The sequence below is a fragment of the Gadus chalcogrammus genome, chromosome 9 (genome assembly GCF_026213295.1).
Source record: "Gadus chalcogrammus isolate NIFS_2021 chromosome 9, NIFS_Gcha_1.0, whole genome shotgun sequence".
Classification (NCBI taxonomy): Eukaryota; Metazoa; Chordata; class Actinopteri; order Gadiformes; family Gadidae; genus Gadus; species Gadus chalcogrammus.
Window position 1 is genome coordinate 13,568,286 of NC_079420.1, and position 71,278 is coordinate 13,639,563.

The window sequence follows — 71,278 nt, forward strand, 5'->3', positions numbered from 1 at the left end:
ATCGAGGGCATAATCATGCCTTATACCAGGTTTATTTTATTCTCTGCTTGCTTTTATTTTTTTCGAAAGCCTGTAGGAGGGGGCCGTCTACCGTGAGGAAGCTCTCCAAGACTGTTACCATGACCACCTGACCCCCCTCTGTTGGCGAGCAGAGCGTCATGGACAAAACATCCAACTAAGAGATGTAAATCTCCCATTCATTACCGTCAGTCTCTGTCGGCCGTATTCATTACTTCATGCTTAAAAGAAAACTGCGGATGGGGAAGAAAGGACGGACCAGTGGTCCATGTTACGGAGGGGCCCGGGGTCTGTTGCTGCTGTAGGTCTGATCATACTGGACTCTACCAACTGGTATGATGGATGGATCAACCTACCGGCCTTCCCAGTGGACCGTAACAACTAGTATGCTGACCTTTCCACCTGGGAGGACACTGCCACTCGAGATGTCAGCATAGGGACGATTTTGAAATTAATTGAGATGGCTGAATAACATCACACCTGGGGGAGACATAGGTTTCCCCTGCAGAGAGACTGACACTGCTGCACACGTGGCAGGAGGATTTCATAGTAAAACTGGATATCATGGCAGGAGGAAACACGGGATGGATGTGATCTGTGATGACATTAGTTCTAACATTTATTCAAAATTAGCGAAAAACTCATGGCCCATCAATGTCTTGCACGCCCATCATACTGAGGGTGTCACCATTTTACAACCACTTAAACAACACGTCTGATTTAAAGGAGAAATCTATTTCCCATTTTATGTCATCCAATAAAGGATTAACACCCATACATCACTGGAACGTTTGCGTATGAGCACCACAACAGACACATTCAATTTGTAAAAGAGGCCTATTATGTCTCTCTGTTGCGTGCATTGTTATGTATCCAGACTGTTGGCCCCATGCAATGATTAAGATATAAGATGACGAAGGCTAAGTTCAATGTTTACAAACGACACCCACTAACTTCCCCTTTTATCTTGTTTACATCCAGCCCTTCATGCCTCGAGTCCCAGGGCGGGATACATTGAAGCGGTGGTAATGTGAGTGCTGAAATATGGCTGTGGTGGTTTAATGACGGGAGCGGCCATGATGGACGTGGCCTGCAGTGTAAACAGGAAGCAGCCTCAGAACTGTCCAGCCATCTCCTCCCTCCGCTTCATCAACGCATCGGGCCAATTAAATCAGCGTCCACAACGCAGCATTACCCCCAGAAGCCCTGTGGAGACACAGCCGTCTCAGAGATTTGAAGCGTATCCACCCACCCCAACACCCTCTCCTGACCCATGGCCTTTTGACGTCTGCTAAGGATCGTCGAGGGCTGAGCTCCCCCGGGCCCCCAGAGGGATGCAGGGGTATATTGGCGGGCGGACTTCAGGTGAGCGTCATGTGAACTGCTTGTCTCTGCACTCCTCTCCTGTGGATTCGCCGCCAGGAGGGAGCTTGAAGCAGGGCTACGTCTCACAAAGAGGTCAGCTCTGCTTTTGATTCCGCTGTTGAAAGGTTACCGGCGGCTCACACACACTTGGGGCTCGGTGCTGAGCTGTTCCCATGGAAACTGTGTCCTGGTAGGGTGGGGTGGCACTTTATACTTTTCTGGTGGTGGTGGTTGTTGTCGAGGTTGATTGGTGATTCTTGTTTTAATATTTTCTTTCTTGCAGACAGAGTTGGCGAATCAAGATTTCACACGTGCTTCTAAAGTTTAAGTTTGTGTGAACGTTCTAGAGCCAAGAAGATATATAAGATATATACAACAACAGCCTCACTCAATAATAACTACATTTTAAATGATAATTTACGCAATAAGTGATTGTTTTCTTGTTAACTATATAAAACCACCTTTATATTGCTCCTTTAATAACTAGATGACAGCAGTCTATTTTTCTTAATTCAATAAAAATAAATAAATAATAATAATGCTGCTATCCTGTTAATATTGAGTGCCTAATTTGGAAAATCCCATTATCATTGATCAGAGAAAAAAAATCCTACCACACAACTCCCTGATACTATCAATCTATGGCAATTACCGGGTGAAAATAATTTAGACTGAGACATGTTTTATTAATGTGATCGATCAGCTGCACTTCAGCCTCTTTGCAGTCTAATTTAGCTGATAGATTTGAGCAGCGAGTAAAACTAACAAGATTTGTTTCCCCAGGACTCCTTCAGCCACCTAACGGACATGTACATTATGTTTACAATACCAATGAGTTGAAGTGATGGAATGATGACAATAATTAGATGAGGTCACTGTAGATGTTGTCTCTTCGATGAGGTAGCCCTTGGGAAAGGCAGTTAGAGCATGAAATGAACCACTTAAATACATATTCAGAAGGATTGATTCCCCTTTACAGGTAGACTGGGGCTTACCTCGCTGATGGCCTGGGAATATGTGTGGAGGCGGGGGGTAGGCAAGGAGGGAAGAAGGACAGAAGAAAGGAATGGGACAGGAAGGAAGGGAGGGGATATACGACGGAAGAATATACAAGCCTTTATCTCTCTCCACCTCCTATGGTGAAGGCATTATCAGAATGTATTTTTTTTCTCATCAAGACACACTGAATACTTTTTCTACACTTCAAAGCAGAAAGCTAGCTTCATCAGGTTCCTCTGATGGATGACATCATTGGCAGAACCCAGCCCTGTTCACTCTTACACTGCCGACCCAGCCCCACTCATCTCCTCCTCCACCCCTTCCTCCGCCCCCTCTGCCACCTCCTTCACCACCCCCTTGCTCCTGCATGTTCTCCACCCCCTTCCTCCATCTTTTCCCATTCCCTCCCACTGTATGCGGATCAAAGATATCCAATGATAATTGATATGGATATGCGTCTCAGTGTATTGTGTTCATTTATAATAAAAACACATTAATTGCATTAATATGGCCCTTTTTTTGCAAGGTGCTCAAAGTACCTTTTCTTAGTGTGTGTGTGTGTGTGTGTGTGTGTGTGTGTGTGTGTGTGTGTGTGTGTGTGTGTGTGTGTGTGTGTGTGTGTGTGTGTGTGTGTGTGTGTGTGTGTGTGTGTGTGTGTGTGTGAGAGAGGGAAATGCTGTTCATCACCAAGGGTGATGTATGTCAGCCACTCACCACACACTGCTATCACAGTGTGATCACACCAATGATTCCAACACTTTAGAGCGCGGGGGGATGTGTCAATACAAAAGTTAGGTTGGGATCTTCAGTGCCCACATGGAGTCAGGACCTCGGTCTAACGTCTCATCTGAAAGAGGGTGCACCTCGACAGCACAGAGTCCCCCCCCACCCACCTGTCCTCGGGCATTGGGGATATACATAGGCCTGAAGTTTGTGCACCCCCCATTGGCCCTTCAACACCTCTAGCACAAACTGGTCTCCGATCATAGGATGTACCAAACCCGACATATACTCAGCTTCCAAAGCAGCCAGCAGTGCTTGGCAGAGCGTCACGGCGTAAGGCTCAGACAGCACTAGATGTCATATGGACACGGCGGTGGGCGTGAGAGGCCAGGGCGGCGGGGTAGGATCTTGATGGGTTTCTCCTCCGTACATTTCTCCATGAGGATCCAGGGAAACCTTCCCTCCCTCTGCGGCCCCCCCCCCAGCAGTCGGAGAGGAGCCTTTCCTGGCTGTGGCCAGTCCATCACTGTCTGTACGCCATACGGCCCTCCCTCACACCGCTGCCTTCAGGAGGAGATTAATCCCATTCTCTCTGGTTGTTGTTGTGCTGCAAGAGCAGCCGGTCTACTGTCCCCCCCCCGCCCACAACACCCCCCCTGGATCCGCTTTTGGGGGCATGTGTTTTATTTATGGAGGCTGGGCTGAAGGCAGTTAGGGGCCTCTGGTGTCACATTCGGTCTGTCCATGGGTCCTGAGAAGAAGGATAGCGGACCATCTGCTGCCTGTGCTCAGGAAATGATGCCTTCCAAGGATCCTTTGCTTCCTAGTCGGTTCCCCTGTCTCTGTATGAGAGATTCTTTCCAAAAGCAAGCGTGATTACGTTTGCATAATGTATTCATGTTTCATTTGTATATTTAATGTTTTACACAAATAAGACAAAATGGTTTTTTTTATGCTGAATTAAGCAGGCAGGGCAGCTGTCTTTGTCCAGAATATATTAACTATAGCGATGCTTTAACTTTATTAACTTCCTATGAAAGCTGAATTAATTTCTAACAGTCTGTCACAGCCAATCACGTGTAAGACATTCATTTTGGTGATGACCTCATCCAGATAGGCCCCTAAATGACTACTAAGTATAACTGGGATACTGGAATTATGTGCTAGTAGGTGACTCGGTACGTGATCAGCTTGTTAAATCAAGTGCACGCTCGCACGCACGCACGCACGCACTCACACAAAAAAAAACAGAAAAAAGGACACAATTTAAATTACAAAATACGAAAGGCCTAAATGTTGTCAGATGTGACTGTCTGATCAAGCATAAACAAGTTACTAACATACACACACATACACACCAACAACCACTCCCACACACACACACACACACACACACACACACACACACACACACACACACACACACACACACACACACACACACACACACACACACACACACACACACACACACACACACACACACACCATCTAGATCTGTCCACACACAAGTGTGCATGTAAAAGGCCCTGAGAGACTTCCTTCTCACTCTCTTTATAAAAAGGAACTCAAAGGTCGTAGGTCTCCGCAGGTCACTGATGGCAAACACCAGCAAACCTTCAGATTCATGCAACCGCAGCCCTGGGCAGCAATACCAACAGGAATCACAACATGCTGTTCACCCACGCCGGTCCTGAACACAAAACAACAGGTATGTTCTTTATTGGTCTAATCGTTCGCCGACCGTCAAGGCCAACGAGAGGCATAAAGCATGGCGCGCCGACCAATTTACTGCAGATTACAGGAGCGGTCCTGCAACGCCACAGAGAAACTCATTACATCTGAGTAATGAGCCTGGCGTTATTACAGAGGAAAGGCAGAGGAAGATAAAGTACATAAAGAAGAGACTCACACTCTCTATCACTGAACCCTAGTGTTGTCGTTTGGAGTTTTTCAATTTAATGAAGCAGTCACTAATCTGGTGGTGATGCTCATCCCAGGCTTTACTACTTGTAATGACATCACCACCACATCAGCCCCCAACATAAAGGCTAGCCTGGATGTGGGGGATGTGCAGGCGCGGCCCTCCCTACAGGCGGGTCAGGCGGCCGCCTAGAGCGCAATCTAGAGGGGGGGCGCAAAATCTAAAATGCGCGAAAAAAAAAAAAAAAAAAATCACTTATTGGCCACGTCTCCCCGTCAAGAACACGCGCGCCCCCCCCGTCCCCCCCCCCCCGTCAACAATCGCTTCACCCCCCCCCCCCCCCCCCCCCCCGTCATACACCCTCCCCCTCGCCTAGAGCGCCAAATGTGCTGGGGCCGCCCCTGGGGATGTGTAAGAACCTTGCTAATTAGCATGAAGGAGCAGTTATTTCTGAGAAACTGGCGCACATATGATAACCAAGGTACGATTCGCCTCTGCTTATCTCTCAATCGATCCTTTTCCTCTGTGATGACTGCGTTTTCTATCCATCTTGAATGAAGACGATTTGCTGTGGGGGTTGGCTTTATTACAGATCACAATTGATAATGTATACCCCAGACGTTTAGTAGACTGCAATGCTTCTTTGTATAATTAGAATGCTACAACAAACAGGTTAGGTCAGGTGCCATCCTTCAGACCTTAACTATGATTCCAGTTTAAAAGTACTTTGTGGTCCTATATTGGGTGGCAACCAAACAACTTACCTTTAAGTCCTCAAATGTCCAATGTTGGGACCTCTCTCAGTGTCCCCTGATATGCATAGCCTACGGGTTTGCAGGAGATTGCGCTTACATAAGGTATAGATATTTGATCCTCTATTGACCCTTTTTTTTATGATTGAATAAACGTCCTGTTTATATAAACTAACTGCCTAATGATTTAAATCTACAAGCAAACTAGTGTTTATGAGATCGATGTGATTTTGTTAATTGGGACAGTGATACTACCAGAATATGTTGATTGGGTAAACACAGTGTGTGGAAGCAGATGCACTAAAGTAAAGGTTGGGGTCGCAAACATTTTAATTGCTAGGAGGTCATAGGCCAAAAAGGTTTTGAACCACTAGGCCAGAATGCAGGGCCGGCCCTGTACACCTGGGGGCCCTAAGCAGGATCATTTTGGGGCCCTGCTTTGCGGTTGATAGAGTAGTTTTGCCACAGAGAACATGCAACTGTATGCGTTCATAACCCTTACTGTTTTTATCCGTACCTCTTTGAACATGATTTGCCGCAATTATTTTACTACTTATTAAGTATACTCACTGATACAGTCAAAGTAAAGCTGACACACTTACCAAATTTCTAATTTTACTTTACTGTCTGAATTTTGTAAATGTAGAAAATGTTCTGAAGCTTTTCTGTTGTTTGTTGTCCATGCATCACACATTGTTTAATTGCAATGTAGCTAGTAGAGCTATAAGTGGGTGAAAAAAACTGCTAAGAAAAGTAAAGGTAAATCAGTTAATATGTGTCTTCAGTGATGTTTAGTATACTAATGTCAATTAACAGGACAACGCTCCGCTCGCTATGGGATCGAGGGGCGCAAAACTCAATCTCGCCTAGGGCTACCAAAGGGCTAGAACCGGCCCTCGGGGAGAGAGCGGGAGAGAGGCGATGTCGGACAAAGGTAGCGAGCTTCGTTTAGCTTCATCATGGACCGTATCGTCATCATCGTGGTTGCCAGTTTGGGGTAAGTCAAACCAGCGCCTGCGCTGAATCAAACATCATGCTCCTTGCTTGTTGCCCTCTCAGCAACACCGAGCATTTCATTCACAACATGTGTAGGGTTGCCAGGTCAGTCAGAATCGCTTCATTTTAGGTTATCATGATCAGACCTCTATACAGTCAATGGGACAGACAGACACAGTAGAAATTCTTAACTCCACCATTGTTTTCTTAAACTAATATGAGCTGTATGATTATAATGTTTCCTTTCTTGTTAAAGGAGAAATCCGGTGTAAGATGGATCGGGATATGTTTAACTAGTTGGAATGTTCGTTTGGGAGCAAAAAAGCGCAGATAGACGCATTCTTAAGTTGGTTGTTTTTAGCCGATTCTATCAAAACGCTATAAACTCGGAACGATAGGGGAGTGTCTCATGGTAAAAACTAAATCGCTATTTTAAATCACTTACAAGGTTAGAAGTAGCCCGAAACTCCTTTGCAAGTATAATAAGGGTCTTAACATATAAAATGAGGCATTGATAACTTTGTAAGTGTACAGATTGTTTATTAAAAAGGACATTTTATACACACAATACCATCAGTAGTCCACACGTCTACGCCATCTTGTCTTTAAGACTCGATAAGTAGATTGACGAACACAGAGCTTGCGTGTTGTTGACGGATGAACGGGTGAACTACTGATGGTATTGTGTGTATAAAATGTCCTTTTTAATAAAAAATCTGTACACACAAGTTATCAATGCCTTGTTCATATTTTAAGACCCTTATAATATCACCAAAGAAGTTTCGGGCTACTTCTAGCCTTGTAAGTGATTTAAAATAGCGATTTAGTTTTTACCATGAAACATGCCCCTATCGTTCCAAGTTTATAGCGTTTTGATAGAATCGGCTAAAAACAGCCAAATTAAGAATGCGTCCATATGCGCCTTTTTACTCCCAAATGAACATTCAATCTAGTTTATCATACAAAACATATCCCAGATCCATTGCAGAGGATTTCTCCTTTATGTAAATTGCTTTGTGTATAAACCCCCCCCCCAAGAAAACAGCGTTCTTGGGGGGGGGCCTTGCGGCCGGGGGCCCTAAGCGGCCGCTTATTTCAAGTATAGGGAAGACCGGCTCTGCCAGAATGCTTCAAACATCTTGAGCTGGACCGGTAGAACTATTTAAACTGGTGACCACTGGTCACCAGTTTAAATAATTCTACCGGTAGTTATAATAGTTTACCACTGGTCACTGACCAGTGGGTAAACTGGTGGCCAGTAGGATGCAGGAAACTGGATTACTTATTGTGTTATTAATAGTGTAAAGCACAAAAAGCACAACAATACATCAGCAGTAGTACAAAGTGTCTTTCACTCTTACAGTGTTTGTTACTTTTACTCAAATTGACAAATTGTACTTTTTATCTTATATCTACAGGCATTAGTATTACTTATACAGTTGGTTTATTTCAACGAATACAACACGTTTAATTAATTATTTATAGATGCTAAAATCTATAAAGTAAGATGCTTATTCATAATCAAATGAATGTTTCTTCACTGCAGTATACAATATCAAAGTTGGTTCCGCCTCTTTTTGATGACTTAGTTAGTCTAGCGAGCATCGAGCAGGCAACAATTATGGAGCAGATTGTGGGATTTCCTGAATCGATTTAGGAAGGTAGGCTACTGTCTTGTTATGTGTTATTTTTTCAAGCAAGTCTAACACTGAGACCATTTAAAAGGGAGATGTGTCATTATCTAAGGTCGACAAAGTCATAGACGCATAAATATTATTTATATTTCGACACAATGAAGTGAATGCTAACACATCATCCACACCCGAAAAATCCATCACGCCAAATATTTATAGTTGTAAAAAAAAGTACCGCGCGTGTCTGCTTTGTTTTGATTGCGTCAGTGAAGTTGCCAGCAAAACATTGTCATGCGCATGCGCATTACTGCAGCCTGTCAATTCGAATCTAAACGAGGGAAACGGGGGTCTCTTCTGTTGAACTAGATGAAGTTCCTTGCGGTGTGAATAATATCTTATTCTACTTTAATTTCTGCATTGACGAAACGGAAACGTGCTTACAGCTAGATGTGACATGCGGTTATCGTAGCAAGGACCTTGGTGAGTGGATTAGTTGACTAACATACTGGGGCTAACGTTAGTTTGCTAATAATCCCTATCATTTATTCCATGGTGGTATCTATCTAGTCTATAAGAAATCCACTGTTCGGATGTAACTGTTATCAAACACGTTAATAGTCCGTAAAGTGCACTGGGAGCTCGACCATCTTGTAATTGTAGTTGTGAATTCTGATACGTCTCCACATCAATTTGCTAGCTTACGACAGCACCTTGTTACAATTGGCTAGCTTATTTTTCTTACAGTTATTCAATAAAGTGACATATTAGCTGTGATTTATATGACCCAGTAGGTGTAAATGTGATGTGCAACAGTGTAGTTTAAGTATCAACGTTCACAGACCAAAGCTGAATGAAAACCACCACCTGATAGAGCTGATTATTCTAACTGGTGTGGAATTACGCAGGTGTCTGTTTTGGGTAGTTTATCAAAAGTTTGCTGCACAAGAATAACTACATCTAAATTACCTTATGATTCGTTAAGTTACGTCCAACAAGTCACGTTTTCTACCTGAAAACTGGGGAGACACGAATTTTTTTAACATCAGCTACTGTTTTTCACCCTGTTCCCCCTGCATATATTTTGATTACAAAAATGATTTCCCCCTGAAAACAGGAGAGAAAGGTACAAATTGCTTTCTTGGGTACATTTCATCCTTTCAAACGGCTAGTATTAGATGTTCTTCTTCTTCTTAAATGGCAATCTAAAGAAAATAAACAAAATATATTAATTCGATCATTCATAATACTGTTAATTAATATACCAACAGATGTTTTGCTAAAAAAGCTGGATTTGTGGACTTTTTACAGAACCATAGGCCTATCTGAAGTCTAATTTGCAGATTAAAGCTCATGTTTACTTGAATCCATCAGTTCCTAAGAACAATCGCTGCGGTGGAAGCGGTCATGGCCACCTATAAACAAGACAGAGGTCCTGTCCGGCAATGCGCATAGCGTCGCTCTGACAGTAATAGAAGAGCCCTGGGCAGCGTTATGATAGAATAAATTAACTTCATGTGATCACTCACAGTGGGAGGCTTATGGAATTAATAAGCCACTTATCATCTCCCGTCTCTCTTTATGCACATGATTCCCTGCTTGTCTAATCTCCACGCATTGCAGGGCTGTCTCTCTGAAGGCTGTTCTTGTCTCCTCACTCTCTGATGTGCTCCAGACTTTTATCTCCCTCCAAGATAGTGGAAGATACTTATGTCAAAATGCTTATGTAGGTATACAGTGAGAAACTGTCACTTTCATAGTCAAAAGCGGCCGTCACCTTGGTTACATGCACCTATCCAAAACGGTAACCACCACACTTCAGGCTGATGGACTGCTATGTCTTTTCTTCTAGGTTTTCTGGTCCATTCTTGATCTTCGTTGAGGTTTTGACAACTTTTGCTGGACTATGCTCAGAATAACTGATGCAGAGTAGACCCATAAATGTCACCAATGAAGGGTAGAGAGCCATGATGTAGGCTAGCTAAAGTGCCTTTTCGACGCTGTAGTACTGTATAATTTGGTCTTTAGCTGCTGGAGCAGAGGATACTACTACTTATTTTCCTGCCTGTGAAAATTGACAGGTCATGGTCCTGTTGGAAGCCCCAGCCCTGGTTTAGCCCCCAGTGATTTATGTAAGCTTAGCATTAGGGTTGGCCCGAATACATCATTTCAAGCTTGAAATATTCGTTAGGTTTCGAGACGAATATCCGAATATTCAATGGCGAGAAGATGCAAGAAAAAAATATCAACTGCCTGTAACGTAGCAGGAGGAGACCAATGCTGCAGAATTTAATCACAGATCGTTTTTTCCTTTTAATTTCTAAAGTGGATGAATTGGTAAAACAAATGTGTTCTTTTATTAACGCTAAATAGGATAACAACTATCAGGTGATCTTTTTAAGCTGGGCTGTCGGATCCCGGATCCCTCATCTGTCAGAGTTCTGCTGGGTTATGGCAGAGCTTCAATGCAGCCTAAAAGTTTCAGAATGCACCCGATTTTCAAAGTATGAGAGTAGGCCTATCTTTTTGGTGTCTTTTGGACTCGTTGAACGTTGAAATAGCTGCTAATTACATTCATCATTAAAATCCTTCTATAACCGGGGGGTTATTAGCTTGCGTATCCTCAAACTGGACGGCAGCTGTCTAAGTGCTACGGGAATATTCAAATAATGTTCAACTGCAAAACTAAGGAATGATAATTCGATCATCCAACTATTTTCTAATGGCTTGATCTTAACTACACTTTAATTTGTTTTTGTTTTGTTTTCTGCTCCAATTACTGAATGTAGTGTCCACCCATTCGATAAAATACATATTTTACCCCTGACTATGCATGGAAGGAGGCAATGCTCCTTCAGCAGACTGCTTAACTTGAATGATTTTAGGAGTATTCCTTACCCTTGAGAGGGTATAGGATTAGAGGCGGTGTCATATAATGTGGGCCTATATGTACGAAATGTACTAGAACCGGCTTGGTTCTGGCTCTGGTCCTGTGATACGTGTGGCACCAGAACAGTACATGTCGTTGTGCAGTTGCCCCCCCCCCACCGTGTCTGCCAGGCATCCGTGACTTTTCACCAAAAGGCTCTGAAGGCCTCGGTTATGTCATCTTGGACCGTGGCCTGCTGTTTGACTGAAGATGTCAGCTCGCTTTTCCAGTGCTTGCCACTGATCCGACAGCCCCCTGCTGCCACTGCGCATTCTCATGGGCTGCTGTGACATGGCTACCTCGCATGGTTGCTGACATCAGGCAGATGTGACAGGAGCATGAATGATGAGACCATCAGCAGATACAGTCAACTCAGTGGAACAATGGAAGAGCCATCATGTGCAGTCAGTCAGTCAGTCAGTCAGTGCAGTGGCACAATGGAACATCATCCGCTCCTCTACGGAGGAAAGGAGCGGATGATTCCAGATCCTCTTCTGAGGGTTACTTAGTTCCTTTAGTGTATGTGAGAAGCAGTTATTCCCATTTATATAATTGTACTTCTGAAACCTCTCACAACAGTTTCAATGATTATTAAAACACCCGCCTCGGGTAATCGCACAAACCAACGCTTAAATAATTGTCTTTGGCATTTTGCTTAATGTCACATTTTCTTTATTGTCATTCATATTGACGTATTTCAAAGATGCCAACTAAATTCAAATTCTCTCTCTCTCTCTCTCTCTCTCTCTCTCTCTCTCTCTCTCTCTCTCTCTCTCTCTCTCTCTCTCTCTCTCTCTCTCGCATATTTTCAGGCTTGTTGCTCTCTTTGCCAGTGGATGTGAGGCGGTGGTACCACAGTTCACCTATATATGTCAGCAGATCCCCAAGTTCCTCTTCAGGTCAGACCCTAGTGTCTGACGCTCTTCAGGTCAGACCATAGCACACACACCCTGGTTTAAAAGTGATCTGGTAGATAGATAGTCATGCGTTAATGTCGTTATTGTAATTTGTAAAACATGTCGAACCTAGGAAGAACCTGACCTTTTTTAGTCCCAACTAAATGCATGACTCGGAAATGGCGGGGGCTTTATTTTTGGTTAATTAATTATATATCCTACTCCAAAACTTTGCCAAAACACATTTCAACATGATTTAAAATGTATCTATAAAATGTCTATAAAATAACTACAAAACTATTTCAGAACAATATGTTTGTAATTTTTAAGGATTGATGAGGGCTTGTTTATTGGAGTCCACGTTTGTACTCCTTGCCCCTGTTTGTACCCCTTATACATAGACACAGTAGTACACAAGATGTAGTCATGCAACACTGTCACAAGACACTTGCGTACAGACCCTTTTAAAAAGGGTTGGCAGAAGGATGACGATTTGGCTAAAACTGGCCCTTTTTTAGCTGAGGTTTCTGAGTCTGCTCCCTGAGGGGAGGAGGGTTAGGTGTTGGTGGATTGGCTGCTGTGGGTCATGATATTATGTTTGCCTTAGGGGTCAGTACGGAGGTGCTGTGATCTGATGGTTGGAGGTGGGCAGTCCAATTATTTTACCAGCTCAGTGAGTGATTTTAAAAAGCATATTTCTACTCACTGCGGCGACCATGTGGTAAAAAGGGATGACTCCATAAAGGAGACCTGCCTCAACTATGCTGTGATGGAGAAGATGTGGTTGGAGAGTTGTTTCTTTGTCAGAATGACGGTGAGTCTCATACAGCTGATAGTTAGGGGTAACGAAAACAGATGTTTAAAATATGTGTGGTCCTCAGAAAGGGTGAAATTCACACAGGAAGACAGTGTTGTAGCTTTTGAAGCTCAGAGATAAACGCCTACAACAGCATCAAAATCAATGGTTGTGTTGAAGTTCAAAGCGCAACCTGGTAATCTAGGTATCTAGAGATATCTGGACCCAGCAGTCCTGTGGGGGGATGGCCCAAAGCCTGGGCTGATTACCAACAACTCCAATGTTTCCTGTTTTGTTATAGAGATATTCTATCTATTTTCATCAACAATTGATTCCACTTTGAAGATGGTCGTAAACAAACCAACGGTATACTTTCACTAAAAGAAGAATAGATTGTCCTTCAAAGCTTTTGTTGCAAAGAAAGAAGTATTTTTTGTTGTTGTAAGTGCTGCGTCGCCCGTTCCATTGCTATGATGTTTGTAGGCCTGTCCAATTGTGTCCAGAGGCATTTTGGTCTGCTCCCGTGGGTGATGCCCCTTGGTAATCAAAAATAAACGGAGAGCTTCCAGACTAATTACAGTTTGCAATTTCGTCTGGGGATGCCAGGCTAGCTGGGTCTCTGATTAAAGGAGAACCAAACCCCAACACCAGTGGATTGGTTTCATGATTCCACCTCTAGGTTTGACACATCCTTGTCTTCTTTCTTCTTTTAGAATATGGTTAGACGCTTTTTGTTCGGTACAAAGCGAAAAAGACCCGATAGCATTTGTTGGGGTCAACCTTTCATGAATGGCAAAGCACCACACTCATAGCATAACGTACATTAGTTATGCCAATATCTAAAAATAGTTGTCTCGCTCAGTTTAAAAATGGTTTAGTTTCTCAAAGTCATCTGTGCCTATGTGTTACCCTTGCACTAAGTTTACCGACCTGATGAAAAATAGGTTTGCGAGTTGTTTGGCAGAATAATTCCTTTGCTGCCGCTATGAATACTGAAATAATTAAAAAAAAATAGGTCATATGTATACCGCTTTTGTAGTTTTGAGGAGCCTGAAACTGAACCATAGACTATGAACTGTAGCCCAATAACTATGGCTCTTGACTCTGGAATTATGATAATATAATATATACTACTCTGCATTATGTGGGCAGTTTTGAGAAACCAGTCAGTAAGCTCCATTTTTAAGTATCCAATCAAAACATTCCAATCAACCATTCAGACCTCCCTTAAAGCCTCTTCCCCAAAACACGTTACTAGGTTTTTAGCTTTAGCAATTGCTCTACCTAGCCTTGTGGAAGACTCCAGTCATGTGCAATGCAGTGCATGTGCAGAATGTGCGCGGGTAGATGGGTTGACAGACGGGTAAGCCATCCAATCATTTCATTCTGGCGAATGAAATGATTGGCTGGGTAACCTGTCTGTCTAGGATGGGCTTATTGAATGCCTTTATGACAGATACCAGTTTTGCTTATTTTATTTGTCAATTTGATTTATTGATTGCTTTCAGGATGTAAAGAGAATTTCACTTCTAAAATAAATTGCCTACCGTAGTTTTATGTAGACTTGTGTTTCTGGAAAAGTTAGCTTCCTGACACTTAGGAATAGCTTAAGCTGAAAATCTGTTTCAAGTTGTTTGAAATGTGGTCAAAACAAAGCACCTGAATTTCTCAAGTCTCCTCGAGGCCTGAGGGTCCTCTTTACCTGTCGTCGACGGGATAAAAGTACCCACAAATGTGGTGCGTAGTACGCTGTTTGCCTTTCCCCTGTCCCACTTTCTCTCTCTTGCTATTTCTCTCTCGACCTCTCGCTCTTTCTCTGCTGAAGTACTCAGACATTCTCTCTCTCTCTCTCTCTCTCTCTCTCTCTCTCTCTCTCTCTCTCTCTCTCTCTCTCTCTCTCTCTCTCTCTCTCTCTCTCTCTCTCTCTCTCTCTCTCTCTCTCTCTCTCTCTCTCTCTCTCTCTCTCTCTCTCTCTCTCTCTCTCTCTCTCAAGCTAATGTCTGCCCCCAGGAGAACGCCTTCCCTCCGCTCCTTTATGTATTTGTTTTTTAATAATTCAGCCATTTCACTTAAGGATTTTGATGTAAATAGATTAGCTTTTAGGCCGGTCATATAGGATCCAAACTAGGCCCTCGGGACCCTCTATGTTCTCAGAAAACACACATAAATATTAAAATATAATCTATAAATAAAGATCCTGCTCACGAGATCTAGATGACATCTAACTGCTTAGTGGGCAACTTAAAGGTGCGCTTGGCATGCTTTTTATATGGTGCTTTATGTTTACTCGTTTTTGGTAAGTTGTTTTTTCAGGGCTATATCCATAGATGTTGGCATATCACTGGCAAAAATTGCTAGCAAAAATGACTGCAGATGTGCGCACAACTAATACATCGGTGCACTCAAATTATTATTGCGAGCACTTTTACTTAATTTTCTTCAGAAGCATTCATGTCATATTTCTGACATCCCGACAACAGAACACTTTGCGAGGAAGAGACAGCAATTGTGCGCATGGGGGCACCAGTTGCCTGCTAGTGCCCGCTCAATTTATGATTTGAGAGTGAATTTGTGTCACATGCCGCCTTATCTATGCATTGTTTTCTTTGCTCCTAAAGATCCATAGATGAAAACACATCAGCCACATTTATGGAGGCTAACCTTATTTACACAATGTAGTTTTCCTTTAGTTCTCGACCACACACTGCCCTACAGCCCTGGTCCCTCCCTCTGGTCCCCGGTGCACGGCTCCTGCCCCTGCTCTGCTTTCTGGCTGGCTGAGCAGCTGAAGCTACGATTGGCTGACTAACTTCCCCTCCCAGGCTGTCCCTGCCTTGTCAGCCCTGGCCACGCTAGGTAGCGCTAAGTGACTTTACCAAGGCCAACTGCCCTGGAATCACACTAACACGCTGTGACAAGAAGCTCCACACCACCTGCTGGAAACATGGCCGCCAGGGCTCCTCGCATCCTCCCTGTTCTCCGTGATCCGCCGGAGAGGACGACGCTGGCCCTCCTTCTGATGGAATTTCTCCTCCGCAAGCGCTACGACCTGCACTTCACCCTAATCAACCAATAGGGTTTAATCTGCGTAGCTCCTTGCATAGTATCTTGTTCGCTTCTTTTCGTGTCCCCCTCAAGTAGCGTTTCCTATTGTCCTGCTCCTCGTAGGACTGGCCTTACGAGATGGACGATAAGTCATGTATGCAGGGTAGGGTTGCAAAGGGGTGGAAAATGTACGGTAAATTTCCCGAAACTTTCCGGTAAATTACCATGAAAAGTTAAGCTTAGGAATTTTGGAAATATTACAAATCTGAAACTTATGGGAATTAACTAGGAATTTAAGGTAATTTTATCGAACTGTATCATATCCAAACATAAATATATATATTTTTTGTTATGTAGACATCCATGCAGAATAACACTATAAAATAACAATTAAAAGACTATAAGAACTTAAAAAACATCATTTTAGCAGATTTCTTTTTAAGTCTAACTTTAACAAGTTCTAATTATTTTATTCTTTCACTAGAGAACAAAATCATGAATTTTGAGTTAAACATGCTCTGGGCTCCAAAGTGTAGTGCAGGGTTCCAAGAAGTCATCAGGGCACATGTGATGGAGGAATGCACAGTGCATGTAGGGGGTGTAGTCTCAATAGCCCTTCAGTAAGCAGTGTGCTAGCGTGATTGAGGAATAGCATAGATAATCAAGTTTACTTGCATGAAATATGGTTGTGTTAATCAAGATTATGCTAAAATATATTTTCCCCAACTATAATTAAGTCCCATGTTAAGAGCCAACCTTTAATTTCGTAAATTCCCGTTCTATTCCCATAAATTCCTGTTTATTCCCATGGAAAGTTTCCAACTTTGAAGATTCCCGGATTTTGCAACCCTAATGCAGGGCAGCCTGTTATAGCGGAGGACGTGACAACCCGATAGTTGGATTGCTTGCCGTTCAAAATCTAGGCGTCCATCTTGGCCTGTGTTATTCAAGCTCAAATAGTGCGATGTGTACTTGTCAGGTTTTGCAGTCAAAAGATGGCTTGTGTTGTTTATGTTTTCCCAGAACTTTGTACTACCATGCCAGGCCGCGTGGTGGTGGACCAGGCCAATCCCGGGGCCCACCTAACCAGGATCCCAATCCCTGGGATCAGCACGGCCACAGACAGCTCCCAGGCCTCTGTCAAGGTGTGTACATAATGGACATGGCCACAGGATACCTGCTGCTCAACACGGGCTTGTTGATACAAAGTCATTGTGATTCAACCTGCATCTTCTTTCCTTTTGTCTTTGTTCAATTTGAAACAAGATGAAATACTTTTCTCTGCCACATTTTGAATTGATAGTATAGTATGGTATCATACATGTCCACGATAACACCATGTCAAAAATAACGTCCCTTGTAGCATAACATATGCTGGTCGTTAATGCCTTTTGTTGTTGTCCTTTCAGGGGAAGGTGATTAAGAAAGGCCCACTGGTCTCCCTTGGAGATGAGGACTTTGTCCTGAAGGCCATTGTTGAAGGTACTGCATTGATGCTAACAATGGCTGTCCGTTCACTCTGTACAGCTACACTCTTAAGATAAAGGTAACAATTAGGTCTTACCTTTTATTGTTTTTGTCATCAAAGTTGTTTTTGAGTACGTCTGGGCACCTAAACATGGTGTTTACAATCAATGCATAGTAGCTAAGAGAGGGTTTTAGAGGAAATAGGTAAATTGCCTTAAATCAGAACACAGGTTCTTCGTCGCCATCTGGTAGCTGTATGGTTCAATACCGATTGTTTGACATGGTGTCAAACAATCGCCCTGACCTTTCAATAGAGAGATCAGGTTAAAAAAAATCTTCAATTTATGTTGGGTTATAGCTTTATTTACTCTAATCCACTAGTATCCACAAAAAATATTTCACTTGCACGACAATCTCACAGGTGTTATCATTCTTTTGGTACCAAGATCACCTCCAAGTGTTGGGATATATTTTAAAATTGCAAAAAAAAGAAAGTACGGTAAACAGGAGTTCTCATTCAGCAGCTCATCATCATTTATTCTTCAGAGTAAAAGCCTCTTGATAACTTTGTCTCTCAGATGAAGAGTCGGTTCGAAGCTCGTCATCAAGAAACGGGTCCATCAACGTGATCTTGTTTGGAGGGCTGGCCAAGGACTTCTCTGATGCTGTCAGTCTTGGGGTAGGATATCCACTCTCTGCTTTCCTAAATGTCTATGAAAGATTTCTTCTCCAGTTCAGATCAGGAAATGATGCATCTTACTACATAGTTCATTTGGAGTGGTGTACACATAGGTTATTTAATCTCTTTGGAATGGCTGTTAATTCGGTGCTCTGTCAGGCTTTTTAATTCATTAATGCATTTGATATAGAACCATTTTGCTGGTCGTGAAAGTAAGATGCTGTATGAACCATGACCAATGCATTTGTTTTGCATCTAAATGTTACCGTTACCGGGAACACAATTAGCTCGGCTGTCACCGCTGCAATTCCCTGCAGGTTTTATGCAGATCCAATAACAGTAACTATTTGGTGCACGAACGAAATTAAGATTCTTCGTCGTGTGGGTTAATTAACTTGACCCACAACTTATAGTATTCAAAACATTTCAGGAGGATTTTTCATTTATTTAATTAAATTAATCTAAATGAATTTAAAGAAAATAGATTGTCTATTCATAAGTGCATTATGTGTCAGCCAGTTTGCTGAACAGAACTTGAGACGAAGGAAAATACTAAAGGCTGAATATATTATTAAACGTCATGTGTTTTCATTTTGTTAGAGTATGGAAGGACGACCAACTGCATTCATGTAAAAATATTTTTTTGTCCCACTATATCAACATCATATTGTCTTCTTCAAAAATGGCCTTATTACTGATATCTATTTAGCGTGACTATCTCTGTACTCTCAAAGAAAGCCGTCAGTAGACTCTTGGTGCTGTCAGCTAATCGCCAAGTAGCCATCTTAACGGCACAAACTGGAGTCGCCCACACCACAAACAAAGTGGTGCTCGATGTATGAGAGCTACTGCTGTAGCCACATCATTCCCTCCCACGCCTCCTAATTCTGGAAGTCAACAGTCTGGGCTGCATTCCCTTTGACACAAATTACATTCTCCTCCGAAAGGATCACACAGATAGCACATTGTACAATAACAATCTCCTTCACTCCTTCATTAATCTATAAAACAGCAGGTTGTATAGATTAATCCCTGATACTGTTGGGTGAGTCTGCAACTCCAGGCATGTCTAGAGAATCAGGCCCATTAGGTTCATCATTTACCAGAGTTGTCCTTTCACACATGTAGCACACAACAGGAGATTGTCCGTGCCAGACGTGTTCTCACATACTGGTAATACCCTTTTTGTTTTAGGCATTGTTTTGTTAACGGCACATCCAAGATGGGGGATGTTACTACAGATTAATCCGTAATCCTTGTTTTTGCATTTATCAATACATGTATTTGGCTGCTTCTGTAATACATGTTTTAAGCCAGTGTTCTGAAAGGGACCTTATCAACGGACGCTGTGATTTCTTATTTTTTGTTGTATTGACCGCCACCACCCACCATACCGGAGAACGTACAGCAAGATAAATTCGTTGTGCGGTCTCCGAGCTAAGTCCGGCTCTATTCAGACATTGTCTCAATATCATATTGCAAAGACTTTCTGCTAGGGAGCCGGCAGGGATAAATCGATGTCTGGGCCAACTGAATCGGCCATTTGCGTTCTCATTTACAGCTCCTCCGGGTCTGGTCTTCATAAGTTCAGGGTTGCAGTGCATGTGTGAAGGGCGTTGGAGACATAAGGATAGCACGCGTCCCATTTCATCAGGAAATAAGCATGCTGATCTTCTTCTATGAATCAAATTTGTTGACAATAGAGGAAACAATTTTGAGTGTCTGATGGGCTAGTATATATTTCACTTTACTGCATTCTGCAGGATGTATGGTTGGTTTTACCGTTTGACTTAAAATAAAGAGCAATCATCTTCAAAATAAAAATAATCCTCACTCCGGCAAAGCATCCAAGACCTGTTCTGCAGACAGCGCTGAATTGAGCGGTATGTACAGAGCAAACTGTACTGGTCAGCAGCATCCCTGACATATCTAAGGAGACATTTTCCTTGTTGACCACAGTCTCCGGCCTAATACGGCCAAGGAGAAGATATGCAATCACAATGTAAAGCTTATGCGTAAACTGGATTTATAATTCATTAGTCTACTCTAGACTATGTTGGTTGTATTACTATAGTTTTGGTATTAATGTGTGATGATGGTGTGGCAAAGGGGATCATTTGGTCTGGTAATGGCAAGTCTGGTAATGGCTCTAGGGTTGGAACACACAGCTGATCCCTCTATTTCTGATTCTTCTCTGCAACTACTCTGCAAAACGGCAGATCTTGTAAAGCTCTCCTCGTGGAGGTCCAATTCTGTTCTAAATAGAAGAACTGGAGCAGGGATTTGCTATCACACAGAGCTCTAGATAATTCTGTGTCTCTGTATAATGTGATTACTTTGACTATCTGCCCTCCTTCTGAGGCAGTGTGCGCTGGCACTGGCAGGCTGCTGTGTATCGGGCTGATTCAGGGCCAGGCTCATGACACACTCCCCACAAAAGAAGCGCACAGTTGATTCCGCTGTCTTTATCAGGGCTGGTTTATTACAGTGTCTTGGTTAACAACTCCTAGGGTGCAACATCTGCTACCTCAATCTGTCATCTCTCCGGGATAGCCTGTCTTTATCTCCCTGCAACCCTCCTTGATCTCTCTATTGTATAATTACACCGCTTGCTGCTCAGCTGACCGACAGACTGGATGGCTGGTTAGTTGGCTAAATGGCCTGTTGACTTGGAGGTTACCTTGCTAGCCGGCTGGTTGATTGGCAGGCTTGTTTCCTGTGATGTTCCAGGAGGTGGTGGTGATGACTGGCTTCACCGTCGGCAAGTCTCCCACGGCTCACAAGGACCAGCTCCACCCCTGCAACCTCCTGCTCTCTGGGGACGACGCCTGCCTCTACGTAAGTGATGGCCCTCCCACTGGAACACTCAACATGGGAAGAGTGTAGCGACGAGGCGTTGGCGGTCGCCATAGGGCACTACATGTTCAGCATCAAATCGAACGTGCCATACGGTTAACCCCTGGCAGTGCAGGTTGAAGAACACAAGTGTTATTTAAATTGCTTGGCGTTGCTACGTCCATCACTAACAATAGTAACAAAGATGTGTTATCCCAGTATGTGTTTCTATTTAATGCAATTGTGTTTCCATTAAAGGTGACGTATTAAACCACCAGGTGTGAGTGTGATTAGCCGTTCACACTCACACCTGGTGGTATAATAAGTCACCTTTTAAAGCATAGTACACTTTAACCTTAACCCTGTTCAACACGGGACTAATTGTACGGAGGACTAATTGTACTCCGTCTCCCGCTTCTCCAGGTGCTGCGCCCCCTACCTCCCAGTGTCAGCCCATCTCCCACAGCGCCCAAGAGGAGCTCCGCCTCTGAGGTCAGTCTGTCCCCGTGATTGGCTAGAGATCTCCCCCTCCCCGACACACACACACACACGCACACGCACGCACACGCACACACGGGAGGTGTGTGGGGTGGGGTCTATTCATGAGTTTTGTCCCATGTTTGGCATCCTTTATTTGTTTGTGCTTTAAGCAATGGCAACTGGTCATCCTCTTATTTGAATGGAACAGTTAGCAGCTAACGGGAACAGACACACTCTTTGTAGCATCTGCTAAAGGAGGCCAGTTATATGCTGAGTATGCGCGTTCCTCTTTAGTTTAATCCTGCTGTGCACATATATACACACACACACGCACACAGGCGATGTGTGATGCTATTAGTCTGCTGTAGATGACAGGCCAGATGGGAAAGTTGGAACAGAATATCCATGAAACACTGTTTCATAATACATCAAATTTGTGTTAAACTTAACTATTTTTGCCTAGTGCTGTAATAAAGGAACTGGGATCATCCCCCTACAACCTCAATCTTCTGACTGCTAACCAGTCTAACCATAGTTTTCTACTGGTGGGCGCTGGGAGCTACCCAGTCAAACTATTATTTTACTGATGGAATCTGTGAGCTGCCCAGTACAACTCGTCTTTTCCTGATAGAAACTGGAAGCTACACAGTACAGTCTTTGACTGATGGAATCAAACTGGGAGGGTATATTTTCCCTTTCCGAGCAAGGCACAAGTTTATCTCAAAGACTTCCTTAATCTTTGAGAGCTTAGGGTTAGGGAGTGCTGTAATGTCAGATTGTCATTGTGAAACAGATCTAACATGTTTTCCGCAGCATACAGACGTGTTCCACTACAGTGGATCAGTCAGAAGCAGGGCTTTATCCATTGTTAACATGATTTAGGTCTCCAAGCCTGCCAAGGTTTCCAAGTACACGTATGTTCCACTGGACGATCTGAAACCAGGAGCCGTGGTCAACGTGTATGGGGTGGTGGTGTTCTTCAAGCAGCCCTACAAGACCAGAGGAACAGGTGAGTCAGCCCGGGAACAGAGGCTTTCTCAGGAACAGCGTACCTGGAACAGCCTGCAGGTGGAACATAACATCATAATATATTCATCAAATCTTAAAGGATACCCTTTTTCTTTTTTCTAATCGATTTGACGTTTGTTTTAGTCTACCTCTCTAAATGTATCTCTTGTTATTCAGCTGTTTGTAACTGTAATTTTAAGCAACTTTCTCATTCTTGTTTTTTCTATGGTACTTCACTGCAGAGTCACTTTATGAATATTGTTTGAGTGACGGGTGTGACTAGTGACTAGGTGCGGGTATTCCCAGTCGTCTACCTGTACCATGTCTTACCTGTGTGTCCCACCTGTGTCATCATCGACTTCCGGTGTAACGATCCACTCCCCCATGTCCCAGACTACTGCTCCTCCCTGAAGATCACAGACCAGTCAAACCAGAAGGTTGTGTGCACGATCTTCTGCGAGAAGCTAGAGGACCATCCAAAGATCTTCCAACTTGGTGACATCATCCGCATGCATCGGGTGAAGGTACTGCTTAATCATTTATAATTCTTCTTAGGTTCCTAAGTGACTTACATTGCATTTATTTTGGATGCATTTAATGAATGACCAGGTACGGGTTAGGCCCCTTGCGCAAGGATGCCTACAAGCTGCATACATTGGGGGTTTAACTCGGTACCATTCTAGCTGAGAGTGGTACATGCTAAGCTATCCTCCTCCTGTTACTCCTTGTTCCTCCAATTAGTCCTCTTCCTCCTTGTTTCTCCTCTTAGAACTCCTTGTTCCTTCTCTTGTTCCTCCTCTTGCTCCTTGTTCCTTCTCTTGTTCCTTCTTGTTCTCCAATTCATCCTCTTCCTCATCGTTCCTTCTCTTGTTCCTCCTTCTTCTCCAATTCATCCTCTTCCTCATTGTCCCTTCTCTTGTTTCTCCTTGTGCCCCAATTCATCCATGGTGTTGCCAGACTCAAGCGTTTGGCGGCTCCATCAATCTGCTGAACACCTTTGGCTTCTCGGTGGTGACCTTCGACGGGCGTCCAGAGAGCGCCGTGGTTCCCCGGACCTCCAGCAAGTCGTTCCACTTTGAGCCAGAGGACGAGCGGGCCGTGAATGAGCTCCGTACCTGGGCCGCCAAGCAGGACCATCTCCCCACGACCCCCAGGGTCCACCTGTCCAGCGTCCAGCCCCAGTCCTACTTTGACCTTGACTGCCAGCTGCTGTGGAAAGCCCAAGTAGATGGCGCCTGCATCCTGCTGAAGGTAGGCCCCCTGGATCCACAACCTCGAGCACACCTGAACCTAGTCCTGGACTGATTCTGGCAAAGATTAACATTGAATATCAAAGCCATGCTAAATGAACTGAAAAACTTTATTTCAATTAACTGATTTGTCTGCATTGATGTACTTTATGCATTATTGCATGTCTTTAACATAGTTCAATCTTTATGTGTCAGTGATTATATTTAACCAAAGGCCTCGTCTGCTGCCCATATGGGCTATCTGAAGATCACATTTACTGCCAACCACAATATTCTTATATTGTCTTCAACTTATCCAGGTTGTTTTTACCTTTTGAAGGGGATTTAAATAAAAGACAATGGTTGTTTTTTTTGTAAGTGTTTCTTATTTAACATTTGAATGTCAATAACAATAAGCATAATCATCGAGACAGGAATAGTGTTTCTTTCTAAGTCATTCGCTTTCCCCCTCATTAGTATAGTTTTGCCCTATTTGAATCTCCTCATTCTCCCTCCTGTCTGTCTGTGGCTCTATTGGCCCCTGATAGTTTTGAATTTCAACATCACACTTAGTGGTTGAATAAGGGGCCCTTTAACCACCAAGGATTAAACACTTAAATGTGACATATTATACCAGCAGGTCTAAGTGTGATTAGCCGTTGCAAGCCGTTTTGAAAATCCACCTCTTCTGACCTGTGTCCGCCTAGATGTGTGACGGATCAATGAGCAACGTTTACACTACAGTCTACTGGGTAGGCTGGTAGAATGATCTATCCAGTATACATCTAGGTGGACACGCCCACTTGTGATTTTGAAGAAAACCAAACGGCTTGTAACTGCTAATCGCACTCACACCTGGTGGTAAAATATGTCATCTTTAACTTCCACCACAGCCTGGTACAAACGGGTGCACTGTGTCTGCAGGTGTGGGACGGCACACGGTGCACTCATCCTCTGCAAGACTTCACTGTGGAGGCGTCGGCCATCCAAGGGCCGTCCTCGCTGTCCCGAGAGCGCTCAGACCGGGCCGTGAACATCCTGGTGTTTGATAACCACGCCGAGATTGCTAAGCAACTCAAGGTGAGAGGTCCCACAGCATATGTGACTCCTACTGTGTATTTAACCCATGAAGGGTTCTTTTCAAACCCTACGGTAAGATAAAGTAGCTTTCTCTGCAGTGGGGGCCAAGTCAAACTCAGCGGTCTGTTTGAAGGCCATGGGAATGTGCATCGTCTTTTCTGCGAGTGTAGATCTAATAAGATGGGAGATATGGCCTTTTCAAAAGGCCATATAGCCACTGGTGGCTCTTGAGACCTGCTCCCTTTTTTAGAGATTAGGACATTCGGAACCAATCTGCATGATTGCGGACATGGTGGTAAAAAGTTATCCATGAGGACATGCAGAAAAGGTTGTGGAATAATAACAATACAAAAATCAGCAATAACGAGGTCTCCAGCACCTCTGGTGCTTCACAGCTAATAAGACAGACAATAACAATAGGTTATTAAACCTCAACCTAATGATCCTGGTGTTTCCTTAACTTAATTATGTATGTATGTATGTATGTGGCCCTTTTCACCATAACTACATGACCTGGATTAGCCCGTAATGTCTTGTTTTTTTCACTTGGCCTTCTCTTTCCTTTCACAACTTTATCATATTCCCAATGTTTTGCTGTTCAGCCCCAGGCTCCAGGTGTTTCCTAGCTCTCTGTCTGACAGTTGTCTGTTTGTTCGACCAAACACAGACTCCTCTAAGAGCACCTCAGTGCCTCCTACTAGCAACCGCTGGCGGCACTCAGCACCTGGTCTCTTACTGGACAGTACATATTCAGTTGGTATCCAGTTAGTATCCAGTTTCTTCACAGTTGGCATTTGTAAGTTAGTATGCAGTAAATCTACCATTTGTTTACAGTCCAAATACAAGTAGCATGCAGTTAAAGTAGCATGCAGTTAAAGGAGCGGTACACAAGAGTTGGAGGAAATTCCATTAACCTTGAAGAATTTGGAAAGACGGAAGGCTCAAGAACATCCCTTTGGCCCTTGCCCCTCCCACCAAACGATGTCCAATGGTGTACACACAGCGTAGTTCTAAGTTATAATTTTCCTGATTGGTAGCTACCAAACTTTCCCTGATTGGTGTTTTTTTGGCAGCCTCATATACGGTAGTTTGATTATTTTGATTGAATTATTTTACAGAAATATTGGCTAGTGCTCCTTTAATATACACTTATATGGTAGGCATTTTACATATAGAACTTACAGAAATCATGATTTTCCAGTAAGAAATGCCAATTTCAAGGCACAGGAGAAGTGAAAAGCTATTACCTTAAACCATCCTAACAATCTGTTGAGTAGTCATGCTACTTTCGAGAGCTAAACGCACTGAGCAGGTACTTTTATAATCATCATTAAAATGCAAGGCATTGATACCACAGATGCTCTTCTGACAAACCAATAGGATTAATTAGTATTAATGAAATTCAAAAGAGCTCCAAGGGTTGCTTCTGAAATGCAGAGCCACACTTTAGCCTGTTGATGTAAAGGTCAACGGGCAGGACAACAGACTGGCTCTTCTCTCTGCCCCCACGGATTCTTCCTGTTGCTAGCCGCTGGTGCTGGGCTAGGCTCACCAGACTTAGCATCATGGCCCGCCGGAACCAGAAGGGGCATCACGGCCCACCAGAAGGGGACATCATGGCCTATTTAAAGCCTGAAAGCACTGCAGTCTAGTCTCTGGCCAAGTTGTCCACTCTCGTGGTCATTTTTTTCTGCTCTCCATTAAAAAAGGTGCAAAGGATGCAAGCAGTGGTCTTCATATTCTTATAAAGTTATACAATTTATATTCTTTTGTATTTTTCCCAGCATCACTCTGATGTTGATGAATGACACTAATAACTGCAAATGTTCATTCTGTGGTTTCGAAACATAAATCTGGGATGGAAAAATTTGAGGAAATGATATATTGTCGTTGACTGATGTATTGTTGAAACTTGATGATATTATAAAAACGTGATGACGTTGTAAAGCAGTCCCCTGTAGTGTGGCATACAATATACAGCCCCCCCCCCCCCTTCCATTCCACTGTCATTTGACAGGATGATTTAGAACAGACTGTAATACTGAGCCCCGTCTTGGCTGAGTCCGGTAAAATGCTCTTCATCTATCTTCATCCCATCTTTGTGCTCCTGCAGAATCTGCACACACTCCAGAGGGCCCGGGTCCTTCTGGCTCCAGCTCTGTCATGCCCGGCTCCACCTTTTGAGATGAAACAAGCCTCTGGCACACTGTGAACCCAATATGCGTTGATATGCAATCTGCACTGGGTCATCTGGTTCAGGAAGCCCTTGTACTAAAACCGCTTTATTGTAGTTAGTTTGAGATTGTCTTTGGCTACTGCGACAGTGATTTGGCAGAAAGGTTTGGCCTCCTTTTGTTACAAAAACGTAATGTTGGCAATCTTGATTGACCTTAATTTTAATTATTCATGGTCTGTGGAGGGCAGTAGATGGTGTACTCCATTGAAGAAACACCTATTGTTGCACCCAGAGCTTTTTATTCGTGTATCCTCTCTGTGCCCTCACTTCTGTAGCAGTCAGCGATGAGTTCAGAGCAGCTGGACTCCTATGAAGGGAGGAGCAAGGAAAACACTGGGCAGCCAGCGCCTTATGACGTTCACATTCAGCAGTATAGAGATGGGTTGGTCCTAATACTGCTTTGTCGCCTGCGCTTTCTTTATTTTGCTCTCTCTTCCTCCTTTCTCTCTATTTCCCTTGCACTCTTTCTTCCTCCCTTGACTTTTTCTCAGCTATATCTCTGGCCGTCGCACTGGATCATACTCTTTGCTTGTGCTTTCTCACTGGCTCTCTGCTATTTTCCTTCTTTCTTTCTAAACTTTCTTTGACTCAGTATTTCTTGCTGTTTCATGCTCTCCATTTTTCTTTTTTCTTGCTCTTTCTATTCCGTACCTGCTTCTGTGACATGAAAACTGAGCCAGAATAACGGGCCCAAACAAGTTGAAATTAACCACAAGGGCCACACTGTTCATTCTACTGCGACTAGAAGCCCAGTAAGCAACAGATACTAGTGGGAATTACTTGTTTTTTCTTCGATTTGTTTGTCCTTTCTCTGGTCCCACATTTATGAAGCATCACACTCTGTTTAATCCCATCCTGATATCCTGCTGTAGATCTGTTCTTAATATGATCTGAGGTGTGCTTCAGGAATGAGACCGGCACAGAGTTCAAACAAGTGTAGCAATTGAGCTGTTTGAACTGGTATCAGAACAGCACTATCTTATCGGGACTGCTACGGTTGGTCATCCATGCCTCTCGTCTTTATTTCATGAAGAAAAAGACAAGAGATAAAGGATCACAACAGAGTGGGAGAATGAAAGGGACACGTTCTCTATCTGAACATTGGGGCTAAGCCTGAGGTAACCTGTGTGTGTGTGTGTGTGTGTGTGTGTGTGTGTGTGTGTGTGTGTGTGTGTGTGTGTGTGTGTGTGTGTGTGTGTGTGTGTGTGTGTGTGTGTGTGTGTGTGTGTGTGTGTGTGTGTGTGTGTGTGTTGTATCAATCCTCCCTGTCACTTACCCTGGGCAAATCCCAGATGACGTGTGGCCCCTGAGCCAATATCTTCCACAGTACAACACATGTTAAGCGCGGCGTGTGGGTGAGAGTCTTGCTGTAATTCAGTAAACGGTCAGTTTGGGCAGGATGGATGGCTTCTTTAAGCTTCATATTGGTTCTGTTCACCCTGTTCCTCAGCAATGGGGTTTCTGCTGGACAAAGCCCCCCACTGTGTGACTAATGCCCCAGCTAACGCTCTCTCTCTTTCTCTCTCTCCTACGGCCAGCTGTTTTGTGTGTGTGTGTGGGGGTGGTGGTGGCGGGGGATGGGGGTGTACCCAGCATAATTGAGTGGTAGGAGAAGCAATGAGGCCTGGCACGATCTGGAGAATTTGAGACAGCATTTAGACAGGAGGTATCAAGGTGCATCCAAGGCTAGGGTCGGGTACCAAACTCAGTTTCTTTTAATGGTACAGACCGAGTTAAATCGATTACGACCGAGTACCTATTCAAGTGAAATCAACCAGTGCCAAACTTCGGTACCTGAAAGGCTGAGAGTGCATCTAATGGGTGAGACTGCAGGCGCAGACTAGTCAAGGTATATAGTGAAAGATAGAGGGTTGTGTTAAATGTGTGCGTTCCAACACAGTCAGGGCAATGGAGAGCCAAAAGCAATCGCAAGTGTGGTTGTTCACTCTCCTCAAACCTGGACGTAGACTACTGCTGCAGTGCAAAATGCATGCTGACCATGAAAACACATATAACCTGAGTGGACACCTGGTCAAACAATAAAGATATCTCAAAGTTGAGGAGTTGACCATGTCTGAGATAGCCCCACAGCTATTGTAAGCACGCCTGCAGCAGGTGCCAGTTAAAACCTCCATGGATGACGAAACTGCGGCATAGACAACTTCATGGACGTCTTCAGGTTATTAATGTTCTAGTTGGATAAGTTGCTATGAGGTGACATTTTCACTGTCTTGGTTGACGTTGGCTTAGAATTTCTTCGTATGTCCTAAACCTTAGTATTACATTTGTAAATAGTATGCGAGTTAAATATTCAATACATTAAGTTGCATCTGGTTTCCCTCAGCTCGGTGTAATATATATATATATATATTTTTTTTTATATTATTTAATGCATTTTATGGTTGTAACTATTATCATTAGTTATCAGCTTGTGAGTCATGTTATTCACATTCTTGCTTTTCTCCAGTTCATAATCTAGAGAAAGATATCACATGGGCTTCCTCTCGAGAGCAATAACAGCGTTCTCACACTATTGGGGCAGGCTTGTAGGGATGTGTTTTGGAGGGGAGGTGGGGGAAGGTAGGGTTATTATTTTGTGTGGTATGTGTGTAAAAATGTAAAAATAAATAACCACCTTGAGATTGAGAAGTTCCGGTCCTAAATTCTATCTAACGGGAATCGGTTCTAAATGTAAACGGCACCAAAACCCACCCACGTTTACCTACTGTTCACTATTTATATACCACCACCACCCCCATTACCTTCACCATCACCCCATCTCCCTAATTGGGGGTGCTCTAAAATGTTCCCAGAGTTAACCAGGAGCTGCCTCTAAATGGGGAAGATGGAGCCAAACATCTTTCCTGTGGTCTTACTCCCCACACACAGCATTTACTCCTGCACAACAGTGTTCCCTACACACTGCAGCGCTCACTACTTCCTACTGTTTTCCCTACACACTGCAGCGCACACCACTCTCTACAGTGTTCCCTACACACTGCAGTGTTCCCTACACGCCTCAACCCTCTCTTCTTCCTACAGTGTTCCCTACAAACTACAGCGCTCACTATTTACTACAGTGTTCCCTACAAACTACAGTGCTCACTATTTACTACAGTGTTCCCTGCAAACTACAGCGCTCACTATTTACTACAGTGTTCCCTACAAACTACAGCGCTCACTATTTACTACAGTGTTCCCTAGACACTACAATGCTCCCTAATTCCTTGACGCTGCAGTGCTCACTGCTTCCTACAGTGTGTCATACACACTACAGTGCTGTCCACCTCTTGGACACTTCAGTGCTCACCACTTACAGTGCTCTCTACTCCTTAATTAGTGGACTATCCATTTCCCCCGCTATCCCTACTCCAAATACACTATTTGCTCCCTGCTCCCTGTGTACACAATGCAGGGTCTATCAGTGAAAATACTTCCACACATACAGTAAGTCACACTGATGTGTTGCTGTACACATTCTGCATCAGCTGATAATAAAAACTAGAGTAACATGGGCAAGTTCTCCAGTCAGCTTCTGTCAAGCGGCGTGGTTTCCTACGTCTGCTTGACGCTTAACGTGTTTCGCACCCTGTGGTTTGGAATCACAGTTTGAGGTCACATGTTGGAATTCCCTGGTAAGTCTACTTTGCACGGAACTATCGTGACTTAAACACACGTCATGTCTCTGAATAAGGGCCTCTCTGCTCTGCCATGATAAGCTCCTCCGTAGGCCCCCAAGGGCCCTGCCAGAAGGAGCAGTAGTCTACATTCTTTCTAGACTTGACCCATGATTGGTCTTTGGCCTGGAGCTAGGTTCTGGGCTCAGGCCTGGGAACATGTTCTGTTCTCTGTCTGGACTCTGGACCCATGTTCTGGTCTTAGGCCTTGACCCATGTTCTTGCCTCTTGCCTGGACGTATTTTCTGGCCTCTGGCCTGGAGCCATGTTCTGGTCTCCTCCCTGGAGCTATGTTCTGGTCTCCTCCCTGGAGCTATGTTCTGGTCTCCTCCCTGGAGCTATGTTCTGGTGTCTGGCCTGATGCCCAGTGTTTACAAATTGGCTGAAGTCACACTATTGTAGACTCGTAATTCTGTTATGCAAAAAGCCTAGCGATGATCTTGTATTCACTAGCTTATACAAAGGCGACCAATAGTAGCTATATGTGGTAAATCTCATATTGTGCAACAACCCACCTCCCCCTCACACCTTACACATTCACCACATGCACAGACACACATTCTATCTATCTCTACTGCAGTCTATTCTCCCTCTATTCATCCCTCCCTGAACATGAGTTCTCTTTTTCTAGTGTCTGCTGTCTCCAATTATGTTTCTCACTATTGCTCTCTCTCTTTCCCTTTTCTCTCTCTCTCACACACCCCCTCTCTCACTCAAACCAGTTTAGGATTTTGGTCCGATTTGGGGAAGTCGTGACCCACTCAAATGCATCATCCAGTTTAGAGGATCCCCAGCGCAGCAGCTGGTGGTACCACAGCACCACCTGCTGGTTCAATGTTCTGCTGTCGCAAATCAGTCAATCTAAATCCATATAATAATAATAATAATAATAAGGATTTAGACAAAATATTAAAATACACAAAATATAACTGTGTGTGTGTGTGTGTGTGTGTGTGTGTGTGTGTGTGTGTGTGTGTGTGTGTGTGTGTGTGTGTGTGTGTGTGTGTGTGTGTGTGTGTGTGTGTGTGTGTGTGTGTGTGTGTGTGTAGCCAGGGGACTACCTGCGGATCTATAACCTGCATGCGACCACAGGAGCCAGCAGTGTTCCGTGTAGCAGTGGGGGGTCGGGGCTGAACCAGCTGGCCTTCCACCTGCACGGGGGCACCTCCTACGGCCGGGGGGTCAGAGTTCTGCCCAATGACTGCCCCGCCATCCAGGAGCTCAGAAGGTACAGGCTGAATAGTTTAAACTTAGATGTGCGCACTGTACGCACTGTGCTTGCCTCATGAGACCTTCCTACCACCTCTCAGTCTTGTTCAAACTTCTTTTGGGGATAACAACAGGCGCCGCCGTTGTTTTTTCATTGGGCAGACGGAGATGCTCCTTGTTCATCATGAACTGAAACTTCTTCTCACGAGTGCTGGTGCCATTGGCCACTTTTTAAAACGCTTTCAATATGATCAAGGCTGACGTTCTCCCCAAAAAAACAGGATGTGAACATGCGAGATTGGGATGGTCTCCCGAGGCCAGCATCTTTCTACTATACTTGCGATGTACGCCTCCCCACTGTCCAGAAAATCTTTGTATCTAGATGTGCATTGGGATGTTTATTGTATGTGTCTTGGGCACTCTGGGTTAGAAGAAACAAAACTCATGGCCATTCTTGATTAAACATCTACTCAACGCTCACCAGGATGTCAGCCTGAACCTTTTCAACAGATGTTATTCATTAAATAAACATATCATTTAATTTGATGATCCTCAGGCGTATCATTCACCTGAGACTCCTGAATGAATTGTGAGTGCTTCATCTTCCCTGTTCCCTCCGTAACTGCAGAGTGGTGGAGTGCTTCGCAGAGGACGATATCTTCAACGAGTCAGCCATCATGGAGATCTGGGGAACACCTCCAGAAACCCTGGGTAACACCTTTAAACACTGCATACATGTTACATACAAGATACCGGTAACTTGACCCATACCTGTGACATACCACATATCTGTCTCATACCACATACCCGTTACATAACCGATACCTGGGACACACCACATACAAGTAGATACTGGGGACATCCCCTAGAGACCCTTCGGGGCAAACATAAATGACCTAATGTTGCACACCTGTTCCATCAGCAACATGTAACATGCATAACCTCATCCTCATGTAACAAACATGACCGGAGCCTCATGATGCATGCATGGATCAAAGCCAAGTAGGTGCTTAATGTTAAAGTGCTAAGCTAGTTCGAATTCATATTTTTTTGGGTTAAAACTTTTTAACTGTTCCGTAATTTGATATTTTTCCTTTTCTCCGCAAACCAAACTGAATTCACAATGAGTACATTCCTGGGTTTATGGAGCTATGGTTGGAGGGCTCTAAGCCAACTATTTAAAATAAAAAAGTGATGAGCACTCAAAATGTAAAAGGGGTTGATGCAAGATAAAACCAAATGGTTGTGTAATGTAGGTCTTTAATGTTGCGAGGGGATGGCCACATAATTTCCACGCCCCACTGATCTTTATGTCTTTTGCTCTTAACCATTCTGTCTGTTTTCTTCCTAGATGATGCCAGAGGATGTTGTGCAACAGGTAAATAATAATAAAGTCCTGAATAAATCACCACGAATGCACTCGTTGGTTCTCGTCACCAGAGTGTCTTTCCCTCCCCGAGTTTCAAGTTGCAGTGTCGATGCTGATGAGGTCGTATCGATGAATCAATCAGGAATGTGAGCATTAAAACAAATAGGATAAAAACGGATAGTTTTTATGACTCACATCCTCACCTTTAAAGTGAGAAGGTGTAGTGGCTAGGGTGTTCGAACCCCAGCCTTAAGGTACTCTGTTCAACACCAATGTCTTCATCCTAGAGCAAGATGCTTAACGCCTACCTGCTACTTAATGCTTAAAGCGTCTTAAAGATATAAGTGTGTGTGTGTGTGTGTGTGTGTGTTTTCTCCTCCAGAGAGGAGGTGTGACCATGCCCTGCAGCAGGTGACCCTGGCGGAGGTCAAACAGTCCGTCCCAGGCCAACTGTTCCACGTTAGCGCCCAGCTGAAGTCCTACCAGCCACGGCCCCTCTACCAGGCCCTCAAACTCCACTGCCCCAAGTGCAGAGCCATGTAGGCCATTTCTACCACTGTACCAGCTTAACCTAGCCTGGCTCCGCCCGCCTAAGTACTTCCGCTCAATTTTAATTTCCCCTCAGTACTACGTCTGGGTCTGCGGTATGTTAGTGGGTTTTCTCAGTCCACAATTTGTGCGTCCAATCAACGAACAGAGGGAGTAGCTGAGGTCAATGACGTTAAAGACGGCTCTCGTTGACGGACATCTTCACGCACGGTGTTTGGTTTGTGGACAGCCTGCGCGCAACGTGATTCCCGGCCAAACATTAGCGATTGGTTATGGCAGATCCAGAGTGGCACTGGGCAGATCCAATAGTTTTAAACTGACACCCGCCTTCAAGTGAGTTAACGTTAGGCAATTGAGTGGGTCCAGACTCTCTGTGCAAATGAAATTAAGTATGGGCCGCCATTTACCCTAGCCCTGCCTCTAGTTACTGTATCTCTCAAACTCTGCATCTAACCTTAGCCCTGCCTCTAACTTAATATCTAACAAACCCTAGCCTGGTCTCGGATCCTACCTCTAACCCTAGCCCTGCCTCTAACCAACCCTAGCCCTGCCTCCAACCAACCCTAGCCCTGCCTGCCTCTCACTCCTCTCCTAACCCTAGCCCTGCCTCTAACTAACCCTAGCCCTGCCTCTCACTCCTCTCCTAACCCTAGCCCTGCCTCTCACTCCTCTCCTAACCCTAGCCCTGCCTCTCACTCCTCTCCTAACCCTAGCCCTGCCTCTCACTCCTCTCCTAACCCTAGCCCTGCCTCTCACTCCTCTCCTAACCCTAGCCCTGCCTCTCACTCCTCTCCTAACCCTAGCCCTGCCTCTCACTCCTCTCCTAACCCTTGCCCTGCCTCTCACTCCTCTCCTAACCCTAGCCCTGCCTCTAACTAACCCTAGCACTGCCTCTCACTCCTCTCCTAACCCTAGCCCTGCCTCTCACTCCTCTCCTAACCCTAGCCCTGCCTCTCACTCCTCTCCTAACCCTAGCCCTGCCTCTCACTCCTCTCCTAACCCTAGCCCTGCCTCTCACTCCTCTCCTAACCCTAGCCCTGCCTCTCACTCCTCTCCTAACCCTAGCCCTGCCTCTCACTCCTCCCCTAACCTCTCATCTTACCCCTACTTTCGTCTCTAAACCTAGTGAAGAAGTGGATTCCTTGTTGTAGACCTCTTGTTTAGTACTGGCTGACTCACCAAGTGAAGGAGTAAGTAGTTCGAACAAGGCTTGAGTTACTAAATCCTTTGTCCCAAGTGAACCATAGAGTCCCAATATTCAATTCTCTATTTGCTGTCAGTTACCTCCCAGTTATTATCTATTCTTCAAGTAAAACATAGAAAAAGGTGCAACCCACTATTTGCTATTGGGTCACTATTATACAAAAGAGGCCAATCATATATCGCCTACACCCTGTCTAGGTTCAACAATTGGCAGGGTGTTATACCTGGGTGAGATTGGCCTCCAGACCAGTTGGTCTGTGGGGGGGTCGGTTGTTTTACTGATAAATAAAAGAAGGTCATTTAATGCTTAGTACGACCTCCGAAATGCATCCTTGTCAACTCCTCAATCACAGTGAGAGACAGAGGTCTGACGAGGAGGGGGATGGGAACAGGACGAAGGTGAAAACGTCTTAACTGTTTGATCCACTGTTCAAGAACAGTGGAAGATTGGGCACAAATGTTTGGCTGGAATGGGGATAAAAGCAGGATTTAGTTGACACATATTTGATGTAAACTAACAGTGGGGCTCAATGACAGGGCTCTGGCAGCGAGGGGGGTAAATACAGAATGAGGTGAAACCATATTATCTGCAAAGGAATTAATAATTCACATACTACTTAATAACTTGCCTCTAATCCTACCTCTAACGCTACCTCCAGCACAGCCTCTTAAGCCATACCTTCTAGCCCCATCATGCTCTAATGTAATCTCTTCCGTCTCAGACAGGAGATCCCTGATGATGACTTCCTGTCAGAAACCTTCCTGGAGGCCTCGAAGGCCCCAGGCCGCATCGCCGAGCCATGGCTCCTCTCAGAGTCCCTCCTCCTACCTGGAGATGGGCCTAACGCCCCTGGGCGTACCCTCTCTATCCACCTGTCCAAGGAGCTGTTCGGCGAGAGAAAGAGCAAGGACCTCATCTACGTGACCGGTACAACTCTGTCTCTCCTGTTGGGTTATTTCTGTTTGACTTTGACTTGGAGGGTAGGGTTGTGTCAATAAGGCCAGTGATACACCCCAGAGGAGAGGGATGTGTCTAGACTACAGTGATACGCACCAGAGGAGAGGGATGTGTCTAGACTACAGTGATACACCCCAGAGGAGAGGGATGTGTCTAGACTACAGTGATACACACCAGAGGAGAGGGTTGTAATAATAGCTATGCAAGTAATAGTTGTGATGATCATGATGTTCTCATTGTATTATACACTGCTGCGCTGTAGGAGCCACTCTGGAGGACGTGTGTCAGCTGGCCGCCGCCTACCAGTACATACTTCCGGTGATGCCGTCAGGAGGAAGTGCGTCTTTAATGGACCTCTCCGCCCCCTTCCTGTTCCGAGGAAACAAGCGATATTATGGGTCAGTGCCATGACAACTTTGAGCTGGATATATATAGGTATATTTCAGATGTATAATGAACATAGTTTGCTTTCATAGCATTGGTTCAATATCTCACTACTGGATGCCCCTTTAGCTTATTCCTCAGAGGCATTTATTTCACTATGGCAACGGGGACTGGGTGGTGGTCTTTGACACCAGTCCGGTACCACCCACCAATAAGTACCCTGGAAGGCGTCAGCGTAATAATTCAATCCCCTCTTCATGCTTCTAACCTGCGCATTCCCTCGACTGGCCAGTTAAGTCTGCTTAATGTTCACAGCTTGGAGCCCAAGACTCCTTCACTGTATGCACCTGCCCCCTTATAGACTCCAAAGAGTGCACATCAAGAGAGATATCTGCTAGTCCGTTATTTTAGCTGGTTATATTACTTGGCCTCCATGCCTCCTCAGAATGAATGCTTTAAACAGCCCCCACGCTAACTGTTAGCCAGGAGTAGTTAGCCTGTCTCCTACTAAACCTGGCCCACCATACGAGTATACAGAAGTGGGAGGTATCTGACATTGGCATTACTGGCAAGTCGCCATCACTTGCCATCACTGGCAAGTTCACAAGACATGGCTGGCATAGCGAAATAAATTCCTCTGGGGAATACTAAGAGTGCATCCAAAAGTGAGCCCTCTCATTCATGCTAATGAGAGAACCTAGTAACAACAGTAGGGTAACTCGAGGTTTGTGTGTATTCTAGATGTAAGCAGTGTTCCCAGGTTTCTGTGAACGAGTTGAAGGTTGATGGATCAGAGGAGATCAATGAGGAAATGATAGCAGAAGGTAAGTCTGAAGCCCGAGACAGTGTCCCAACGGTGTTCCTAGAGAGAACGGGTTTGGTTTTTATTAGCAACACAGAACAAACAGAACATTTCTTTATGCTCTGTTCATTGGTTTGTATTAAATTGCCGACATTGTTTTAAAGTAAAGTACTTATCTTCATTGAAAGGTTTAATATTATAAAGTCACAGAGAGTTGGCATGCAAAATTGTACAATCAAATACACTGGAAAAATGAATAAAAGCTGGGTTTTCCTTTGTTTGCGCCTGTGTACAGTTACAACTACATCCAGAGCCTTTTCTAGTGCATATATATCATACGTCTCAATCCCTTTTCTGTACTGTCTCTCTGTCGCTCTCTCTGTATTGCCTCTGTCTCTCTCCCCCAGCTGTAGGCGTTAAGCTGCTTCAGTATTGCCTGGTATTGAAACTGGAGCTCCAGCAAGGACGAGACACTCTAGAAGTCCTCCTCTGGAGAGACGCAGTATGTAACTTTAACTACCATAGCTTCTACAACCAGACGCTCTGGGGACACACTGCATGTTATAACTACTAGACACAACCAGACACCCTGGGGACAAACTACATGTTATAACTACTAGACACAACCAGACACTGCATATGAACAAAAGCATTAACATGCCGTTAAACCCTACAATTGTGGCGTTTTAATAGGAGCCCTATATTGTAGTATCAGATATAGATAAAGACTTTTCCTCGGAGTACTGACTAATATTATATAGGACAGCAATGGTGAGGTGATCCCAGTAACGTGTCTTTTTTATATGTCAGGAAACCTTCTTTCAAGTGTCATTGGAGGAGGTGGCAGCCAATCAGGAGGCCCAGAACAAGATCAGTAAAACAATGGACTTCCTGTGCCCACCAGGACGCAGCATAGGTGAGTCTGAGTTTGATAATCTCGATTGGTTGAGTGATTGGTCGCCGTCAATTGAAGTACGGCAGGATGGCCTTGTGGTTCAGGTGTTTGATGGCCGGTCCTAAGGTTCTGGGTTCGAGCCTGAGTTCCCCCTCTCTACTAGCCTAGAAATCTAGACGCCCCTAGCGGCAGCAAGGGGCCTTCTGTCGTCGTTTTTCGCAGCTGGAAACAGAAAATGGGACAGGCCAATCAGATCGTGAGGGGCGGTATCGAGCCGAATGACGACAGAGCTGCGACGGTTCCGTGTTAAAGGTAAACAATAATGGCTGCTGCTGCTGTCTTTCGACAGCTGTCTTTCGACTTGGCTTTGGCCGCGACTCTTCAAGACTTGAAGTTATCATTTTCTTTGAGAAATGAACAAAGAACTGCACTGAAGTCTTTCCTGGAAAATAGAGATGTATTCAGAGTTTCGCCGTTGGTCTCCATTCTCTCAATCCACCATTCGCAACACTTCCCCATGGAAATTTCCGTCGCTGTGACTACGTCACCTTCTTCGTTGCTCTGATTGGTTGTAGCGCTGTCCTATTGCTTGCAGAGGGAACTTGAAAGACAACCGTTTATCCCGCCCACACTGCCACCGTACGAGACCAGACCCAATATCTTTCCGATATGGGTCTGGCTTGCCAGGCTACCTCTCTACCTGTTTTAGACAGGATGCCAACAGCATCCTTGAGCAACAGTCCTAAACCCCTACCTGGAATTGAATGAGTTCACGGCTCAAGAGTGGCAAAAATGCGGATGCAAGGTCTTTTATTTCCTGGCATCTTGGTCACATTGGCCGCAGGAAAAAAATCTTTTAAATGACGATATTATTAATTTGGATATGGTGCGCCTTATAGTGCAGAAAATACGGTACACAGATGGATGGTACATGAGAAAGGACATAACAATAAGAAGTTAATGCTACCTGTAGAAAATGTTCATCTTGAGCCCTGAACATGTATCAAACAATATGTATATAATTCATGCATCTTTAATGATTTACTACAACACCTGTTATCGTCCCTTCACAGCTAAGCACCCCTGGCTGGACCTCTGTCTCTCCACATACACAGTGAAGACAGACGGCGGACCTAACCATGTGTGCTACCAGGTCTGTCAGACCAGCACCACCGCGACCCCGCCCTGAGAAGGCCCTTAACACTGGGCCGTTACTCTGGGTTTGATGGGTGTGAACCGTCAGCAGGTGATCAAAATTGAATTGGATGTTTTATAAAAAATAAATGATTGATCGAATAATAGATCATATCATGTAAACGTGCTGAAAATAAATTGGATGCAAAAGTTGTGTTATCAGCACATCAATGTTTTTGTTCATACATTTGTAAATAAAATGTGTATTTATTTAAAAAGCATGGTTTTCTGTATATTTTAAGGGTTGCTTCCTCATCAGACCACTACTTTTATTCTTTGGTTTAATAGTCTGTTAACCATGCTCCCCAAGGTTTTATCTGCTTTCTCCGGCACCGTGATTTTGATAAGAAAAGTCCCATTTTCGTTCAACCACAAAGTTCAAACAACATTACCAATAGGCCCAGACCTATTGTTAGTGGCAGTAGCCAGGAGAGCACAGTGGGACCGCTTGTAGGTCCAACACTTTGTGGTCCATGCCTTGCAGTGCCTTTTACAATGTCTCTTGGCTATCTCTTGTGAGGATCAGGGATAAATTCTAATGCCATGTCCCCACTGTTATAATATTTTACAAATGTTCTTTTTCTTTTTTTACATAAAAGCTTTACTAGTGTAAGTGAGAGAGAATTCCTCACAGACGACAGGGGATCTAGTTCTACTTCTGTAGAGAAACATGATTCATTTTACAGAGAACCCTAAACTAAACACCCAGGAGATTTGTGAGTTGCTTGATCAGAATTAAACTATCTCTGTCCTGTAGCATTTATACTGCAATCCCACCTTCTCCCCGTCACCCTGTTACCACAGGGAGATTTCCCTGATGTTCTCTCCCCTGAACTGTCAGGCTGATTTACTGATGCTGAGAAACACACCAACAACTTTTCAGGCTAGTTTTTTTTATTTTAATTTATTCCTTAATACCATCAAATGTGCTCAAATGGGGGTTTAAGGCAACACAAATGTATAAAAAAACTAAAAAAAATCGCTTTCGGCCAGCCTTGTTCCCAGACATTCTCATCTCACTTGTGGGCCCCCAATGGTTGTATGTGCCAGAATGATTGGTTTAAAATATAATAGAGATGCTTATTCATAACATACAGACGTATCAAATATAGTAGTGTCTGTTTTTTATTTTGTTGCAAAAAAGATGTGAAGATGAAGGCAAGGCAAGGCAAGGCAACTTTATTTATATAGCACTTTTCATACACAAGGCAGACTCAAAGTGCTTCACATATAAACATTGTCATACAATAAAATAATAAGTAAAAGAAAACATATGCAAAGAAATGGGTAAAATAGAAAGTTAAAAAGGCATTTTTGTATTAAAATAGAAAATAAAGGCAAAGTTAAAAAAGCTTTTTAGAAAGTGCAATGTATTTAAGATTTAGCAGAAAGCTAAAGCAAACATAAAGATGAAAATTAATTATTATTTTCTTTGGTATCGTTGTTTCGGGCAAGTGGTAGGCCTATATGTTGCTCGCTTGATCTATTCAGAGACACAAGGTAAATAGAAATGCAAATATTCTGTCTCTTTTTAGAGGGCAGAATGGTAAATTAGCCACGCCTACAGTTTCTCCCCAGGTAAATCTCCAGTCGGTATTGGCCGGCGCAGAATGACTAAGAGGCCAGGTATGTAGTGTCTGACTTATCGCAAACAAATGAAACTTTATGGTGTTGTGTTGACTACTCTGTGTAGAAGAAGAAACTATTCCGGACTGGTTATAGCCCTACAAATATGAGGTCCAGTGAGTCACTGATCATGTGGTCGATATAATGCAGAAGGAATTAATTTACATCACGAGATCGAAACAACCTAATCTGGAATGCAAAACGAAAGCAAAGCCTATTAAGTTTCCATCTCGATTACACACAGACACACGCACACACGCACACAGGCAAAGCATGTTAAGTTTCCATTTCGATAAAAAATCGAACCGGTCGAGACGTTCGGGGAAGGAGCTGCGAACGGTACTGACGGCTATAGGAGAGAATGGCAGGTGCCGTTTCTAAAATAATTTATGAAAATCTGTGCGAAAATGAAGGATGTTTGGAGTTCGGGAAATGTAAAGAAGTTCTTCGAAATCGTCGTATCACAGTTGACCACTCGGTCCTTCTCAAAACTGTATCTGACAATGGGAAATTTGCGGTTTCATTGGCCAAGGATATAAATTCAGGCACTCTGGTAGTGGCAAAAACACAGCTGAGGGTCTGCCAGAAGGTGCAGGGAGAGTGTCTGCAGTGCAACCACTTGCACTTGTGCAGGTATTTTATATGCGGCAACTGTAAATATGGGTAAGTAAATTTCCTTAACATTGAGCATGATTTAAGATGTTGTACAAACTAAAAATATAGGTTTATAGTCTATACGTTCTGTCATATGTTGGATGCTGTTACAAATGTAGGTAACCAGAGGACTATATGACTACATGACAACAGATTTAAAGTGCATCTCCCTTACAGAATTATAAAACTCTTGAACTTGAAGTTTGCATTCTGTAGATACACATTCTTCACGGTTATAACCAAACGTGCATTTGTTTTTCAATGTTTCGTCTATTATTGATTTTCTCCAGAAATAAATGCAAGTATTCCCACGACCTGGCTTCTACACACAATCTAGCCATTTTGATTGAAGCCGGCCTAAACAATCTAACTGGAAAAGAGCTCTTCCCATTATTACTGCAAAACGATGCCTACTTGCTTCCTGAGGTCAGAACATAAAATGATCATGATAGTTAAAACACATTCCTAACAATGACAGTTGAGACACATCAGACAAGTCTGATGTGTATCTGTCTGTGTGTCTGTATGACCTTTACTCTATGACCCCGCTTACAGATATGTTCACATTACAACCGGGGCCCTGGTCAGCATGGTATCTGCAAGTTCCCAAACTCTTGCATCCACCTCCATGTCTGTCAGCACTTTCTCCAAGGTGACTGCAAGTTTGGAGAAAAGTGTAGAAGGGAGCATTCCTTCAACGATCAGGTGCTGAAGATCCTGAAAGGCAGAGGTCTCAGCGATGACAAAGAAATCCTGGGCAAACTCTACCGCTGCAAATCCATCATCAAGCAGCCACCGCCTAATCTTGGTAAATGATCAGGAATTCAAACTGCATATATATTTGATACTTAGAAATTGTGAACTGCTCACCGCACTATGGCATATTGGCTGTAATAAGTAATTTGTGTGTGTGTGTGTGTATGTTAGAGAATCTTTTAGCACACCCAGAGGTGACGGAAAATCTGTCAATCAGAAGCCTCCGGAAAAGGTCCACCACCAGTGATACTTCTGCTGCCCCCCCAACCAGTGAGGCAGACCGTAATGAAATCTGTCTATACTTTCTACGCCGACAATGCCGCTTTAAAGGTGAGATTGCAAATTATATATTTATTAGTGCCTTTTGGATTTTTAATGGACATATACTCAATCAATTAACAAAAATAAATGGCTGTTGCATCTTTAACAACGCCGCCCAAAACCCCGCCCAAATAAGATGATGTTGGGTTCTTATGTCTTTACAGACAAGTGTTCCCAGGTGCACTACCAGTTACCTTACAGGTGGCAGGTGGTCCAGGATAGCATTAGCTGGATCGATATGCCTAACATGGAGGAAACCGAGCGGGCCTACTGTGACCCTAACAATGCATTCAAACATCTTGGGGGAACCGTCCAACGTTTATCCACGGTGTCCTCTGTCTCCAAGCCCCACGACCTCACCCTCACCACTGATTGGCTGTGGTTCTGGGAAGATGATGACGGGAGCTGGGTGGAGTACGGGATGGACAAGGTATCATTCCAAAACCTATAACCTCTAAGCCTAGTCATGCTTAAATCCTGTGTGACTGGTTTGACTACAATTGCCACTTGCTTAAGCAATATCACACGAGAGGGAGTGCTGTTGTACTGAATATCATCACAGCTTTGATTTGTTCGTAGGTACGAGGCCGCAGGCCGAGTGCCGAAGATAATCACAGTGCGAATATTCAATACAACAGCACGACCTTGAGTGTGATATTGCTTAAGCAAGTGGTAATGTTATTTTTATATTATATTGCTTAAGCATGTTACTTGGTCAGAACTAACTGTTGCATAATTAAGCATAACATCTTAACTCAAACCCTTAGAATAAAGATAGATATAATTAAATGTGCATTCTTGCTGTGTTTTGTCTTTAGGTTGGTGAGGCTGGTGGAATTACTGCTTCTGTCAATTCTGGAACTTTGGAGCGTGTCTACCTATCAGAAAAAGAAATGGATTGTTTCAGTGCAGGTGGATGTAATTACATCATCGACTTCAAAGGTGCCATGACATGTTTTTCATTGTCTTAAAGGAGTTATACTGCCTAAAACACTATAAAACCTCTATTGGTGATGTACCGAACGTAATTCTATCTCTTTGTGAAGAGTATTTCACTTTGCCGTGGCTGAAATTGATCACACTGAGACACGGAGACATTGCTGCAAGTTACAATGGGGTTTAATAGGAGAGTATGTCTACAAATCACTGTAGCTGTAAATCACCATTAGTATTAGATACTTGTATCAGATATAAGCGTCATTCCTTAATGACTACTCAGGGGGTCTGTCTCTGAATCACTGCATTCCACGTTTCTGCAAAGTTCCTTTGGTGAGAAATCAGTAATTTAGTAAGAGGACACAGTTTGGCGGGCCAGCAGCCTTGTAAATCCAGAATGTACTTTGGCTTTGAGAACTTGGGGCTGGATCAGATCTGGCCAGACTCAGAGATGGCTTCATACCGGATTGTTGAGCAGAGTTTTGGCTCCAATACTTCAGCAGGCCATCTTTTTTGATAGTTTTTTTTTCGGATTTTAAATGAGCGTTGCCAGGTTAGCTCTCCCAGCCGAGACAACGATCCAACCCCTCGGCCGTTGTAAAAGAGGGACGATGGAAATTTGATTGCAAACGAAATAGTACAATATTACAATATAAAATGGGAACTGGGGAGCGGATTACCTCACCACTAGATGTTTAATAGCAATGTCAAAGTGTTTTACGCTGTATACCTACTTAAAGTCTGTAACTAAGATATAAAATAAAAATATTGTCCTATGATGTATACATAAAGCCTATTTCCACATTTTCAGAGATGCGCCAGCAGAAGGTGAAGTCCGGAGCCCAGAGAGAGGTCCGCAGACGGCCTCGCTTTGTGTCCACACAGGAGGTGCAGGATAAATTGCGAGGCTAATCTCCATTTATTCTGCATTGAGAGAAAAAAAACCTTGTATCAGACAAAGACAAAATATCAGTAAATGCCATTATACTTTACAAAATGTCTTATTAAAATTGCAAAGTGCGATATATATTTCTACTATTGTTGACATTTGCGGCAGGCACGTTCATGTGGCAGAAAAAAGTGCTTTTTTACATATAATAATCTAACTGATGTTTAAGGGAAGCCAGGAGAGACCTCAACGGTGGTTTGATCCCCCAAACCGGCATTGGCCTTTAAGAATGTAATGTGTTTCAGTAGTTGTATACCGAATGAGAACACTGCGTGATGTGTTGTATCTATGAAACAGCATCAACTAAGACAAATGGGAACGCGATTGATTGTCTCTCTCTCCCATTGTTGATTTTATACATATGAGTTCAATTATAACATTTAATATAAACATGCTAAGTACTAACGATTAATTTATCTTTTCCTGGAATTGTATCTCAATACTGAGTGTCACATGATGGGATTAGAGTGTAATTGCATTTTTTTTTTTTATTATATTTGCTATATATATATATATATATATATATATATATATATATATACCGTTAATATATATATATATATATATATATATACCGTATATATATATATATATACCGTATGTATATATATACCGTATATACCGTATATACCGTATATATATATAATTTTCTTATGTTTGTTTCACCACATTTGTTTGGGTCTGCTGAGATCATTTGGGAACAGTTTTTTTCATAACAAGACTCTTGTTTAATGTCATGCAAACATAAGTCAGAAGTGACATAGCAACAATATCATTGTATTATTATGCATCAGGGTCCGCTTCGGCTTAGCAGGTCATTTAACATGACGACACTGAGAACACTGTGCAACTCGACCTATCACCTCAGGAATTAAAGAACACACAAAAAAAGATTACTATCATGAAGTACTGTAAAACAATCTGTTTCTATTTTTTTTAACAATCCATTGTGCAAATAATACAAATATGAATGTTCATGAAACTTGGCAAAGCAAACACTGGCAACATACTCTTCAAACTAATTCAATCACATCAACTGTAATCCAATGTGATCCCCAGAGGCTGCAGTTGCAGCCTCTGCAGTGGCGGCTTGCGATCAAACATGTTGGTGGGGCACAGTAATAGACAGGGGGTCTGAGGTTCCCCACCCCCCCCCCATAATTTTTTTTAATTTAATAGATTTGATTTCCTGTATTCTGGTGCATTTTGGGGATGGCCACACTACCTATTAACCTGCTTTTCTTTCAGATTCATAGCCTACATCCTGACTTGCAGGGCCTGGGCAAGCTTACACTGCATATACAGACCTACTTAATGGCCATTCCACCAGCCATTGCTATTTGACCCATTGTTGTTATTCTGATACTGAGACAAATCATGATCACTGTCCTATAGCGTCCATTTTTTGTGAGTCTCAATGTCTACTTCAAATGCAGCTAAAAATATGGGACAGTTGCTTCATTTTGTTTACATGCTACAGGCCGAAAGACTAAATTAATATGTTACTTACTTGCTCCTTTTAAGTATAACATTGCTTGGGGAGTCCAATTCCTCCACTGAAAAGGTTGGAAAGTGCTTACAACTCTCTGCTAGTTAGTGAACTATGACACTGTTGTTTTTTATTGGTCGTCATGAAAAAAAACATAAGGGGTAACACTGTCGATATTTATCAAATAAAACATACGGGGTAACACTGTTGTTTTTCTTTGGTCGTCATGAAAAAAACCACAAGGGGTAACACTGTCGTTTTAATCAAATTAAACACAAGGGGTAACACTGTTGTTTTTATCAAATGAAACATAAGGGGTAACACTGTTGTTTTGTATTGGTCGTCATGAAAAAAAACATAAGGGGTAACACTGTTGTCTTCGTCAAATAAAATATAAGGTAAGGGGTAACACTGTTTTTTATTGGTCGTCATGAAAAAAACATAAGGGGTAACACTGTTGTTTTTTATTGGTCGTGATGAAAAAAACATAAGGGGTAACACTGTTGTTTTTTTATTGGTCATGAAAAAAACATAAGGGGTAACACTGTTGTTTTTTATTGGTCGTCATGAAAAAAAACACACACTCTTGTTTTTTTTGGTCGTCATGAAAAAAAACATAAGGGGTAACACTGTTGTTTTTTATGGGTCTTCATAAAAAAAACATAAGGCGTAACACTGTTGTTTATTATTGGTCGTCATGAAAAAAAACATAAGGGGTAACACTGTTGTTTTTTATTGCTCGTGATGAAAAAAAACACAAGGGGTAACACTGTTGTTTTTTATTGGTCTTCATGAAAAAAACATAAGGGGTAACACTGTTGTTTTTTATTGGTCGTCATGAAAAACATAAGGGGTAACACTGTTGTTTTGTATTGGTCTTCATAAAAAAAAACATAAAGGGTAACACTGTTGTTTTTTATTGGTCGTGATGAAAAAAAACGTAAGGGGTAACACTGTTTTTTTTTATTGGTCGTGATGAAAAAAAACATAAGGGGTAACACTGTTGTTTTTTATTGGTCTTCATGAAAAAAACATAAGGGGTAACACTGTTGTTTTTTATTGGTCGTCATGAAAAAAAAACACACTGTTGTTTTTTATTGGTCGTCATGAAAAAAAACATAAGGGGTAACACTGTTGTTTTTTATTGCTCGTGATGAAAAAAAACACAAGGGGTAACACTGTTGTTTTTTATTGGTCTTCATGAAAAAAACATAAGGGGTAACACTGTTGTTTTTTATTGGTCGTCATGAAAAACATAAGGGGTAACACTGTTGTTTTGTATTGGTCGTCATGAAAAAAAACATAAGGGGTAACACTGTTGTCTTCGTCAAATAAAATATAAGGTAAGGGGTAACACTGTTGTTTTTTATTGGTCGTCATGAAAAAAACATAAGGGGTAACACTGTTGTTTTTTATTGGTCGTCATGAAAAAAAACATAAGGGGTCACACTGTTGTTTTTTATTGGTCGTGATGAAAAACATAAGGGGTAACACTTGTTTTTTTTGGTCGTCATGAAAAAAACATGAGGGGTAACACTGTTGTCTTCGTCAAATAAAACATAAGGGGTAACCCTGTCGTTTTTCTTTGGTCGTCATGAAAAAAACCATAAGGGGTAACACTGTCGTTTTTTATCAAATAAAACATAAGGGGTAACACTGTCGTTTTTTATCGTCCGTCATCAAAAAAAACATAAGGGGTAACACTGTCGTTTTTTATCAAATAAAACATAAGGGGTAACACTGTGGTTTTTTATCGGCCGTCATCAAAAAAAACATAAGGGGTAACACTGTTGTTTTTTATCAAATAAAACATAGGGGGTAACACTGTCGTTTTTCATCGGCCATCATCAAAAAAAACATAAGGGGTAACACTGTCGTTTTTTATCGGCCGTCATCAAATAAAACATAAGGGATAACACTGTCGTTTTCTATCGGCCGTCATCAAAAAAAACATAAGGGGTAACACTGTTGTTTTTTATCAAATAAAACATAAGGGGTAACACTGTCGTTTTTTATCGGCCGTCATCAAAAAAAACGTAAGGGGTAACACTGTCGTTTTTTATCAAATAAAACATAAGGGGTAACACTGTCGTTTTTTATCGGCCGTCATCAAAAGAAACATAAGGGGTAACACTGTCGTTTCCTATCAAATAAAACATAAGGGGTAACACTGTCGTTTTTTATCGGCCGTCATCAAATAAAACATAAGGGGTAACACTCGTTTTTTATCAAATAAAACATAAGGGGTAACACCGTCGTTTTTTATCGGCCGTCATTAAAAAAAACAAGGGGTAACACTGTCGTTTTTTATCAAATAAAACATAAGGGGTAACACTGTCGTTTTTTATCGGCCGTCATCAAAAAAAACATAAGGGGTAACACTGTCGTTTTCTATCAAATAAAACATAAGGCGTAACACTGTCGTTTTTTATCGGCCGTCATCAAATAAAACATAAGGGGTAAAACTGTCGTTTTTTATCAAATAAAACATAAGGGGTAACACCGTCGTTTTTTATCGGCCGTCATTAAAAAAAACATAAGGGGTAACACTGTCGTTTTTTATCGTGCGTCATCAAATAAAACATAAGGGGTAACACTGTCGTTATTAATCGGCCGTCATCAAAAAAACCTAAGGGGTAACGCTGTCGTTTTTTATCGGCCGTCATCAAATAAAACAGAAGGGGTAACACTGTCGTTTTTTATCGGCAGTCATCAAAAAAAATATATAAGGGGTAACACTGTCGTTTTTTATCAAATAAAACATAAGGGGTAACACTGTCGTTTTTTATCGGCCGTCATCAAAAAAAACATAAGGGGTAACACTGTCGTTTTTTATCAAATAAAACATAAGGGGTAACACTGTCGTTTTTTATCGGCCGTCATCAAAAAAAACGTAAGGGGTAACACTGTCGTTTTTTATCAAATAAAACATAAGGGGTAACACTGTCGTTTTTTATCGGCCATCTTCAAATAAAACATAAGGGGTAACACTGTCGTTTTTTATCGTCCGTCATGAAAAAAAACATAAGTGGTAACACTGTTGTTTTTTATCAAATAAAACATAAGGGGTAACACTGTCGTTTTTTATCGGCCGTCATCAAAAAAAACATAAGGGGTAACACTGTCGTTTTTTATCAAATAAAAAATAAGGGGTAACACTGTCGTTTTTTATCGGCCGTCATCAAAAAAAACATAAGGGGTAACACTGTCGTTTTTTATCAAATAAAACATAAGGGGTAACACTGTCGTTTTTTATCAAATAAAACATAAGGGGTAACACTGTCGTTTTTTATCGGCCGTCATCAAAAAAAACATAAGGGGTAACACTGTCGTTTTTTATCAAATAAAACATAAGGGATAACATTGTCGTTTTTTATCGGCCATCATCAATACAAACATAAGTGGTACCACTGTCGTGGTTTATCAAAAATGGGGCGGCTTAGCTCAGGAGGTAGGGCAGTTGTCTTGTAACTGAAAGGTTGGTTGTTCGATCCCCAGCTCCTCCTAACTGCGCAATTATAGTACAAAAAAAAACATAAGGGGTAACATTGTCGTTTTTTATCAAACAAAACATAAGGGGTAACGCTGTCGTTTTTTATCGGCCGTCATAAAAAAAAACATAAGGGGTAACACAGTCGTTTTTTATCAAATAAAAAATAAGGGGTAACACTGTCGTTTTTTATCGGCCGTCATCAAAAAAAACATAAGGGGTAACACTGTCGTTTTTTATCAAATAAAACATAGGGGGTAACACTGTCGTTTTTGATCGGCCGTCATCAAAAAAAACATAAGGGGTAACACTGTTGTTTTTTATCAAATAAAACATAAGGGGTAACACTGTCGTTTTTTATCGGCCGTCATCAAAAAAAACATAAGGGGTAACACTGTCGTTTTTTATCAAATAAAACATAAGGGGTAACACTGTCGTTTTTTATTGGCCGCCATCAAAAAAAACATAAGGGGTAACACTGTAGTTTTTTATCAAATAAAACATAAGGGTGTAACACTGTTGTTTTTTATCGGCCGTCATCAAAAAAAACATAAGGGGTAACACTGTCGTTTTTTATCAAATAAAACATAAGGGTTAACACTGTCGTTTTTTATCAAATAAAACATAGGGGGTAAAACTGTCGTTTTTTATCAGCCATCATCAAAAAAAACATAAGGGGTAACACCGTCGTTTTTTATCAAATAAAACATTAGGGGTAACACTGTCGTTTTTTATCGGCCTTCATCAAATAAAACACAAGGGGTAACACTGTCGTTTTTTATCGGCCGTCATCAAAAAAAACATAAGGGGTAACACTGTCGTTTTTTATCAAATAAAACATAAGGGGTAACACTGTCTTTTTTTATCGGCCGTCATCAAAAAAAACATAAGGGGTAACACTGCCGTTTTTTATCAAATAAAACATAAGGGGTAACACTGTCGTTTTTTATCGGCCGTCATCAAAAAAAACATAAGGGGTAACACTGTCGTTTTTTATCAAATAAGACATAAGGGGTAACACTGTTGTTTTTTATCGGCCGTCATCAAAAAAAACATAAGGGGTAACACTGTCGTTTTTTATCGGCCGTCTTCAAATAAAACATAAGGGGTAACAATGTCGTTTTTTATCGTCCGTCATGAAAAAAAACATAAGGGGTAACACTGTTGTTTTTTATCAAATAAAACATAAGGGGTAACACTGTCGTTTTTTATCGGCCGTCATCAAAAAAAACATAAGGTGTAACACTGTTGTTTTTTATCAAATAAAACATAAGGGGTAACACTGTCGTTTTTTATCGGCCGTCATCAAAAAAAACATAAGGGGTAACACTGTCGTTTTTTATCAAATAAAACATAAGGGGTAACACTGTCGTTTTTTATTGGCCGCCATCAAAAAAAACATAAGGGGTAACACTGTTGTTTTTTATCGGCCGTCATCAAAAAAAACATAAGGGGTAACACTGTCGTTTTTTATCGGCCGTCTTCAAATAAAACATAAGGGGTAACACTGTCGTTTTTTATCGTCCGTCATGAAAAAAAACATAAGGGGTAACACTGTTGTTTTTTATCAAATAAAACATAAGGGGTAACACTGTCGTTTTTTATCGGCCGTCATCAAAAAAAACATAAGGTGTAACACTGTTGTTTTTTATCAAATAAAACATAAGGGGTAACACTGTCGTTTTTTATCGGCCGTCATCAAAAAAAACATAAGGGGTAACACTGTCGTTTTTTATCAAATAAAACATAAGGGGTAACACTGTCGTTTTTTATTGGCCGCCATCAAAAAAAACATAAGGGGTAACACTGTAGTTTTTTATCAAATAAAACATAAGGGTGTAACACTGTCGTTTTTTATCGGCCGTCATCAAAAAAAACATAAGGGGTAACACTGTCGTTTTTTATCAAATAAAACATAAGGGTTAACACTGTCGTTTTTTATCAAATAAAACATAGGGGGTAACACTGTCGTTTTTTATCAGCCATCATCAAAAAAAACATAAGGGGTAACACCGTCGTTTTTTATCAAATAAAACATTAGGGGTAACACTGTCGTTTTTTATCGGCCTTCATCAAATAAAACACAAGGGGTAACACTGTCGTTTTTTATCGGCCGTCATCAAAAAAAACATAAGGGGTAACACTGTCGTTTTTTATCAAATAAAACATAAGGGGTACCACTGTCTTTTTTTATCGGCCGTCATCAAAAAAAACATAAGGGGTAACACTGCCGTTTTTTATCAAATAAAACATAAGGGGTAACACTGTCGTTTTTTATCGGCCGTCATCAAAAAAAACATAAGGGGTAACACTGTCGTTTTTTATCAAATAAAACATAAGGGGTAACACTGTTGTTTTTTATCGGCCGTCATCAAAAAAAACATAAGGGGTAACACTGTCGTTTTTTATCGGCCGTCTTCAAATAAAACATAAGGGGTAACACTGTCGTTTTTTATCGTCCGTCATGAAAAAAAACATAAGGGGTAACACTCTTGTTTTTTATCAAATAAAACATAAGGGGTAACACTGTTGTTTTTTTATCGGCCGTCATCAAAAAAAACATAAGGTGTAACACCGTCGTTTTTTATCAAATAAAACATAAGGGGTAACACTGTCGTTTTTTATCGGCCGTCATCAAAAAAAACATAAGGGATAACACTGTCGTTTTATATCAAATAAAACATAAGGGGTAACACTGTCGTTTTTTATCAAATAAAACATAAGGGGTAACACTGTCGTTTTTTATCGGCCGTCATCAAAAAAACATAAGGGGTAACACTGTCGTTTTTTATCAAATAAAACATAAGGGGTAACACTGTCGTTTTTTATCGGCCGTCATAAAAAAAACATAAGGGGTAACACTGTCGTTTTTTATCAAATAAAACATAAGGGGTAACATTGTCATTTTTTATCGGCCGTCATAAAAAAAACATAATGGGTAACACCGTCGTTTTTTATCAAATAAAACATACGGGGTAACAGTGTCATTTTTTTATCGGCCGTCATCAAAAAAAACATAAGGGGTAACACTGTCGTTTTTTATCAAATAAAAAATAAGGGGTAACACTGTCGTTTTTTATTTGCCGTCATCAATAAAAACATAAGGGGTAACACTGTCGTTTTTTATCAAATAAGACATAAGGGATGACACTGTCGTTTTTTATCGGCCGTCATCAAAAAAAACATAAGGGGTAACACTGTCGTTTTTTATCAAATAAAACATAAGGGGTAACACTGTCGTTTTTTATTGGTCGTCATGAAAAAAACATAAGGGGTAACACTGTTGTTTTTTATTGGTCGTTATGAAAAAAAACATAGGGGGTAACACTGTTGTTTTTTATTGGTCGTCATGAAAAAAAACATAAGGGGTAACACTGTCCTTTTTTATTGGTCGTCATGAAAAAAAACATACGGGGTAACACTGTTGTTTTTTATTGGTCGTGATGAAAAAAAACATAAGGGGTAACACTGTTGTTTTTTATTGGTCTTCATGAAAAAAACATAAGGGGTAACACTGTTGTTTTTTATTGGTCGTCATGAAAAAAAACATAAGGGGTAACACTTGTTTTTTATTGGTCGTCATGAAAAAAAACACAAGGGGTAACACTGTTGTTTTTTATTGGTCGTCATGAAAAAAAAACATAAGGGGTAACACTGTTGTTTTTTATTGCTCGTGATGAAAAAAACACAGGGGATAACACTGTTGTTTTTTATTGGTCTTCATGAAAAAAACATAAGGGGTAACACTGTCGTTTTTTATTTGTCGTCATGAAAAATAACATAAGGGGTAACACTGTTGTTTTTTATTGGTCGTCATGAAAAAAAACATAAGGGGTAACACTGTTGTTTTTTATTGGTCGTCATGAAAAACATAAGGGGTAACACTGTTGTTTTTTATTGGTCGTCATGAAAAAAAACATAAGGGGTAACACTGTTGTCTTAGTCAAATAAAATATAAGGGGTAACACTGTCGTTTTTTATTCGTCGTCATGAAAAAAAACATAAGGGGTAACACTGTTGTTTTTTATTGGTCGTGATGAAAAAAAACATAAAGGGTAAAACTGTTGTTTTTTATTGGTCGACATGAAAAAAACATAAGGGGTAACACTGTTGTTTTTTATTGGTCGTCTTGAAAAAAACACAAGGGGTAACACTGTTGTCTTCATCAAATAAAATATAAGGGGTAACACTGTTGTTTTTTATTGCTCGTGATGAAAAAAAACACAGGGGGTAACACTGTTGTTTTTTATTGGTCTTCATGAAAAAAACATAAGGGGTAACACTGTCGTTTTTTATTTGTCGTCATGAAAAATAACATAAGGGGTAACACCGTTGTTTTTCATCAGTCATCATGAAAAAAAACACAAGGGGTAACACTGTTGTTTTTTATTGGTCGTCATGAAAAACCTAAGGGGTAACACTGTTGTTTTTTATTGGTCGTCATGAAAAAAAACATAAGGGTTAACACTGTTGTTTTTTATTGGTCGTGATGAAAAAAAACATAAGGGGTAAAACTGTTGTTTTTATTGGTCGACATGAAAAAAACATAAGGGGTAACACTGTTGTATTGGTCGTCTTGAAAAAAAAAATATATTATTTTTTCTATCTATCTATCTTGTAAAAAATCTTGGCATTCAGTCTGTGGAAACAAAGGAAGAATTTCATTGCACAACTGAGAACGTCTCATTTGTGCATATGACAATAAACACTTTGAATTGAATTGAATTGAATTGGTGGTGCAGCGGTAAGAGTGTTGGCTAACACTCTGTAGACCCAGATTCGAGTCCCCGCTCACACGGCCACCAAGAACGGGGTACCCCCAACAGGTCCCCCAACGTGTCTGCAGAACCCCTCCATCCCCCCTTCACAGGGGTGTTAGAACCAAAGTTCTTGTTAATTTTTAGCTAATCCCCCCCCCCCCTTCCCTTAAGAATTTTTTAAATAAAAATTGCATGCCCCGAGCTTCTGGGGTATGGGGCAACAATTATGATTAAGTATTTGGTTACTTAGGCTCTGACACTCCCCACTATATGTTTAAGTCCTTATCAAGCCTTATCAAGACTACAGTTAAGTTGCTATTTGCTGAAATGTACTATAGTTTGAGTTTTAATTGGGTTGTTCAAATAATAGTTTGACGACTACTGTTGAAAATTCTGGATTTGGGGGGAAGGGGTGTTATTGGAATTTAATTATGATTATCCGACACGCCCAGTGCCTCCATGCCATTGGTTAGCCATACATCTCATGCCAATGACTTCAGGTGTGGGTTCATTTGGATGGGTCTGGAATAGCTGGGGTTGCACCTGCTCTGGCCCTCTCGTTCATAAGGCCTTGCCAGTGCTGCTTGCTCCATTAATGACTCGGACCTGGATCCACAGAGAGTTGCTTGGGATAAGATGGTCCGACTAATAACTACATAGCAACAGTACAAGCCTTATGTACTGTTGTTTTAATTGACGCAGATAATGTTTGATTATTTTTGTGTCTTGAGACCCTATTATCGAGTCTGCTTCATTCATATCATGACAGCAGTGACATCTCGTGTTCAGACACCATTATACAGCGTCAAAGGCGGTCGACGTGTTAAATTTAGAGTTAGTGTTTGTAAGTATCCACTGTTATTTGTTCAAATAAAATAGGTGGAAGATCAAGCAATCATTGGAATGCACAACAATCCTAATATACACACAGACAAAGAAAAGCGTGTTTAGTTTCGGTTTCGTTTCCCTGAATTGAAAACCGGAAGAGAAAAACGAGCTGGTACGATACTGTGCCATAAGAGAAAATGGCAGGGACGGTTTCTAAAATCATTTATGACAACCTGTGCGCCAACCAAGGATGGTTGGAGTTCATTGAATTTAAAGAAGTACTTCGAAAAGGTCGTATCACAGTTGACCACTCGGTCCTTCTCAAAATTGTATCTGACAATGGGAAATTTGCGGTTCCATTGGCCAAGGAAATAAAACCAAGAACTCTGGTCGTGGCGAGAACCCAGTTGAGGGTCTGCCAGAAGGCGCAGGGAGAATGTCCCCAGTGCAACCACTTGCAGTTGTGCAGGTATTTTATATGCGGATACTGCAGATTCGGGTAAGTAGCCTACATTATCTTAATCTCAATATTGAGATAAGACCTAGGCCTATCATTGCGTGGATGTCAATGTTTTACAAACCTAAACTACAGGCGTATAGGTTAAACATTACATAATGTTGCATGGTGTGATAAATGGAGAAAACCAGATGCCAAGCTCTGACAACAAAGCATCCAAATATACACAGTAGATGATATTCCAGCGAGTAGAAAGTACAGCTCCCTTGAAGGCGAAATGCAACCATACAGCATGCAGTCTGTAGATACACATGGCTCTAGATGTTTTTTTAATAACTAAGCTTTTAGTTTTATTTATTTTGACATGATTCGTCTATAATTGATTTATTTCAGAAATAAATGCAAACATTCCCACGACCTGGCTTCTCAACACAATTTAACCATTTTGATTGAGGCTGGACTACAAAATCTGACTGGAAAAGAGCTCTTCCCATTATTACTGCAAAACGATGCCTACTTGCTTCCTGAGGTCAGAACATAAGATTATCATGATAGTTAACACACATTCTTAACAATGACGGCTGGAGATGTCTGGTGTGTGTGTCTGTCTGTCTGACCTTCTGTTTCCCCCGCTTACAGATATGTTTACATTATAACCGGGGCAATGGTCAGCATGGTATCTGCAAGTTCCCAAACTCTTGCATCCGCCTCCATGTCTGTCAGCACTTTCTCCAAGGTGACTGCAAGTTTGGAGAAAAGTGTAAGAGGGAGCATTCCTTCAACGATCAGGTGCTGAAGATCCTGAAAGGCAGAGGTCTCAGCGATGACAATATAAGCAAACTGTACAAAATCTACCGCTGCAAATCCATCATCAACCAGCAACCGCCTAATCTTGGTAAATGATGAGGAATTCAAACTGCATATATATTTAATACCTAGAAAATGTTATCTGCTCATCGCACTATGGCATATTTGCTGTAATAAGTAATTGGAGTGTGTGTGTGTGTGTATGTTAGAGAATCTTTTAGCACACCCAGAGGTGACGGACAGTCTGCCAATCAGAAGCCTCGCAATAAAGTCCACCACCAGTGATACTTCTGCTGCCCCCCCAACCAGTGAGGCCGACCGTAATGAAATCTGTCTCTTCTTTCTACGCCAACATTGCAGCTTTAAAGGTGAGATCGCAGTGTCCTTAGGACAGAGCGATAGCAGACAGCACATTCTACCATGAAGTTCTCACAGGAGTTCAAATCAGGGGAAATATATATAACTATAAGTGCGTTGTGTATCAATGTCCAAATGTCCACCTTATCAATATCACGACGAAATGGCTGTTGCATCATTAACAACGTCCAAATAAGCTGATGTTGAGTTCTCATTTCCTTACAGACAAGTGTGTACGGGTGCACTACCAGCTACCTTATAGGTGGCAGGTCCAGGACAGTGTGTCTCTCAGCTGGATTGATATGCCTAACATGGAGACCATGGAGAAGGCCTACTGTGACCCTAAGAAAACAGTCAAAAACCTTGGGGGACCTGTCCGTCGTCTATCTACGGTCTCCTCTGTCTCCAAGCCCAACTACTTCATCCTCACCACTGATTGGCTGTGGTACTGGCAGGACGACAACGGGAGCTGGGAGGAGTATGGACAGGACAAGGTATCACTCCATAATCAACCACTAAGCCTTGTTCAATTCAATTACATTGTATTTGTATAGCCCTTAATCACAGGTACAATCTCAAAGGGATTAAGAGGCAATATATTTATGACACCCCCTTAGCCCTGGCCCCCCAGAGGGCAAGAATAAGAAGAAACTTAATCAGCAAGGAAGAAATCTTGTAAAGGAACGCAGGGTGGGGGATCCCTCCCTCAAGGGATGGTGAGGAGTGCAATGGGTGCCATAATTGAAATGCATACAAGCATAACATTTTAAATCAATTCGTTTATTAAAGTCAATATAAATAGTGTCCGTGATTGTCAGTCCCTCTCCATTTGTGATCAGTCCAGGATCACAAATGGAACTGTGTGATATATGTTCTATGTGGCAGCGCATCTTGAGAACTTAATTACAGTGCAATATGTTACATTCTGACGAAAATGATAGTTTCATTTAAACTCTGAATGTGTTTTGTCTATAGGTGGGTGAGGATGGTGGAAGTACTGCTTCTGTCAATTCTGGCACTCTGGAGCGTACCTACCTATCAGAAACAGAGGTGGAATGTTTCAGTGCAGGCAAACACAATTACACGATCAACTTCAAAGGTGCCTCTTCATTGTCATAAAGGAGTAGTACAGCCTAAAACATTTGACATCGTCATTAAACGTCTATCGTTTATGTACAACACACCAGAGGTCCAAATTAACTGTTATGTGTTGTATTTCACTTTGCTGCGGCTGCACTCAATCACATGGATCAAGTCTAACATGCCGCATTCATAACAATGGGCTTTAACAGGAGAGTATGTCTTCGAATCGCTATACCATCAAAACGAAATATTAGATTTAGTTTAATTCCCATATGACTATCACTCAGGGGGTCTGTCTCTGAATCACTGCATACCACATTTCTGCAATATTCCTTTGGTGGACGAAATCAGTGATTTAGTAGAGGACACACACGTTGGCCGGGCCAGCAGCTTTGCACATCCAGAATGTAACCGCGGCTTTGAGGGCTTGGGGCGGGGTCATGATCTCCATACAACAGCTTGTTATCAGAGGAAACGGCCTCGTAGTCGCTGCTAACCAGGCTGATTTTGATTTTGATTTGATTTTGAGCCCATTTTAGCTGAAGCATCTAGCGGTCGATGTGGTCCCGCACCAGTCGGGCAACAATTTATTGGATGTCCCTTTTTTGCTTTTAGCATAAATTTGCTAGCCCCAGCTTTAGCTGCATCCCGCAGTGTTCATCGGAGTATTAGCTTCAGTTAATAATGATAAAGCACAATACAAACATATTGGAAAAATAGGAACTAGGCTGTGTTGTACATCACCAACGGTTGTGTTATTGCGAGTTCAAAGTGTTTTAGGCTCTATATCCACTGGATTTCTCTGTGACTATAAATAAAAATGTATTTTCCCATGATGTTCATAAAGTCGTTCCCAATTTTCAGAGATGCAGCAGCAGAACCTGAAGTACGGAACCCAGAGAGAGGTCCGCAGACGGCCTCGCTTTGTGTCCACACAGGAGGTGCAGGACAAATTGAGAGGGTAATCTCCATTTATTCTGCATTGAGACCTTTTTTCCAGTGTGCGAAATACCCCTCAATACTTAAAATTTTCATGGATGCAAGCAATCAGTCTATAGCCTACAGGTATAGCCTACATGACAACACAACACAGTCGCATACACTCATCTTATGCACAACAATCAGTTCTATCATCACAATTCACTCACTGCAAAGATCTAAAAGGTAGCCTCTTACCTTAAGTTATGATAGACCCAAAGGGTGTGAGTGATACACTCTGGTTTAGCTTTTGCTTGTTAGACGTTTTTAGTATGACTTTAGGTCTTTCATGCGCGTTTACATTGGGTAATTTGCATGCGCGCACAAGACTGGCTGGCTCCGTTTGGCAAAAAATAACATATTTGTGAATAAATGTTTTTAATTCTGAATACTGGACATAGTGGGCTTAAAAACATTTCTGTGACTATTACTGACAATATAATATTTGTAACAAAATTTGAGACCCCCCTAAAATTTTGCTTTTGACGCTTTCAGGGGGTCTCATGGGTATTTCAGGTGGTCCCCCCCTATTTCGGACACTGCCTTTGTCATAAGTGAACAAACCATTGTATCACCTCTTAAATGACATCCTGATCTAGATGATTAAACATTGTAACCATCTCTTCTGACTTGAATTAAAAGTATCCAATATTAGCTAAAATCACTTGAGTTGTAAATACTGGCACCCTTATTCTTTTGGAATAAATTGGTTAGTAGAATTTTGTAGACAAAATAACGTGGAATTTCAAATCAAGTACTTGACAATATGTCTTATGAAAATTACCAAAGTATCACATATTGCTATGGTTTACATTTGCTGCAGGCCCATTCATACGGGATGCTGTTAGACAGAATTGGCCAAACAAAGTGATTTTAATCAATTATAATGCTGGCGGATGTTTTAGTGAAGCCAGGAGACAGTGTCAAGGGTTTTATCCCCCAAACCGGTAATTGCCTTTAAGATTGAAATGTATTTCAGTGGTTGTATACCAAACGAGAACACTACTGTAGGATGTGTTGTGACAAATGGGAATGCGATTGATCGTCTTATGTCTCCCACTGCAGCATCTCATCACCAAGTGCCGCGTCCTCTTCCCTAGGCGATTCGGTACCAGCGAACTGGGAGAAGACTTCCCTACCTAACTTTGGATATAAGGTTTCTGTCTGCACAGTGCCTGTTTTGGCTCCCATTTTGCTTTTGCTTGTGCTATACCGTATAAAAAATGTTCTGTATGCACTGACTGTCACCATGTATCTTCCAGGTCATCCCACTGACCAGCTCCTCCACGGAGTACCAGCTGGTCGAGAGCTGGTTCAAGCGCACCATGAAGACCAGCTTGATCAACAAAATCGAGCGCATACAAAACCCCGCGCTTTGGAAGGTCTTTCAATGGTAACGTTACACTCTGAACAGACACCAAAAAATATCAGTGTAAAATTGAATCAGATTTAATTCATGCACATTTGTCAAAGCTGACCCCAAAGGAAAACCAAACTTACCTAAAAGTGATGGGTTACATATTTGTGCTCTGGATTGATCCTGGGCCATATCTCGGCTTAAATGCAAAGGGAAATAAAAAGTACCATAATGCCTCATAAGACATTGAGAGATGCAATATATGAGCCATGGCACACATAACACACATAACCACATAGTTCTAATAAAATGCTGTGTTTTTTATTTTTTCAAAAAAGTTGATCTGAATATATGTTTTGACTTGCTCTTCTTTGGTGTCCAGGCAAAAGACTCTGATGAAGGAGAAAAATGGAGGAAAGCCTGTAGACGAACGCCACCTGTTCCATGGCACAGAAGAGTCTCTGCTGGATCCCATCTGTGAGCAGAACTTTGACTGGAGGATGTGTGGAGTCCACGGCACAGCATACGGCAAAGGTACAGTATACGTCCGTTTGGTTCATCTCCCCACCACCATCTCATTCAGTGCAGCACCATCATGGGTCAAATGGTGTTCTATCCTGATATGTGCTGGTGACGATGCCCACAGGGAGTTACTTTGCCAGAGACGCCTCCTACTCAGATAAGTACTCCAAGGCCCACCGGGGCCTGAGGAGGGTGATGTTCGTGGCCCACGTCCTGGTGGGGGAGTTCACTTTGGGCAGCAGCAGCTACGCCCGCCCCCCAAGCAAAAGCACCGGCACAAGCCTCTACGACAGCTGCGTGGACCGCGCCAGGGATCCCAGCATCTTCGTGGTCTTTGAGAAACACCAGATTTACCCGGAGTACATCATTGATTATTCCTGAACACTGGGCTCTGCCTACTAAGCCACATACATGCCTACCCTTTGCTTTCTGTCAATTTCTTAGACTTTAAGAGGTGCCCTGTATCCTTTAGCTGCCAAGTGTAGTCATGCATGTCATTATACATAGTTTTTTTTCTTATATTCAAATATTTGGGTTTATCCGGGCCGGTGTTTTAATCGCGTTTGTTTCACAGCGGTGCTGCTAAGACAATTGGGAACAGTTGAAAAACAATTCTCTTGTTCCGTGTCATGCAAACTTAAGTGAGGAACAACTGATTATTTAGCAAAAATAGCAATGTCATATTATGCATTGTGGGTCATCTTTGGCTTAGCAAGTTGATGAAGGACTCTACAACTCCATGTCTTAACTCAGGCGTAAAAGGGCATAAAAAATAGCTTTTTATGATAGTTTTTTTTTTTATTAGTTTTAACAATTCATTATTCAAATCAGTCCAATAAGTATATGAATGCATATAAAAACAATGCATAACTTGAATACATAATCTTGAAACAAAAAAAAAAAATCACATCACTGTAATCCAGTGCAATCCCAATGGCTGCAGCCCACCTCGTGCAAAATGCCTCACCACTGCTTGCTCCGGAGTCGGACCTGGATCCACTGGGAGCTGCTTGGGATAAGACTGTCGTACCAATAAATAAATAGTAACCCTACAAGCCTTATATACTGTGTGTTGTTATTGACCTTATGGACCACTGCCCAACACTTTGGAGTTAAGAACAGGCAAATAATATTCCAGAAGCACTAAGGTATGCACAATGAGATCATTGATTTATCACTCAAAATGAAATCAACACCAGAGCACTTCTCCTTTAATTTACAGGGAAGTAACTTGATATGTGTTATTTAACTTTTCCATCAAACCCATTGAGTAATTGATTGCTGCCGTCCTAGATGATATATAGTATATTTTTGCCTATTTTCTCAGCTTCGGTTATCAGCTTCTCTTTTAGTGATCTTAAGAAATATGCCATTCTTGGGTCCGAGAGTGACATCAGACTTCAACTCAAGAGGGACCTGTATCAGGAAAAAGCACACGCAACACACACTCACGAGTCATATCTGAAAACTTCAGTAGCAAGTGTACCCAATATGTGACCCATCAACCAATATCACATACTTTACAAACTTTAGTCTGCAAATAACAAGCAATGAAGAACAGCACCAACTATAGTGTGTTTCAACCCCATTCTACCTCACTCTTTCCAATGGGATCACTGTGACATGTTTTATTGTTTTGTTTCTCATGATGTAATTTCCTTTCCAAAAGGGGTCACAGTAGTAGTGTGAACAGGGAATATTAGGAGCGCTTCATCGGTGCAGGAGTACCAGCTCACTCTACTAATGTCGTTGCTACTGGTCCAAATTAACAGCACAACATTGATCAGTGTGTCCTGTGCGACACCGGTGTTCATCACTGAGAGAAGAGGGCAAACAAAGGTGGCGCTTATTACACTAATTATGGGTCTGCTTTTCTTATGAACCAGGGCGCGGGAGGAAGACTATACTAGTGAAGATACCACACATGGACCATGGACAATGTGCCTTGGTAAACAAAAGCAGCAGCCCATAGTTACTATTATGAGCCACATTATGTGCGATGATGATTATTGGATTCTACCCCCCAAACAGACATACGCCCATATCAGCAGCGCCTCACGCTACCTTGGTCTCAGCGCAGGCCACCAGGTTGAACCTGCGCAGCACGTTCACCAGGGCCATCTTGACCTCCAGCTGGGCCAGCCGTACGCCTACGCAGCTCCGGGGCCCGGCGCCGAAGGGCAGGTACACGAAGGGGTGCCGGTTGGCTCGGGCCTCCGCCGTGAACCTGTGGGAGTCCCATGGTGACATTGATCTTGACAATGGTTTTAATTCGTGATAGCTCTGCAATATCCAATAGCCATTGATACCAAACCAGTAAGAAAAAACTTGTGTGAATGCAACGGGTTTTGCTAACCTGAAAAGAACAAATCACATACGGAGGTGTAAAAAATAGGGGAGGGTTTGGTGGCTTACCGCTCTGGGATGAACCTGTGTGGCTCTGGCCAGTACTCTGGGTCATAATGTAGGAAGCCTATGGAGAACTCCACAGTGGCTCCTTTAGGTAAGGGCTGGCCGCTTATCTCACAGTCCTCGTCCACAGTGCGACCATACCTAGGAAAACAAGCCCGAAGATGTCGACCTAAATCATTCTCTAAAGTATTGTTTACGTGTACATTAAGTATTTTTTAAAGTATCCACTAGATTCCCTTGCCTTTGGGAACGTCCATTATGGTTTTTGATTGCAGTTTATTTTGGATATCTGCAGTGTGCTATGTGTGCACACGCTAGCTGAACAATATGGCGGTGACCTGTTGCTTTGTGTTGTGCTGGGCAGGTTGACGCTGTACCTGAAGCCTGGAGGGTAGAGGCGCAGGGCTTCGCAGAACACCATTTCTAAATACTTCAGCTCCTGGACATTGGTGTATTCCAGGGAGTCCTGCATGAGAAGGCATGAAAACAGAAACACAACGATTTGGTACACACATGAAATATAATTGCAGACCAAAATCTGGGAGAATATTCAGGTGGTATTCATGTGAAGCGATGTCAAAAGTTTTTTGTCAGCCAAATGTTTAAAGCCATAAGTCGTTAGTTATATCAATCAAAACAACATAATGGCTCTTTGTTTATTAGAATAAACTAAATCCACTGACCCATACTTGCGGAAAATCGCTGTACTGTAGTTATTTGATAGTTGAGAGGAACTGTGAAATTTGATATTAGTAACTGGGAACTTCCAAGAAACACTTTAACGTTATTCAAAAATGCTCGATTCGATTAGTTTGTTAGTTACCCCAAACTCCCTTCACTCAAATAAGAAATGGACCAGAACAATGAAAGCCACCGGCACTAACCGAGACTTGGACCCATTGGGATGATCTGGTGGACAAGCCTAGAGCTTTGCAACCACGTGGAAAAAAAGGGAACCAAGTCAGTCCGATGAACCTCCACCGTGGTCGCCTGGAGGACAGTAACGGGTCAGACTCTTAATAAACACAGACCACGACTCGTGCTGACTCTGCACCTAGAGAACATCTATGCACTGCCATCACAATTATTGAATTCAACTGTCAACCAGTGAAGCAGAAAGGCATATGAACCCACCCAAAATGCCGCTGACACAGGGAGAAAAGCGGATGCCAGAAAAGTTGTGATAGCAGTTCGGACCTGTTGTCCTAATTGTCAGAGCCACAATAGTCAGAAATAGCAGTGGTAAGACAAGTAAAGCATATTTCTTTACTGGAGCTATAGTCTAGAACATTAACAACAAAACATCCCATAATTAAGATCTGATCACCAAAAGATAAACGAAATAATCGTCCATGTGGGAAGCAATGACATCCAAATAGGGGAGTCTTAAATCTTGAAGAAGGAAGTTTGAAGTTCCTTTTTGTTTCAGTGGGCAAACAGTCCTACAGTTGAAAGAGGAATCAATACGTTTAGCAGGCTACGTTGACTGAATACCTTATTCTCCAAAATGTGTAGCCTCATAGGGATGCACATCATTGACCTTTGAAATCTATTCTGGGGCCACAGACGCCCGTTTAGGGCAGATGGCTCTCTTCCAAACAGGTCTGGCGAGAAACTACTGTTGGATAAAGTTCTCTTTGGGCTTCAAAATCCTTCCGCCTTGGATCTGAGGCGGAGTCCTTGGACACACATTTCACTCTGCAGTCTCTGACCCTGGAGGATGATGTCTTCAGGACTCTGGATAAGCCTGCAGATAACCGGCTTCCACCGCTGTCATCTGACCAATCCCTCACTCCACCCTCCCCCTCATGCACCTGCGCCTCTGGATCAGCCCATGGATAACAAGCCTCCCTTTACCTCGCATTCCCCCTCCCCAACTCCTCCTATCCTCTCCCCTGGCTGAACGCTCCACCGCTCCAGCATGGCCCCCCTTCACCCTAACGCACCCGTGGGTGGACAGCCCACAGCCCCGTTGACTTAGCAAATCGGATGACTGTTCCTCGTCATGGCAAACAATGTGTAAGACTACAAAATGTCTTTCTCACACTAAACTGGGCATTACTCCATGTCAGAACAATCTTGGTGAATCGGTATGGCAAATGCATCATGGAGAAATCAGTATTCAGTAAAACAAAAATAAAAACAATATCTGAAAGCTGAACACATTTGGAGAACGTAAAACTCCTACAAATACATTGATGTACAAAGAGTTTTTTAGATAACATTTGGAATTGGAAAAAGCAAGTGACGCCCTTTTTCCTACGTCGTCAACGAGAAGACAAATAACACACAAGATAAATGAACCGCTGTTGACAGGCTGCCTTACCTCCAGTGTCAGTAGCTCCAGAAGTCCTTTCCCCTAACTTATTTTGCCTCTTCTTTTACTGACCAGATCCAGAAAATCAAACATCTCAGTCCTAAACTATATTAAATTATATCTAATTATATTAATATGTACGATATCTTGCATGACTCAGTTGATCCCAATTGACTACAAAGACTCTTGAGGAGGTCATACAGCGTCAAGAAACAGCTCTGTGTTGCCTTGATGTGCTGCCAACAAGCTGCTTTGAACTATGTTTTAACTGCATCAGATCACTACAGACACTCAACTGTTCTCTCTGATCAGGTTCATTCCCACAGGTCTGGAAAACTGACCATTATTTAATTTAGTAAGGAATAATCTCGTTGCATCCGCTATTAGTAATTTCAGCTATTAGCATTTATCTAACATAACGTTCTGAATAAGAATTAGTAAAAGGTCAAAACTTTAACAATTAAAACAATATTTAAGACATTTTTTAGTCTGGATTCTGACCCCATCACATCACTAAGCGGCTCGTATCGAGTTAATAAATGAATGAATGAATAAGATCTGCCACAAAACTCACTCTGAAAAATCTCAGTACTGGTTTCATTAGATATCAGAGCTGCATTTGATAAAGTGGATCATGACATATTGATTGAATAGAATTGATAGAATACTTGGAAGGGCTATCTGGTACAGAACGAAATGGTTCAAGTTGTACTTATTATCATTATGTGTCTATTGGTATCTGCATTTCAAACTGAGCTTACAAAATGTTAAAGGTTCTCTAAGGATCAATTATTTTACTGCTTCGGTTGAACCTTTATATGAATGAAGGTTGCATTGAGAAAATCAATGCCTGGATGTTTCACAACTACCTCCATCAAAATAAATTACTATTTTAGTAAACGCTTATACTGAATCTCTATCATTAAAGAATAAAAACCAAGTTTGGAATCTTGGTGTAGTTATGGATTTGGACATAAACTTGAACAGCCACATAAATACCTATCACCTTAAAAACAAGCACGAATTAAAGGGATGATGTCCAACAAAACCTGGAAAAACTCATCCTTGCTTGCATTTTCAGAAGGCCTGTAATGCTGTTTTCAAAGGTCTCTCTACAAAAGCCATACAACTCATCGAGAATACTGATTCTAGAGTTTCAACTAAGGCTTAAAACACACCGCAATACTGCACTGCAAAGATTACTGCATTGGCTTGATTGCCAGTGACTTGAGTTCAAATGATCACTAGTAGTGTATAAAGCACTAAAAGGGGTTGAGAGCAAAATAAATCTCTGATCCGCCTGTGTCTTATGAGCTAACTAGAGCTCTCAGGTCTTTGGGGACTGGCCTGCTCACGCCGCACCATACGTACATTTATGTATTTTATATAAAAATAGTATTTCTTCAATGTTGCATTTCTTCTTTTTGGTGTTATTGTCTTTTGATGATTGCCACTTATAAGGTAATAACATGTGATTTCTTACTTTGTAGATCACTATGAATGGCCATGTGTTTGAATGGTGCTAAACTTGCCTTGCTTTGCCTGTAGGGGGCAACCCAACACCATTAATCTCCATAGACTCTAGTCTAGCCAGTTGCTAGAGTCCGATTTTTGAGACTACATTGAGACAAAAGTGAGGCGAACACTGAAGGCTAGACAGCTACAATCAAATGCTTAGGCCTACTAACAAAAAACATCATGAAATGTAATTGAAATAATCCTTTTCATTTGGGGTATCGTAGAGACTATAATATTGTGGGAGGTTTACACTCAGCATACCAATCTCCCAATTGACAGGAGAGGCTGACAGGTTTTGTGTACAGAGAATAAAACTGGGTTGGGGGTCAGGAACAACCAGGAGGTCAACAGACACTGGGAGAAGAATGTCAGAGCATGTCAACGGCTAATGAACCTAATTTCATGACATCTTCTGCCTGGTCTGATCCCGGAGGGGACTGGCGACCCCTTAATGAGCACAAAGAGCGAAGACGTCGCTCCAGTGTCAAGTGACCTAGTCCAAATAAACAGCGCTGTAGTCCGACGGCCACAGTTCTAGGTAAGGCCACCAGAGGGCTCTCAAGACTCCTAGGTTAAGCACGAGAGAGAGACTACCAACCAGCCCTCCACTGAAACGCCACCACCACTGGGTAGGGGCTGTCGTAGCCTCTTGCATTAATTTGCACCACCTCACCATGTGACTCGTCCTGACCTGGTATACAGAGAGCAGGTTAAGCCAGGTAGCGTCTGATTGAACTCAATATATAGTTCTCATTGGCTGTCTGCAATTTCACTCACAGAAATTAAAACTTGGATTACGTTTTATTTTATCTTTACGTCCACGGGTGTTATTCAGTCACCGGTGTATTTTTTGTTTGGTAGACCACTTGGCAGTTGTTACACCACAGGTCTGCTATTTCTTCACAGGTCAGTACTGTTCCTGTGATTGGTCAGGCCTGCTTGTCAATCAAAACCGACACGTAGTTTCATCTTGACACAGTTCAGAAGCACTGTGTCACAGACTTTACTCATCAAAAGGCTTGCTCTTCAAGACCAGAATGTTGTAATAAGTATTATCTGATACAACATGAAAACAGGATATTTTTCAGGTTTATTTTCCAGGTACCGTAGTATACGAAGAATACCGAATCTTAATGAATGTCCAAACGTGACGCTGTTTAATTTTAGAATTGGCCGGTACATTAATTTCAAATGTCAGGAAAAGCATATCAACGTAATGTATTGGATAGCAATCAAACGCAAGGAAAGGAAGGGAAGCTCTCTGCCAGGCAGATTCCTCGGAATGACCTTGACATAAACAAGCCCCCTAAAGTTACAAAAGAAAGAGCTGGCGGCGAGGGAGGCAACGTCAGACCTAGCAGAAATGAGACATCTTTAGCAATAGTAGTAGCAGTGGAAAAACCCCAGCTGGGTTCAATTCTGAGGCCTTTTGAACTTCAGCCTTCCGACCCTCAACTCATCAGACTCCTACAGTAGAACTACTAAATAATCATTCATGTTGGAGGAAAAGGGGCTCCCATTTCCCTCGTGGGTCTCCGCTGTCTGGGTTCATATTTACTTGACTTAATTATTTCTTTATTGTTTCGCCTGCCATTCAGGTCAGTGCCTGGTCTGCCCTGGTGTCCATAGCCTCCAGTCTGCCTGCATTATTCACATTCCAGCATCCTCACACACACACACACACACACACACACACACACACACACACACACACACACACACACACACACACACACACACACACACACACACACACACACACACACACACACACACACACACACACACGATTGAGGGGGCACCTTGCTGACCTGACTTTGTTGATCTCCTTATCTCTCCTCCTTGGCTCAACCCCAAGTTGTCATGGAAACCATTACTTTTGATTATATACACACCGGTACGAAATGTACTGTGTATATATATATACATATTCTTTGTAGGTTATGCAAGAAAGGTCTCTGGGGGAGCTTCCCATACAGATGCAATGAGTGTCAGTTTGAATAAACAGCAACAAACAACAGCAGGGAATTAAGGTGGAGGCGGTGGTGGTGGTGGTGGTGGTGGTGGTGGCGGTGGTGGTGGCGGTGGTGGTGGCGGTGGTGGCGGTGGTGGCGGTGGCGAGGGGGATGCTCAATCCAATCATAGATAAGCCACCCTGGAGAGTATCAACCAATGAGAAACCAGTGTGCTAATGCTTTTTGACTAAACCTGTATTGGACAAGAGGCCAATTAAGATAATTATGGTGAGAGGACGTAGCCCTCTTGTATTGAAGTACAGGGAGACCCTTACTCCCCTTGGCCCAGTGAGGAGGGGGCTGGGTCATGGGTAGAGCAGGGGATAAAGGGAGGGTGAGGAAGGAGGCAGAATGTAGGTCAGAGTTGCTGTGGGCCTGTGGCTTCGGGTCAGCAGCCAGTACACAGCCTTTAAAACCCACATCCTGCCAGCAAGGGACGCATGACCCTCACATGCAAAACAATGACGCTAATAATTTGAATGAGGGACCTGTCTGGCTTACAAATTGAGGCCCATTTGCCTATCAGGCCATATGGTCCCATGGGTTGATCAAAACCAAGCAGAGGCCAGGTTTAGGGGACAAAATCTGCAGGATTTGTAAACATGAGAATAGATGCACACAAAGCGAGAGTATGCACACACACGCGCACACACATCGTCCACCCACTCTTTTTTTGAGGGTTTAGTACTAAGTATACATCCAAGATTACACACACACTGACACACACACACACACACACACACGCAGACACACACACACACAGCGGCGTTTGTGTGCCTCCCCGCTGCTCTAACAGAGGCTGTTCCCCCCGATTTGTCAGCAGTGGCGGGATAGAAGATGGCTCCCTGTTCATCCCCCCAGGAAAGCCTGGGATCTCTCGCTGAACACAGGTCATCCCGCTGTAGAGCAGGATTACCATTTCAATGACAGTGTTCGCAGGGGGCCCCTGATGGCTTATGTTTGTCCAGGACCCCGCCCCAGCCCTTCCCCTCAGTGTCCTTTTCAGGACAATAATAACGTTTAGTCATATTTGTTATAACTATCTTAAGATCCAGACAGCAAGAATCAAATCAGTTGCTCTGACAAAAATCTGGTATCTATTGCTGTTGCGGGCCTGTAATATGCCTGTCTAATTATTTCATTCGGACAGTATGAAATGTTTGGATGGCTTTCCTGCCTGTCTACCTACCTTATTGAGTAGTAGATGGACCGGAGTGCTCCTCAAGGCTTTTACAGATCTATTGCTAAAGCTAGCATGCTGAGCACGTCTTTTGGGGGAGTGGCTTTTGAGGGACGACTGAAGCAATGGGTCGGATTTTTTCAGTTGGATACTTTCAAAATCTAGCTAACTTTGGCTTGTTCCTACAAATAGCATACACGATCTTTATGTACGTACAGGATCAGAGAGAGAGAGAGGGAGAGGGAGAGGGAGAGGGAGAGGGAGAGGGAGAGAGAGAGAGAGAGAGAGAGAGAGGGAGAGAGTAATGGCTATACACAGAATCAAACCAGCTGTACATACTTTTGTTATTTGTGAAACCTAATGAATTAGATTGGTACGCTTGTGAAAGTCTAACATTATAAAAAGCCATGGTGATATAAAGTAGTCCTCCTGCTGTTATGCTAGCACAAGGTTTATGGATACAAGACATAAATACAACAGCGAGCTAAAGAACTACTGAGTAACCACCCCGTCAATATATTACCCAGGCAAAGATCTACAGATAGACAAACTGCCACACGGACAGATCTGTGAGAGAGAGAGGGCAGTGCCTCAGACCGACACGGTGAGAGACACCGAGAGCCGAGCGAAAAGGAAGATGGACAGGCCGGACCCACAGAGTTTATAAGCTGTTCATATTTTTAATTGAGATCAGCGCATGTTCAATTTGATGCATTGCAGTTAAATGGCTAATCCCTGTCGTAGATAAGGGCTGTGGTGACGGCCAGAGTTCATACCGGAGGACGGGCACGTTACCCAACCACCTGCTCCATCTCACAGACCGAGTTGATGCAGTCTATGGGCTATCAAGGTCATGTTCAAATTCAAGTTTATTTATAAAGCGCCGTCATAAATAAACCAGATATGTACCAAAGTGCTACACAGATTATTTTACAGTAAAAGTACCCACACAGACAAAACACATGCAGTGAAGATTAGGGACATAAAATAGAGGATAAATAAAGTGGAAACACTAATATGAAAAACAACGTATTAAGTGAATACAGGTTTGTTTTTAGTCTATTTAAAGAAAACGTCACGTGACTCAATATCTGATTTTAAATCAGAGATATCAGATTGTTGAATAGGTTGGTGCAGC

General features: G+C 42.3%; 4 protein-coding genes across 7 annotated transcripts in view; 3 read left to right on the forward strand and 1 right to left on the reverse strand.

The window, feature by feature from the left end:
• The first annotated feature begins 8,706 nt into the window (after positions 1 to 8,706).
• pot1 (protection of telomeres 1 homolog) lies at positions 8,707 to 39,541 on the forward strand. 4 transcript variants are annotated; one of them, XM_056599324.1, is made up of 21 exons: positions 8,707 to 8,891; positions 12,150 to 12,265; positions 17,098 to 17,219; positions 17,484 to 17,556; positions 18,120 to 18,220; positions 20,951 to 21,058; positions 21,479 to 21,547; positions 22,418 to 22,544; positions 22,937 to 23,067; positions 23,501 to 23,794; positions 24,697 to 24,852; positions 31,815 to 31,993; positions 32,603 to 32,685; positions 33,326 to 33,352; positions 33,726 to 33,882; positions 35,818 to 36,023; positions 36,316 to 36,451; positions 37,179 to 37,261; positions 37,647 to 37,741; positions 38,050 to 38,155; positions 39,208 to 39,541. In XM_056599324.1, the coding sequence occupies exons 3-21, from the start codon at positions 17,112 to 17,114 to the stop codon at positions 39,321 to 39,323; spliced, it is 2,355 nt and encodes a 784-aa protein (XP_056455299.1). In that variant the 5' UTR covers positions 8,707 to 8,891; positions 12,150 to 12,265; positions 17,098 to 17,111; the 3' UTR covers positions 39,324 to 39,541. The 4 variants fall into 4 exon arrangements, with proteins under 4 accessions (XP_056455299.1, XP_056455300.1, XP_056455298.1 ...); XM_056599325.1 differs by having other exon boundaries at positions 12,150 to 12,236; XM_056599323.1 differs by lacking the exon at positions 12,150 to 12,265 and having other exon boundaries at positions 8,725 to 8,891; positions 39,208 to 39,539.
• A 1,407-nt stretch (positions 39,542 to 40,948) lies between these two features.
• LOC130389563 (protein mono-ADP-ribosyltransferase PARP12-like) lies at positions 40,949 to 45,064 on the forward strand. Its single transcript, XM_056599394.1, has 7 exons — positions 40,949 to 41,617; positions 41,899 to 42,034; positions 42,164 to 42,416; positions 42,536 to 42,694; positions 42,850 to 43,115; positions 43,504 to 43,627; positions 44,433 to 45,064. Exons 1-7 carry the CDS (start codon positions 41,316 to 41,318, stop codon positions 44,531 to 44,533), a joined length of 1,341 nt encoding a protein of 446 aa, XP_056455369.1. The 5' UTR covers positions 40,949 to 41,315; the 3' UTR covers positions 44,534 to 45,064.
• A 9,749-nt stretch (positions 45,065 to 54,813) lies between these two features.
• Positions 54,814 to 62,374, forward strand: LOC130389559 (protein mono-ADP-ribosyltransferase PARP12-like). Its single transcript, XM_056599389.1, has 11 exons — positions 54,814 to 55,636; positions 55,988 to 56,123; positions 56,234 to 56,489; positions 56,611 to 56,769; positions 56,984 to 57,252; positions 57,734 to 57,857; positions 58,706 to 58,802; positions 59,885 to 59,975; positions 60,082 to 60,212; positions 60,559 to 60,710; positions 60,823 to 62,374. The coding sequence occupies exons 1-11, from the start codon at positions 55,335 to 55,337 to the stop codon at positions 61,077 to 61,079; spliced, it is 1,974 nt and encodes a 657-aa protein (XP_056455364.1). The 5' UTR covers positions 54,814 to 55,334; the 3' UTR covers positions 61,080 to 62,374.
• The window catches only part of tbxas1 (thromboxane A synthase 1 (platelet)), a 57,952-nt gene continuing 45,799 nt past the window's right edge, over positions 59,126 to 71,278 (reverse strand). The window contains exons 11-14 of the mRNA XM_056599391.1: positions 63,488 to 63,576; positions 63,114 to 63,251; positions 62,763 to 62,925; positions 59,126 to 62,114 (exon numbers count right to left, since the gene is read on the reverse strand). Of these exons, the coding sequence (XP_056455366.1) occupies positions 62,022 to 62,114; positions 62,763 to 62,925; positions 63,114 to 63,251; positions 63,488 to 63,576 (483 nt within the window). The 3' untranslated portion in view covers positions 59,126 to 62,021. The remainder of the gene's footprint in view (positions 62,115 to 62,762; positions 62,926 to 63,113; positions 63,252 to 63,487; positions 63,577 to 71,278) is intronic.

What these genes read in the sequence shown, in the direction of transcription:
- pot1 (XM_056599324.1), top strand. Translation starts at nt 17,112, where the DNA reads ATGCCAGGCCGCGTGGTGGTGGACCAGGCCAATCCCGGGGCCCACCTA. An exon ending in CCTGAAGGCCATTGTTGAAG is followed by an intron (nt 17,557 to 18,119) that starts GTACTGCATTGA and finishes TTTGTCTCTCAG; the next exon opens with ATGAAGAGTCGGTTCGAAGC. An exon ending in TGCCCCAAGTGCAGAGCCAT is followed by an intron (nt 33,883 to 35,817) that starts GTAGGCCATTTC and finishes CTTCCGTCTCAG; the next exon opens with ACAGGAGATCCCTGATGATG.
- LOC130389563 (XM_056599394.1), top strand. Translation starts at nt 41,316, where the DNA reads ATGGCAGGTGCCGTTTCTAAAATAATTTATGAAAATCTGTGCGAAAAT. An exon ending in TGCGGCAACTGTAAATATGG is followed by an intron (nt 41,618 to 41,898) that starts GTAAGTAAATTT and finishes GATTTTCTCCAG; the next exon opens with AAATAAATGCAAGTATTCCC. An exon ending in CCGACAATGCCGCTTTAAAG is followed by an intron (nt 42,695 to 42,849) that starts GTGAGATTGCAA and finishes ATGTCTTTACAG; the next exon opens with ACAAGTGTTCCCAGGTGCAC.
- LOC130389559 (XM_056599389.1), top strand. Translation starts at nt 55,335, where the DNA reads ATGGCAGGGACGGTTTCTAAAATCATTTATGACAACCTGTGCGCCAAC. An exon ending in CCAACATTGCAGCTTTAAAG is followed by an intron (nt 56,770 to 56,983) that starts GTGAGATCGCAG and finishes ATTTCCTTACAG; the next exon opens with ACAAGTGTGTACGGGTGCAC. An exon ending in TTACACGATCAACTTCAAAG is followed by an intron (nt 57,858 to 58,705) that starts GTGCCTCTTCAT and finishes CCCAATTTTCAG; the next exon opens with AGATGCAGCAGCAGAACCTG.